Source organism: Anolis carolinensis, unplaced genomic scaffold, assembly GCF_035594765.1.
Source record: "Anolis carolinensis isolate JA03-04 unplaced genomic scaffold, rAnoCar3.1.pri scaffold_11, whole genome shotgun sequence".
Classification (NCBI taxonomy): Eukaryota; Metazoa; Chordata; class Lepidosauria; order Squamata; family Dactyloidae; genus Anolis; species Anolis carolinensis.
The window spans coordinates 10517970-10590058 of NW_026943822.1; the positions used below are offsets into that span (position 1 = coordinate 10517970).

General features: G+C 40.3%; 1 long non-coding RNA gene across 1 annotated transcript; it reads left to right on the forward strand.

Annotated features, from left to right (window-relative positions):
* The first annotated feature begins 17090 nt into the window (after window positions 1-17090).
* LOC134293961 (uncharacterized) lies at window positions 17091-39159 on the forward strand. The gene is made up of 3 exons (XR_010000926.1): window positions 17091-17397; window positions 23133-23489; window positions 36732-39159. It is a non-coding gene; the product is annotated as an uncharacterized LOC134293961 (long non-coding RNA).
* Window positions 39160-72089: the final 32930 nt, after the last annotated feature.

A 72089-nucleotide genomic window follows, 5' to 3' on the forward strand; every position in this document is an offset into this window, starting at 1 on the left:
GGAGATAGGGGTCTGCTTTCCTTTCATCCTAGCTGGGGAAATATAGAAATCCATAAGTGGTAAACTGGCTGGGATTTCTGGGAGTTGTAGGCCAAAACACCTGGAGAACCACAAGCTGAGAACCACTGAGCTATACTGTAAAATCATTACAGTTTGATGCCACTTGAACTGCCATGGATCAATGCTATGGAATATTGGAAGATGCAGTCTTTTCTGCCAGAAAGTCCTGGTGCCTCACCGAATTACAAATCCACGATGTTAAGTCATCATCATCATCATCATTTAATTACTTATTAATCGCCCCCCATCCAAGATGCTCTAGGCGATTTAAAAAATAAAATTGTAAAGGATAAAAAGTCATGGCAGTTAAAGTGGGGTCAAACTGTATTAATTCTACTGTGTAGGTGCATGTTTTAAAGAAATGCAAGTAAATTATTGCATAGTACTTATATGTATTTATTTATTTATTTATTTGCTACATTTATATGCCACCTTTCTCACCCTGAAGGGGACTCAGAGCTGCTTACAAATTAAATTTACATACAATATTATATTATTAGCATAGTACAATACTGGCAATAAATTACTATATTGTACTATATAAATATATTGTAATATTATTAGTAATATTACTTGTAAATATAATACATAATTAATATTATTATATTGTATTGTTAGTACAGTAGAGTCTCACTTATCCAACATAAACGGGCTGGCAGAATGTTGGATAAGCGAATATGTTGAATAATAAGGAGGCATTAAGGAAAAGCCTATTAAACATCAAATTAGGTTATGATTTTACAAATGAAACACCAAAACATCATGTTAGACAACAAATTTGGCAGAAAAAGTAGTTCTATACGCAGTAATGCTATGTAGTAATTACTGTATTTATGAATTTAGCACCAAAATATCACGATATATTGAAAACATTGACTACAAAAATGCATTGGATAATCCAGAACGTGGGATAAGCGAGTTGGGGGGGGGGGGGAGCCGTCAGCTGATGCAAAGAGACAAAATGGAACTCTCTTTATAGCACCAGAACTGTTTTCTTTTTTTTAAACAAGAAAGAAAATCAGAGATCTACAGATCTAAAGGGACACTCTACAACTGCAAAAATGCCCCAAGGACATCTGGGATAGATTAATAACCCGAATTAATTAATTAGCCTTCTGGTTTCCTGGATTTCACCTCTGCCGTCCCTCTTTCATCTCTTTCTCTTCCCCTCTTTTCTTCTAACTTTGACCTGGGTCTTGAGGAATAACGTCCTCGAAGACTTTGCAAATCCTGTAAGAATGTGCTCTTTCTCCAGACATGACTCTACACGTTCCATAAGGGGGAAGTGATTGTTGGCTTTTATGGGATTGAGACGGGTTTCTGGTTTAAACTATGGCCATCCGTACAATTAGACTATGAAAGGCTGTGCGTGTTTGTGTATAAACATTGCACTGTGGCAGCAACTAAGTCGGTGATCTTTTGCTTCGTATGTCACCCTGTGCCATGTCATTATCACAAAACCATAATTAAAGGGTAAATTCATGCAAAATCAGAGCGGATACATGGGCGAGACATTCTAGCATTCCACAAACCCTTTGCCAAAATTCCCATTGTCTTGTCCAAGCGTTATACCCAAGCAGGGGATGTCAATTAAATAAAGAATACATATTTTGCTGGGATATGCAGTTTTTGTAAAAGTATTTTTTGATATCTCTCTTAAGGCTCATCCTGAAAAGAAAGGCATCTCAGTGTATGAATTTGCACATTACATTTGCAAGGTTTGCTTTGTGGTTCTGCATCACCTCATGGGGTGCATCTGCACTGTAGATTTAATGCACTTTAACTTTCCATGGCTCAATGTTATAGAATTGTATGAGTTGTAGATTTACTTCAGCCTTCTGTGGCAAAGAGTGGTAGTGCCTCTCTAAACTACAGATTCCAGGATTTCATAGCAATGAGTCCGGGCAGTTCAAGTGGGGACAAACCACATGAATTCCACAGTGTAGTAAAAGGTAAAGGTTTTCCCTGACGTTAACTCCAGTCATATCTGACTCTGGGAGTTGGTGCTCATCTCCATTTCTAAGCCAAAGAGCCGGCGTTGTCCGTAGACACCTCCAAGGTCATGTGGTCAGCATGACTGCATGGAGCGCCGTTACCTTCCCGCTGGAGTGGTACCTATTGATCTACTCACATTGGCATGTTTTCGAACTGCTAAGTTGGCAGAAGCTGGAGCAACAGGGGGCTCTCACTCCGCTCCTGGGATTTGAACCTGGGACCTTTTTGTCTGCAAGTTCAGCAGCTCAGTGCTTTAACACACTTCACCACCGGGGCTCCACAGTGTAGATGCACCCCTAATCCGCAAGGAACAAATAAAAACAATTGCAACAATGCAGAGATAAAAAAATACATAGACACTGGGAACTGGGAAGCCCTGGCCCTTGAGTACTCTAACTGGAGGTCAGCTGTGACCAGCAGTGCTATGGAATTCAAAGAGGCACGAATGGATAGCTTAAGGGAGAAATGTGCCAAGAGTAAGATGCATCAAGACAACCCTGATTGGGACCACCTTCCACCTGGAAACTAATGTCCTCACTATGGAAGACGATGTGGGTCAAGAATGGGGCTCCATGGTCACCTATGTATCCACCACCAGGACACTACACCTGGAAGACAGTTTTCAAGGTTGGCTTTAAGCCCATATTTAAATCTCTTTTCCTGCCCACCAACATTACGTTTCCCATTCTTGAGTTCGGAGTAGAGTAGCTGCTTTGGGAGACGGTGATCGGGCATTCGAACAACGTGGCCAGTCCAGCGGAGTTGATGGCGTAGGAGCATCGCTTCAGTGCTGGTGGTCTTTGCTTCTTCCAGCACGCTGACATTTGTTCGCCTGTCTTCCCAAGAGATTTGCAGGATTTTTCTGAGGCAACGCTGATGGAAACGCTCCAGGAGTTGAGTGTGACGTCTGTAGACCATCCACGTTGCGCAGGCGTAGAGCAGGGTTGGGAGGACAATGGCTTTATAAACAAGCACCTTGGTATCTCAACGGATGTCCCGGTCATCAAACACTCTCTGCTTCATACGGAAAAATGCTGCACTCGCAGAGCTCAGGCGGTGTTGTATTTCAGTGTCGATGTGGACTTTTGTGGAGAGGTGGCTGCCAAGGTAGCGGAAATGGTCAACATTTTCTAATGTTACACCATTAAGCTGTATTCCTGGCATTGCAGAGGGATTAGCTGGTGCCTGTTGGAAGAGCACTTTGGCTTCCTTGATGTTTAGTAAAAGGCCGAGCTTCTTGTATTCTTTTGCAAAGGTGTTTAGAGTGGCTTGTATGTCTTCTTCTGAGTGTGCACAGACCATGTTGTCATCAGCATACTGGAGGTCTATAATAGATGACCTTGGTTTTGGCTTTCAGTCTCCTGAGGTTAAATAGCTTGCCATCTCTCCGATAGATGGGATGATAGGATAGATAGGATGCCTGCCATAGATGTGGGTGAATACTTCTGGAACATGGCCACACAGCCCGAAAGACATACAACAACCCTGTGTCCGATAGATGATTTCCACTCCGGTGAGAAGCTTCCCATCAACAAGGTGAAGTATCATAGCGATGAAGATGGATGAGCACTCTAATTGGAGGTCAGCTGTGACCAGCAGTGCTGCGGAGTTTGAAGAGGCACAAATGGAGGGCTTAAGGGAGAAACGTGCCAAGAGGAAGGAGCGTCAAGCCAACCCTGACCGGGACCGCCTTCCACCTGGAAACCAATGTCCTCACTGCGGGAGAACATGCAGATCAAGAATAGGTCTCTTCAGCCATGTACGGATCCATCCCCAAGATAACAGAAATGGAGGACCATCATCCTCGAACTACGAGGGATCGCCTAAGTAAAAGTAAGGAAGCCTTTATGTGATACAGCTGAAGCCTCTACCGGTATGTACCCTTTGCAATCTCCATCACTTGCTCTCCTTGTGTTTTTCATGTGAGAAAAAGGTGTTTTCTGCATTCTCTGGAAGGAAGGGGATTTCTTTTTTCAAAAAAAGTAAACAAACAAAAACAACCGCAAACACTACACGGCGCTTGATGTAATAAAGTCAATTTAAAATTTGTTCTACCAATCTCTTGCATCTGTAATTTTCCCATTAAACGTAAATGCCCATGAGGCATGCCATTTGCATTACACTGCATTTGCAGTCTTTAAAACAAACTATAAATCCCCTCTCCTTGTTTCATGTGATTGATGTTGTGTGTATAAATACTACCATAAACCTCAAAGGGGGATAACAGTGACAGTAAATTAAAGTTTTCAAGTCTGCCAGCATCGTCGCTCCCGAGCCCTTGATCTTAAGCAGGGCTGTTAACCCCCGTCTGCGGCCCCACTGAACTCACCTTCCTCGCCTTCCCTCTCTCTTCTCTGCCCTGCAACGCGTCTGAGTTTCGTTGGGCAACACCTTCACAGCCCTCGAAGCCACAAAAGGGCACAATAAGCCATTAATGAAATGTATACTTCGCAGCCCTGGGTGGCTGGCCCACAACCTCAAAGCCAGGGACACAGAGCTGTAAATATTTAAGAGGAGGAGGATTTAATTAATGTAAACCCCACACTGGTCTTTTATGCCACATTTGAGAATATGCCTTTTGATAAATTTATGTTTAGACTGTCATTGCCTCCATTTTACAGAGGAAGAAACAAACAGTAGTGGCGTTGACATGTCCAGGTATCCTAGACTAGTGGTATCAAACTTTTGGAACTCCAGATGTTTTGGATTTCAGCTCCCATTGGACAAGATGACCAGGGATTCTGGGAGTTGGAGTGGCAAACACCTGGAGGGCCACAGGTTTGACTTTCATTGTGTGATGTTGCAATTTGATCATTCTGCTGTATTAATTTGTTGTAATTGGAATGTATTTTATGTTGTTGTAGGGGTGATATGGAAATGTGATATACCCTATATACTTGAGTATTAGGACTGAAAAAGCCCATCTTGGCTTACACTCGAGTGAGGGTCCTGGTTGGCTTATATTCGGGTCGGCTTATACTCAAGTATATATGGTACATCTATCATTTTTCTCTATTATTATTGGTATTATGACATTTATTATTTTACTCTATTACAGTGTTTCCTCACTTCTTTGCGGTTCACTTTTTGCGGATTCGCTGTTTTGCGGTTTTTCAATAAACTCTAAAAGACTATTATAAATCATAAAAAATTACAATTTACAGCTTAAGGAAGGGAGGAAGGAGAAGCCGAAGGGAGAGAAAAGGAGCCCAAGCGGCAAAGGGAGGAGAAGGAGGTGATTTATCAACACACAATTGGTTGATAAAGACTTAAAATAGTGTATAACTACTAAAATAATGTATAAATATTAAAATAAATATAGTGTCCCTACTTTGCGGATTTTCACTTATTGCGGGTGGTCGTGGAACCTAACCCCCACGATAAGCGAGGGAACACTGTATTATTGTTACTATTACATTTATTTTACTCTTTTTTATAATTATTAATACATTTATTATTTCACTCTGATCTTATTATTGTTATTACATTTATTATTTTACTGTATTTTATTATTATTATTACATTTATTATTTTACTGTATTATTATTAAAAGGACATGTAAGCACATTTACATTGAAGAAGATGAGAATAATGATTCAATCAGAGTTGGACAGTCTTATCTTAAATTACAATTTTATGTAAATATTCAAAAACATTTAACCTACCGATGCCTCAATTAATGTAATTTTATTAGTATCAATTATTATTTCTGAAATTGACCACGCTCGGCTTATACTTGAGTCAATGTTTTCCCAGCTTTTTTGTGGTAAAATTAGGTGCCTCGACTTATATTCGGGTCGGCTTATACTTGAGTATATACGGTATATATTCAGTTTAATCATATTTATTTACTGTATTGTTATAAGTGTTTTATTTAACTTACTATATGGTGTGTAAACATGTTTTATCAAGCCTTTTTGATACTGTGATATGGTCAAAGGGCTAATCAATAAATTTACTACTAAATTTACTACTACAGTAGAGTCTTACTTATCCAACATAAACAGGCCGGCAGAACGTTGGATAAGCGAATATGTTGGATAATAAGGAGGGATTAAGGAGAAACCTATAAACATCAAATTAGATTATGATTTTACAAATTAAGCACCAAAGCATTATGTTTTACAACAAATTTGACAGAAAAAGTAGTTCAATACACAGTAATGCTATGTGGTAATTACTGTATTTATGAATTTAGCACCAAAACATCGCAATGTATTAAAAACATTGACTACAAAAACATTGACTACTAAAAGGCAGACTGTGTTGGATAATCCAGAACATTGGATAAGCGAATGTTGGATAAGTGAGACTCTACTGTTCTTGTAGTATTTTATTGTATATTGCAGGGCTTGGTCCCCATGTATACTGCCCCAAGTCCCCTCAGGGAGATGGGGCGGGACACAAGAATAAAGTTGTTGTTGTTGTTGTTGTTGTTTGTTACTGTTGACACCTCTGTCCTATACAGTAGCAGTTAGGAGCTTCCCTAAACTGGTTTGCTGGGAGGGATAATAGGGCCTCCCTATTATCCGTCAATTCCGTTTATTCGACATTCGGTCCGCCTGTTTATGTTGAATAACCGGAACTCTACTGTAATAATAATGATATTTGCACGCATCATCCGAAAATAATTCACACAGTCCTAAACACTTGGGAAGTGTTTGACTTGTGATTTAGTGATACAAAATCTAGCATATATATCTCATTTGCTGTGTCATACTATGTCTTTGTGACAATAATAATAATAATAATAATAATAAGAAGAAGAAGAAGAAGAAGAAGACTCTGGCAGAAACCAGTGCAGGTGGTCCCGGTGGTGATGGGCACATTGGGTGCCGTGCCAAAAGATCTCAGCCGGCATTTGGAAACAATAGACATTGACAAAATTACGATCTGCCAACTGCAAAAGGCCACCCTGCTGGGATCTGTGCGCATCATCCGAAAATACATCACACAGTCCTAGACACTTGGGAAGTGTTCGACTTGTGGTTTTGTGATATGAAATCCAGCATATCTATCTTGTTTGCTGTGTCATAATAATAATAATAATTTAATTCTTTTATCCTGCCTCCATCTCTCCGGAAGGACTCGGGGCAGCTAATGCAGGGCAAAGCCCGAAGACAATAAAACAGAGTAAAGCAAATAAAATAGCATCTTTGAATAAGTAAAAACACAATAAAATCAGACTTCAATACAAATGCAATACAATAACAGTAAAAAAAAACAGTTTAAACTGTAACATAATGAGATGGAAAGACCGCCAGTTTGGAGAATGAAGTAAAATGGGAGGGCAGTTGAAGCGAAAGTGCAATGATATATTTTATGGTGACTTTTGGGGGCGAAAAGGACAAATGCTAAACATTCTCAAACATTAGAATGAGGTAGGACATCCAGTTGACATTGTAAGGCTGGCTAGTCCTGTTTCAGAAAATAATATTATCCGCCAGTGTTTTTCCTTTCTGAAACAATTCCATGTGAATGACAATCTGAAGCCACGTTTTCCTCCCCTTTTGGAATGTCTATTTTGACTTGGGAGGGGGTTATTAAGGGATAATTCTCCAAATATACCGTGCCAGCAAAAACATGCTTCAGAGTGACATTAATGACTATTGAGCCATCACAGTGTCATAGCCAGTTAGACTAAGAGACCACTATATATGTGCATGTGTCCGTATGTGCTTCCAGTTGGAGTCATTTGGCTCTGGAGCTCGTGATTCCCCTTTAAAAACCCAGCCAAGCCTCTCCACGTGCCAAAACATAAACCAGATTGCATAATGATGCGGTTTTTCATAATTTCGTCAGATTAGTTTTTTTATTAATGCCTGTCAACAGCAAGCAGTCGGCATTAACAGCTGCCGACAGCCATGCCAGGACTGACTTCGTTCATTGCTAATCTAAAGCCAGCGCTAAAGCCGTCTTTGTGAGCCTTGCTGGTTGCAAAGGAATTGGTCCCTCTTTCTGTTCACCTTCAGAAAAGTGGGCTTTTCTTTCTTGCAATAAATTCATTTAGGAGCATAGAAACAGAGTTGGAAGACACCACATGGGCGATCTAGTTCAGCTCCCTGCCATGCAGGAAAAACACAATCAAAGCACCCCCGACAGACTGCCATTCGACCTCTAAAGAAGGAGACTCAATGGCAGAGAGTTCCACAGTTGAACAGCTCTTCTTATGGTCAGGAAATTCTTCCTAATGTTCAAGTGGAATTTCCTTTCCTGTAATTATCTTCAGGCATAAAGTGACCCCATCCAGCAATCCATATGGCTGCAAAAGCCCCAGAATACTTCGGAATTTCTTCCAACTGCGTAAAATGGAGCAAAGCCAGGCTAAGGAAGAAAATCCAGGATATTATTATTATTATTATTATTATTATTATTATTATTATTATTATTAGCAACATTTATATCCCACCCTTCTCACCCCAAAAGGGACTCAGAGCAGCTCACAAGTCATATGTACATACAATATATTATATTATTCGTATAGCACAATATAATAATTATATATTACTATATAATAATACTATATTATATTAATGTTATATAATACTACATTATACTAATACTATATAATACTATATACTCCCTGGGGGAGAAGAGCGGTATATAAATGAAATAAATAAAATAAATAAATATATAGTATTATAACACTATAAAGGTAAAGATAAAGGTTTTCCCCCGATGTTAAGTCCAGTCATGACTGACTCTGAGGGTTGGTACTCATCTCCATTTCTAAGCCGAAGAGCCGGGTTGTCCGTAGACACCTCCAAGGTCATGTGGCTGGCATGACTGCGTGGAATGCCGTTACCTTCCCGCCGGAGCGATACCTATTCATCTACTCACATTGAACTGCTAGGTTGGCAGGAGCTGGGGCTAACAGCGGGTGCTCATTCCGCTCCCAGGATTTGAACCTGGGACCTTTCGGTTTGCAAGTTCAGCAGCTCAGTGCTTTAACACACTTCGCCACCATCAGGGGCCCCTATATATAACACTATATTGTAATATTATTAGTAATATTACATGTAATATAAATATACCATTATAATACTGTATTATTATTATTATTATCATTATTATATTGTATTACATTATAATAATAATCTTCATCATCATCATAACTTTATTCTTGTGCCATGCCTTCATCTCCCCGAAGGGACTCAGGGCGGCTTACATAAGAAAAACAGTCCATAAATTGAAAACACAATATAATAGCATAGTTATAAAACAATATATCATGACATTAAAACCAAGACATACATACATACATATATATATATATATATATATATATATATATATATATATATATATAAGAGTAATGAAATTTCGGCCTAGGACAAAACAACAAAACTACACATCCCAGAAACACTAAACTTGGCAGCACAACCCGTCATCCATGCCTCTACGTTCATACAACAAAAAGAAAAGAAAAATAAAGTCCTAATTAGAGGGAGAGGAATAATTGTTTTTATTCAATTGCTGCCAGTTAGAAGGCTAAGGTCTGCCCACTTGGTCTCCTAGCAACCCACTCAGCCCAGGGGACAGGCAGAGTTAGGCCTCACTTAGGCATCTTCCACACTGCCTATAAAATACAGATTATCTGATTTTAACTGGATTATATGGCAGTGTAGACTCAAGGCCCTTCCACACAGCTATAGAACCCATTTATAATGGACTTAATGTAAGGTAAAACTACCCTTTACCTTAACTACCACCAATTCCTCAATACGTTTATTTCCCATACCACCAGACTTCGCCACAGCAACGCGTGGCCGGGCACAGCTTTTATATATATATATATATATATATATATATATATATATATATATATATTCATCTGAAGTCTCACCCTGTGTGTTATGAAGATATCCAGCATTGGATTTAGGGGGTCCACATTTTTTCATCCACATGGACACACTCTTGTACAGAAGGAACCAGTGAATAGGATTCTTTGTACTCCAACTACAGAGTAACAGAAACCATAAGCACCACACACATAAAATCAAACCTGTGCCCTATAGACATACTTTCTGGGCTCATCTGTGAAAGTACAATAAGTCACAATTGATGAACTATTTTCTAAAGTTTCCCAAGAAGGCCAGTTTTGTCAGTTGCAATGTATGTGCCAAGTCAGCCAGTTTAGTGTCATTGAAAAATTAAATCAACATTTCTCTGTGGTTAATTGCCTCTATGACTAACATTGTCTCATATCTGTAATGAGGGAACCATTACTTTCTTCCTTCAACTGTGCTTGCTGCGCAACTCAAAATTAACCCCAGAAGAAGAAACACAAAAGGCAAGGGTCCGATTTGGTTGTTTCCAGCTACAGAAGATCCACTGAATCAATTGTTGAATGCTGCATCAACACAGATATAAATTCCATTATTCGGCACATCACCTCTTGTTAGGCTACTGATGAGATTCTTGGTGAACTTGGGCCCCAGCTACATTGCCATATAACACAGCTTGTAACTGCATTATATGGTCAGTGAAGACTCATATAATGCAGTTCAACGCCATTAAAACTGCTTTACATGAGTGTACATGGACCATTATATGACAGTGTAGATGGGACCATGCAATCTTTCTTTGGAAGCTTTGAAACAGAGACTGGATAGCCATCTGTCGGGGATGCTTTGATTGTGCTTTTCCTGCAAAGAAGAATGGGGTTGCACTGGATGGCCCTTAAGGTCCCTTCCATCTTTATTATTCTATGATTCTATGATTTTATGAATGATAGAGGTCCAGATAAGTAAATAAGTACAAACCCAAGCTGAAGCAGGCTTGTCAGGGAGCTTCTGCGTCTTGGGACAAAATGGAGGGCAGGCGGGAGACATTCACAGAAAGTTTTTCTAACAAAACATATGGTTATATGCTGATCCATATATGGACACATGCACATATAATAAATGCAAGTATATTCGCATGTGTGCACATGCAGTTGAGCACATAATAGAGTGAATAAAAAATATCTGCAGGATTTCTCCCTTTCCTAATTATTTATTAAAGCTCCATTTAATATTATACAGTATAAAATAATGAATTTCAGAGAGTTCTAATGACTCACCGTTCATGCTTCTTTTCAATCAGCTGGGCATCCGTTTGAAAGCCCAATCAACTGATCAGCTGTTTTGGGCTTTTTAAAAGGGACATCAGCTGCGGAAGTCTCTACAGAAGGGAAAGGAAGGAATTTTTTTGGAATTCAGGGGCACTCGGGCATACAAAGATGTGCATCTTTTGGCCAGAAATGGGATAAAAGGGGAGCCTTTTATCCTACGTTTCCCTCCTTTGTAGCGATTTAGTGAGCATTTAGCCCTGATGTTGCCCAGCCACACCTTTTTTTGAAAACAGGAACTCCCATGTTTAAAGCCCGTGTCTGGATGGGCCGTTAGTAGAAGGATAAGATACAACAGGTTCCTGGACCACTATATATGAAACAGTTGACTGAGGAGATGTTTCTTACTCTGATATTCTCAAATTCTTTTTCTGTTAAGTGCTGATTTCTACAGAACCATTAGACATAGTGGAAACCTGTTTTGCTCGATGTTTTGCAAGATACATGGGAGCATGGGAGTCTGAAGATCATGTGAAACAGTGTGGTCCAACCCACAGACCGCGGACCGTGGAGTGCGTGCAGCCCACCAATTTATTTTTGTTGGCCTTTGCCCTTCTTACTGGAAAAATATTATAATTTGGGGGAAAAATCATTTACCCTTCTTACTGCTTTAAGTTTTTAAGAATTCATTTTTTTCCTGGAATGTCTCTGGCCCTCACATTCCTATACTAAAATTTGATTGGGCCTCGGGTAACTAAAGGTTGGACTGAAGGGACCATAAGCCAGAAAATAGTAAACTTTTGCCTCTGTGGCTTTGCCTCTGCATATGCCCCTCCCTTCCTGTGAGCTGGTGCCTTTCTCCAGAAAGTTCCAAGACCAAAAGTTAGCTTGAAATCAACAAGTGAGGTCACAGGTATCACTTATGCCAAGTGGGTGTGGAAGGTGAGGAAGACTTTCAGCCATTGGTCAATTTTAGATAAGCCAAAGGTATAAATTCTTTGTTTTCTACGCACAAGTTGTGGCAGCCATTTGCATGGTTACAGCCCTCTGGGGTATGTACGGCTGTTTGCCTTCTCACCGCTTTGGTGAAAATAAACTTTGCTTTTGGCATCTCTCACGAGACTGAGTTTTTCTGCATAATTTCCCTCCTGAGCCACGACCCTTTGAAGGTAATTGTCTTACAGGACCACCCTGATGTTGAAGACACAACTTTGCATGATCATGTGAGTCCACTGGTTCAAAAACATGCTGCCTGAAGTAGAGCATCAAATGGAATTCTTCCCTTGCCAACGCAGTACATCAGAGGAGACACAGATCTTCTTTGTTTTAAACCCCCTAAGCCCCTTGCTTCACCTTGGTGCATGGTAGGCCTGTCCCTATTCATCCTTCAGAGAAAATTAACTAGGGACCCAGAATATCATGTGAGCAATGGTGTTCCCCTTCTGCCTCTTTCCCAATGTGTCTTTCTTTCATGTTCCTCCTTTCCTGGAGCCTGGCTCTGTAGTTCTCTCTCTCTCCTTTAATAAACCAGGTTATTCAAGCTTGTGGCCCCAAGAGCCTTTTCATATCTGCTGTGCAAACTGCGAGCAAATGCCATCCAAGTGGCTCAACAGTCCACTGCCTCTTTTTCTTGGCCGCTGAAGCATTTCATTGCCGTTCCATTGACTGGGAGGTGTTCGGTTACATTGGAATCAATAGCTCAGGGCCTCTCCGGCACTCTGATTAGCTTGTCAGTCAGAGCTGGAGGGGGGAAAGTCGCATAAATCCCAGAATACCAGGGCCACCAGTTTGAAAAGCAAGGAATGCAAGCAGCTCGGATGGGGGGTGCTTTAGTGACCACCTGTTGCTCTCTAACATGTGCAAAGTGTATTAACGTCTTTGCTGCTACATGCCTGGAAGGTCACCTGTGTGTGAGCGAGAAGTTTAACTCTTTGGGAATCTCTCAACTCAGGTGCATTTTAAAAAGCAGGCAAGAAAGGAAAAATGGAAAGCAAACTGAGCTTTATAAAACAAAGAAAATAGAGTTACGTGATCACATGCCCATGTGGGTAAATAACACCAAATAATGGTGTTGTTAATTCAATTTATGCATCACACGTCTTCCTTAGAGTTCATATGGGTTTTTCCAAGCTTGGCAAAAGCAAACTTTTAGATCTGGAATTGTTGGAACCTTTCAGCCAGTATTGTCTTTGACTTTAGACTGGATAAAAATCGTTTTGAGGCCCCATCTGCATTGCCATCTCATCCAGTTTCCGAATCCAGATTATCTGCTTTGAACTGGATTATATGTTGGTATAAAGTAAAGGGAAAGGTTTTCCCCTGACATACTGGTTGCCTTTTGGAACTAGGGAGAGGGCTATGGTATATTTCATGGCTGCAAAGAAGAGGGCATTATAGCAGGGACACCTTTTAACATTCTTTTATACAGAAATGTATGAGAACTGCATTCAGTTTTCAGTCTGGCAATGAAGGAACCTGGAGATCTGCAAAACCTGAACAGCTTTTTATGCCTTTTTTATTTGTCTGATGAAGGTATTACCACCATATGGATCTGGAAATATTTCCATTATTGTCCTTGATAGTTGTGTGTTCAGGATGTACAGACACAGGAAAATGAGCACATGGAAGTTAGCAATAAGGCTGTGGGCATAATCCCAATTTCCATTCTTTTCAACCTCTTTGATACATAAAAATGAACAGAGCTTTAGAATATCTGCAACAAGAAACACATTCTGGATCCAATGAACGCTCTGGTAGGCGAGCTTATGCAACTAAACCAGCTTCCAACCAAAAGTGTCATGTTGCCCTTCCAACTTACCCAAGAAAAGCTTATGGCAGCCAATAATTATCCAGTTTCCTCTCTCCGAAGACCACAAAAGGAAATGGTGTGCTTAGAATTATAAAACCAGAGCTTTGGCAAATGTTTTTTTAAAGTGAGTTAAGCACATTTGGGGTTTCCTACAAACCCTCTTCAACCTCACCACAAACCACAAAGTAAATCGGCACAGAGCAAATTGGGATTATGATTAGTATTATTCCATTATATTAATGCCCTAATTTTTGTTTTAACTATCGTGATTAGCATTTTACAAGTCTGCATAGAATTGTTTTGTTGTGCTTAAGTCTTACAAGCCACAGGCTGAGGGCAGGCCTAGTCAACGATCCAAGAGCTTGCTGTAGCAGCATTACTGCCAGCAATGAAAAATAGCACCAGGCTCAAGGAGTTCAAAATGGCTGGAGAGGAGTATGTGGCTTATTTATAAGGCCATCCAGAGAATGGTTGCCTTGTCTTATTTCATTGTAGGACATTGTGTTGAATGCCACACAGCAAGGCTGGCATAGAGAACTGGTGCAATATGAAACTAAAAATCAGGATTTTGTATTAAGACTGGGTAAAAGTGCCCATGGTTTTATGTAGAAGTGTGCTGAATTCTGGAGATTGACTTAGAATTCAGATAATTTTGGCAATTCTGCAACCGAATACGAACTGGGAAGGATCCCCTCCGAAGCCTTACTGGAGCAAAACACAAGCCGCTGTATCTTTTGGCTAAATTTGGGAAAGATTTGTTAATTCTGGCTCATTTTTCATGAATAATAATAATAATAATAATAATAATAATAATAATAATAATGAAACTTTATTTATTTACTGCTCCATTTCCTCGAGAGGACCCAGGGTGGTTTCGAACAAGTGTACAAAAACAGTCAATTGTCAGAAACATCATACAACAACTTAAACATAGTAAACAAATAAAATAACATTCTGACTGTTTGTTTTGCAAGCAAAGGAGCAATCTCTCCATGGTGGGGGCAATGGGGCTGCGTGGTGAGAGTAGCCAGTCACAGACGTGGTTCTGTCCATTCTCCTCCCCTCTTGTGAAGCATGCTAGTTTGGACATCAAATTAAAGAAAGCCCACTTGTGTTTTTTTCAAATATAGTATTGGTAAAATCTTTAAAAATTTCCTTAAAATAAGTGGATGAGGAAAACATCATGAAACTTGGCAGGCTTGCAGTTGTAAATGTTTCCCACAAGTGTGACAAGTTTCATCCTGATAGCCATAAAAATGATGAAAAGACGAGCCACGCAAATCCCCCACTGCCGCCAGTGGACCGAATCTTACCAAAAGGAAAATGGAACTTGGGGTTCCGAATTACGAATCCGAACAACTTCCCTCCTAATCTCCTGGGATCTTCCCAAAAAACAGTATGGGAGAGCACCCAAAATTCAAAATGAAAACAGAACACATTTCTTCCATTTTGCACACCTCTAGTTTTGTGTAATATCAAGAATCTGCGATGTATGGCGAATCTGGGATACATGTTGGTTAGAGAAAGCTAACGAAACATTATCCAGGCACCCATTTGAGATTTCTGGGAGTTGAAGGCCAAAAACATCTGGGGACCCCAGGTTGAGAATGTTAATGTGGGATTTGTGTATTGGTAGTGTTTAAATGAAATTTGTGTCTTGCCTGTATTGCATACTGATTGCATCATCCAGAGTGTACTATAGTCTGGAAAGAGTTAATTACTAAGAAGCTGTGTTGACCTTGATGTGTGGCTGGAACCAGGGAGTGTCCAGACACAAGTGTGTGTGCATTGCTGATTGCATCCGTTTAGTTCAGTTCTGAGTTGAGTCGAGTGCTATCTGCCTGGAGTGAGAGTCAAGTCCTGTGTCCATTGTCTACAAGTCTGTTTGTCTTGATTATTGCTGAAGTCAGTAAAACTTTGTATATAGTTTTACCATTGTCTCTGATGTCTCTTCATTCTGCGTTCCACTGATTCCATCCAACTACTGCTGCGCTGCAAATTACTCTGACAGAGAACCACTGCTTTCAAGAGTAGTGGAAGACTAAAGCAACTCTCTTCTGATAAATTCTGATAAATCTGTTGGCGAACCTTACAAAAAGTAGAAAATTAGTAGTAGTAGGCCACTTAAAGTCTACTACTTCATTGTACCCAAGGTGGGTTTTTATGGCCGAGTGGGGGGATTCAAGTCCTGGTCTTCACAATCATAGCCCAATGCTCAAACCACTACAACACACTCACTGTCAGGAACATAAATATAGGGGCAGAAATTGAAAACATGACAACAAAAATCACCGAACTCTCTGCAACACACAAAATTTGTGTTTTCCTTTCAAGGCTGTGACAGAGCAGATATTTCCAATGCTTGTTTTTAACAAATTATTGAAAAAACACCCACCTATCAAGGCTGGCGATGAATATTTTGGGAGCTGGCAAGCAACCCTCACCCAAGGACTTTCAGCACAAATTCAACAAAAGGATGTGATTCTGCCCCCACTCCCCTCCTTCCCTCCACTGAGTTGCCCATCACATTTGAAACTGCATAATCTGGAGTGGCATCTAGAGCCACCAGCACTCGCACGACCGGTGGCAACAGATGACATTGCATGCTAAATGAGGCCACGAGAGGTCTTTCGGTGCTGTGTTCCTAACAATGCCTTTCCGCTGCCTTTTAGGTTGCTGCCCAAGATCAGAGCATGCGGGTGGAAGGGGCTGCCTTGGAAATGAAATGTACAACCTGGTCAAAATATCACTGATCTGAAAAATAAAATGTGTCTTTGTCCATACATCCAGCCTGTGTCCTACACTGTTTGACAAAAAGAAATAGATATTCTAAGGGTCCATTCAGTGAAAATTAGAAAGAGTAACTGCTGAATCCATTCCCTGAGGTTTAATAGGATCGCAACAGAAGGAATGTATGAGTCAAGATCATGTATAAATCAAGGGCAGGTTGGGGGGTCAAATTATAAATATGGATACAACCGTGAATCAATTGTGAAGAAGGGAAAATACCAATTACGCCCTAGCTGCCACCATCATTCCACAGGCTAGGCCTGCTTTGTGGGTGATTGACCTCAGATCTGGGAGGTGTAGTTCACCCTTATTCAGAGAGCCCTGAACCCAACCTATGACGGATCTGGACTAAACTTGGCACACAGAACCAGCATGGCCATTGGCCAACTGCAAATACTGGCACTGTTTAGAGGTGATTGCCCTGGGAATCTGGGAGTTGTAGCTCACCCTTATCCAGAGAGCCCTTATCCGACGACAGATCTGGACCAGACTTCAGTGATATTACCTAACATTCCTAAACAAACAATGCCTTCTTTTAATAACCCGAACACTGTCGGGAGCCCAAGCTAGTTTAAAATAAAAGTGAAATGCTTCAAAATTCCCAAAATGTGGAGGAGGAAGCAGTCACCTACTTGGATGTTAATGATCTTCCTGTTTATATTGACAAAAAAAATTGAATGCCTTCAATAAGGTAAGTGCTTATTTACTTATTATCTCTCTGTATGTGTCTGGGTGGGTTTCTGGAAGAGAAATCCTCAAGTGGTTACAAGTTACAGCCCCATTTTCAAATGCCTGAGTTATCTTTCTAAAATTCCATGGGGGAAACAATAATTAATTCTATCTCTCAGTATAAACAGACTGGTGGTAGAATGATATATGGGGATGCGTAGCCTGCATGTGTGTCTGTGTGTGAGAGAGATAGGACAGTCGAAATATAATACAGCATTTTCTATGAAGAAAAAATCCATATTCTGTGGCCAGGATTAGTGGGGGGGGGACTTTTGCTGAGCAGTGAAAACTTGTATTGTGTTGCAGAATAACTTTTCTGTCCCGCTGGAACAAAGGTTCAAAATCAACACTCCTAAAGGTGAACAATTGGGAGATATTAAAAAGAAAAGAAATGTCAACATCTCTCTTTGCTGAGTAACCACATTTGTGACTGAATGAAGGTGATTTACCTTGACGTTGCTTCTGTGGTTGCTGAAAGAACAATACAGCCCAGGACAGGAAAACCTCACATTTCTCAAAAATATTCATTTTGATGAGTCATTACATGGAAACTCTCTAATCTGTGGTAGCTGGAAATCCCGCAGATCCGGAGAGCCCACTGCACCTCCATTCTTGTTTCTTCTTATTTGAAAGGAAGCTTTTGTGTTGTCTTTTCTTCTTTTAGGTGATATACAAATGGCCTCCTTATACCAGACTTTTCTACAGGTACCCATTACTTTATTGCACAATGGTGGCAGACCAGCTTCAAAGCAGGACTGTTCTTCTCACACAAAACCAGGTGAAGCCTCTTGCTGCCAGTTTGCCACCTTGACAAAACAAACTCATCTCCTGCTATCGATAGAAAACTAATCAATAGATTTGACCATGCCACGGTCCTGTCACTTAACCCATGCAAAGATGCGGAGTCCCATTCTGCAAGCACAGAAGTGGCAAAATTGTACTCCCCTCCCATTTACTCATAGTGTAAAGTTGCTTTTACAAAATAACTTTTTAAACATTCCAGAGCAGTGGAACTATGCATTCAAAGACCCACAGAGTGATAAAAATCACAGTTGCATGACTAACGGAAAAGTGCAATAGTGAAGGTCATTATCCTGGTAAGTTTCAACTATCCCTGATTATGTATATGATGTAGGAAATATTTCATCAGTGTTGCCTCTGAAAAACCATGCAAAGTTCTTTGGAAGATAGGCAAACAAACACCAGTGTTCTGGAAAAAGCAAAGACCACCAAAATCAAAGTGATGTTCTTGTGTCATCATCTCCGCCCAACTGAATGTTACATGATCACCGTCTCCCAAAGTCAGGACCACCTTCCATCTGGAAATCTATGTCTTCATTGTGAAAGACAATGCAGACCCAACATAGGTCTCTACAGTCACTTGCAGACCCATCACCAAGACAATCACACTTGGCCACAAGGGATTGCCTATCATGACAATGTATGATGATATGGTGCAGAATAGTGGTATCATGCAATAAAGTCCTCAATCCATTATGACTAGGTCTAAAGATTCTGTTATTTCTGATAAACCCATCACAATCAAACCCTAAGAGTTATGTATTATACACCTTTGCATTTCTTTTCCAAACACATTCATAGACATTTTGTGTTAGACGACTGTGTTACACTACTCCCTTGTGTGAAGTGCAGTGGTTCCAGAACTGGGAACCTTTCTTGTCAAATCCTTTTTCACTTTCTTTTCTTGGCCTCCACACAAAGTTGGCTGTTAAGCTGCAGGGGCTGAGAAGAGATTTGTCCGTGCATTTCAAGTGAGAGGCCCTTTTTTCTCCCAAGAGGAGTGAGATCACTTCAAGAGCAACAGTGTGGAAGTGGCTGACTTATCAGCAGGCTCTGGCTTTATCTCACAACTGTTTGCTTGTGTGAATGTACCATATATACTCGAGTATAAGCCGACCCGAATAAAAGCCAAGGCACCTAATTTTACCACAACTGGGAAAACATTGACTCAAGTATAAGCCGAGTGGTAAATTTCAGAAATAAAAATAGATACCAATAAAATTACATTAATTGAGGCATCAGTAGGTTAAATGTTTTTGAATATTCACATAAAGCTCAAATTTCAACACTGTTCGACAGTGGAGCTCTCTCCCCCGGGCTGTGGTGGAGGTTCCTTCTTTGGAGGCTTTTAAGCAGAGGCTGGATGGCCATCTGTCAAGGGTGCTTTGAATGCGTTTTCCTGCTTCTTGGCAGGGGGTTGGACTGGATGGCCCATGAGGTCTCTTCCAACTCTACTATTCTATGATTCTATGATTCTATGATTAAGATAAGACTGTCCAACTCTGATCAAATCATTATTCTCATCTTCTTCAATGTAAATGTGCTTATGTATTCTTTTAATAATAATAGAGTAAAATAATACATGCAATAATAATGATAATAAATACAGGAAATTAATACAAGTAATAATAGAGTAAAATCATAAATATAATAATATCAGAGTGAAATAATAAATGTATTTAATAGTAATGAAAAATAGAGTAAAACAAATGTAATAGTAGCAACAATAATAAAGAAAAATAATACAGTAGAGTCTCACTTATCTAACATAAACGGGCCAGCAGAACGTTGGATAAGTGAATATGTTGGATAATAAAGAGGGATTAAGGAAAATCCTATTAAACATCAAATTAGGTTATGATTTTACAAATTAAGCACCAAAACATCATGTTATACAACAAATTTGATAGAAAAAGTAGTTCAATACGCAGTAATGCTATGTAGTAATTACTGTATTTACAAATTTAGCACCAAAATATCACGATATTTTGAAATCATTGACTACAAAACTGTGTTGGATAATCCAGAACGTTGGATAACTGAGACTCTACTGTACATGTAATAATACCAATAATAATAGAGAAAAATAATAAATGTACCATATATTCTCGAGTATAAGCTGACCCAAATATAAGCCAACCAGGACCCGAGTATAAACCGAGGGGGGCTTTTTCAGTCTTAAAAAAAGGGCTGAAAAACTAGGCTTATACTCGAGTATATACAGTATGTTTCCTTGTGTGCATGCTCTTGTACATACAAACCAAACTCTTGGTGTGTTAGTAAGAAGACTGTAACCCAGATTATTCTGCCACACTTTCTATGGGTTTCTTTGGGGATACGGTAGAAATAGTTACCCTCTCAGAGTGGCAATACTCAACCAATGACTGGATCCTGTCCTTCTCACAAAAGACATCTCTGAGCCAAAGAGGGCAAAAGATCCTATGTGTTTAATTTGAAAGTGTATGAGAATGCAGGGAGAGAAAAAACATACAGATAACTAAACTAAAGGGCTGAAATATTATTTAGTCTTTTTTAAAGTCCTAAACGATCCCAGCAAATTAAAGCAGTGGGGGGTAGGGATTCCTTTTCTGCTTCTGAGGTCAATTTGAAATGTCAAAACACCGGAAACAAATTCAACAGTTTAAAGTTCTTGGGTACCTTTTGTAGATATTAGATTAAGCCTTCGGAGGCAGTAAAACTTGACTGCTTTCACAGTGCACAATTACAGAGGTCAGTTTTCATTTGAACTGTGATGGCATCATTCCATGAAATCCTGGGATATGCAGTTTGGGGAGACACAAGTTCTCTGGCTACAAATTCTAAATGTCCCTCTTAAAACTGCAAATTCCAATATCCTATCTATGATAAAACAATGTTAGCTAAAGGAGGGTCATAGCATTATGTGCAGAATGAAAGGCCCTGGTTTAGCTGGGACCCCATCTACACTTCTATATAATCCCATTTCTGAATCCAGATTGTCTTCTTTGAACTGGATTATATAGCAGTGTAGATCCAACCTGAGATGAATCCTGAAGATAAGACATTATGTGACTTATATAAATGGCAGCTAGGTACTTTCAGTTAGTATTGGAAACAATATTTATTTATTTATTTATTAAAACATAATTTTTATTAAAAGAAAATATTTTTAAGTACATAAAAAGTGGGGGAACATTATGTGTTATAGAAAAGTAGGAAAAAGGAAAGAAGAAAAAGTATGTATAAAAAAGAAAAAGAAAAAGACATATATATATATATATACACACACACATATATACCTACATACATAAAATGTGTTGGGGAAAAAAGAATAAAAAAGAAAAAAGCAAGAAAAAATTATATACAGTAGAGTCTCACTTATCCAACGTAAACGGGCCGACAGTACGTTGGATAAGCGAATATGTTGGATAATAAGGAGAGATTAAGGAAAAGCCTATTAAACATTAAATTAGGTTATGATTTTACAAATTAAGCACCAACATATCATGTTATACAACAAATTTGACAGAAAAAGTAGTTCAATACACAGTAATGCTATGTAGTAATTACTGTGTTTATGAATTTAGCACCAAAATATCATGATATATTGAAAACATTGACTACAAAAATGCGTTGGATAATCCAGAACGTTGGATAAGCGAGTGTTGGATAAGTGAGACTCTACTGTATATAAGGGGAAATTTGTACTTCCATACTTCATTCTTTGCAGTAGTTCCAGAATATTTATTGCTCTCCATGGTCTGACTAAGAAAAATGTTGTGTTGAATAATTGAGAAGATTTAGTCCAAACCATCCCATAGGGTCAAAATCCATCCAGGCTATTTTTACTTGATGCAGTAATGAACTGATAGAAACCCAATTCTACAACAAAATTGCAACAAAACTTCAACATCACCTTAAAACTCAGCTTTTCAAAATCTTTCAAACGGTTGTTCTACTGCTCTGTATGAATAGTGTCAGTGTAAACTACCTTGACCCTATGAACTGTGTGCACACCATATAGCTTGTATGTTAAATTGAACCATCCCAAACCCAGTCACGTTTCCTCCGATGTGACAACAGACAGAATGTGTGTAGAGTAAGGCCTCCCTTTTGCCCTCCATTTGTGTCTCATCAAATTCCTAAACACTGCTGGTCACAGCTGACCTCCAGCAAGAGTGTTCAAGGGCCAGGGCTAAGAGGAAGGCGCATCAAGCCAACTCTGACCAGGACCGCCTTCTACTTGGAAACGGATGTCCTCACTGTGGAAGAACATGCGGGCCAAGAATGGGGCTCTACAATCACCTATGTATCCACCCCCATGACACTACACTTGGAAGGCCATCATACTAAGACAATGAGGGATTGCCTACGTAACTAACTAAGTAAGTAAGAGTAAGACCTATATATCGATGTGGATCTGTGGATAATAGCAAACCATTATTTTCAATGTGACAAATAACGGCAAGTACCAAGACAAATGTATACAGGATGTTGCAAGTGAATAAGTGAAACCATAGATAACCTACACTCCATATATTAGTTGTGTGGACTAGTTCTGTATTATTAATAATCATCAGTGTATTTATATTTTGGACAGAAAATATCTGGGCTGGGAATTAATCCAAATGCAGGAGAGAAAACTGACAGGTCTGTAATATTTCCTGGACTACTACTCATTATAGCATGTTTAACCTCCTCGAGGTAAGATGTGACATACAGTGTCAAGTTTCAGATAACCAAACAGCGATCCCCCTGCCTTCCCACCCCACCAGACCCTTCCCTGCCCCATAGATGAGGTACCCTTGAGGAGCAGGCACTTCTAATCCACCCCTGGATAAATCCAAATGGGAGGCATTTTAATCTCAAGCCATGTCTAGTATGTATCTATTTATTTTTGTTGGCTTCTCGCTCTAGGCTGGCACTCATCCAATGCTTCCAGCCATGGCACGCCCCAGGAGACAACAGGAGATGAAGGGAGACAGTGTGAGACTGATCAAGTTAACTACTTTTTTCCAAAAGAAGAAATGGCTTCTGCTGGCAAGTCATTGGCACAACCCTCTCCAAAGCAAACGGATTGACAAAGCAACAGGAGGCGAGGAAAGCAGCAAAAGGTTAACCACGTGGAATATGAGATAGGGAAAACATGACAGGCTTGCTGTGGTTCATTCAGATATTATGTACATTCGTATCTTTCTTTTCTTCTAAGGTCCTTAAGGCAGGACACAGAACTCTTCTTTTCTACACATTCTGTCCTCAGCACAACCCTAGGAGGTAGGTCAGGCTGAGAGACCAGCCTGGGATTATCCTATAATCCTCATAAACTCACCCACTTTGTCAGTAAAAATATATTACACATGTGTCTATTTATGTTTGAGTAACAATATATTTAGGATCCCCAGTGGCAAAGTGTGTTAAAGCACTGAGCTGCTGAACTTGCAGACCGAAAGGTCCCAGGTTCAAATCCTGGGAGCGGAGTGAGCGCCCGCTGTTGCTCCAGCTTCTGCCAACCTAGCAGTTCGAAAACATGCCAATGTGAGTAGATCAATAGGTACCGCTTCAGTGGGAAAGTAACAGCACTCCATGCAGTCATGCTCATGGCCACATGACCTTGGAGGTGTCTACGGACAACGCCGGCTCTTCAGCTTAGAAATGGAGATGAGCACCAACCCCCAAAGTCAGACATGACTGGACTTAACGTCAGGGGAAAACCTTTACCTTAACAATATATTTAAAGAACAGAATGGTGCTTTGAACTTCTGTCTATCATCCAGTCTTTATTAAGCATTAACAAACCTACACTGACATCCCCTTCTTCATTGTCAACACTTATCCTTGTCTCACCCCCCACCCCACCACACACACACACACACACACACACAGACCCAAAAGTGCATTCTTTATAATAGGAAAAAGCTACTTTGGGAAACGGGTCTGGTCCTGCCTATCTATCTGAACGTATCTCCTCCTATGAGCCCGTTAGAACCTTAAGATCTTCCGGGGAGGCCCTGCTCTCGATCCCACCTGCCTCACAGGCATGGCTGGTGGGGACGAGGGACAGGGCCTTCTCGGTGGTGGCTCCTCGGCTGTGGAACTCCCTCCCCAGCGATATCCGGCAAACCCCATCCCTTCTGGGATTTAGAAGAAAACTAAAAACTTGGCTCTGCGCCCAGGCATTCAGCGAATAAGCTCATTGGCTGTTGTAATCGGGTCGCAAATCTGTAATTGTAGCAGTAGTGAATGATTGAGGATGGTGCAATATCGCTGCTTTGCAGCGTTTTAATTTTTGTATACTTTTTATCATGTTTTTATCATGTTTTAATTGTTTTGTTTTTATAGTATATTTGTTGCTGGCCCTCATGGCAGAATGTAAGCTGCTCTGAGTCCCCTCGGGGAGAAGGGCGGGGTATAAATGCATGTAATAAATAAATAAATAAATAATAAACCAATCAGCATTTCCTGCACAGAAAATTTTGCTCCCTGTTCAGAAAACAGGGGTTTTTTTGTACAAAATAACATTATGTGATTTTTCTGCAGAATAAGTCCCAAATTGTGAATAGATCCCAAAACCAGCATGGCTTTCAAAGACTTTCTCCCAACAAGAAGAAAACTGCTAAAATTACTTGTTGCCTTCTTTGAGGAAAAAATATAGCAAAGATTTACATCCCTAAACACAAATATCTAGAAATTCAGGGATGCATGCTACTTGGATGTAATGAATTGATTTAGATGCATGCTGCCTTTAGACTGTATGAACCCCTTAACCACAGATTTGATATCCATGGTTTTATATACCATCCCATAAAGCAGTGGTTCTCAAGCTGGGGTCCTCAGGTGTTTTTGGCCTTCAACTCCCAGAAATCCTAACAGCTGGTAAACTGGATGGGATTTCTGGGAATTGTAGGCCAAAAACATCAGGGGGGCCCAGGTTGAGAACCACTGCCATAAAGTATCTCCCCTCTCTAGGTCCTCCAATGCATTTCTATGGAATGCAATACATCTGGTCCAAGTGTAGTCAAAATATAAGGTTTGCTATTGTCATTGGTTTTAGTATCCATGGGTGTGTGTGTGTGGGGGGGGGGGTCAGGGCTTGGTGTTGTGGTAATCTCTGAGCAGTTAGACTCAATTTAACCCTCTCTGGGGGAGATTCCACCAAAGTGTAGCAGAGTAGCAAAAGTAAACTTTCAAATGCAGCAGTTACTTACACGCGGTGAGCAAAGAGAAGCCTTTGTCTATTTAGGATGGCAATGGAGTGCAGAGTCTCAGTAAAAGTTCAAAAAGCATTTATTCAGGTAAAAAGAATTCCATTATAGATAGAAAGGCTTTGGAGCTGTCTGATCTACTCTAGACTGGTTTCTAAGGAAAAATAAGAAAGGAAAAATAACAAACATATAAACAGTTACATCTTGCCTGGAGGAACGGCAAGGTGTTGTTGTTAGCTTGAAGAACAAAGGGAGAAGACTGAACCAAAATGGTTCCAATCTCATGGTCCAGTTTATTGGGGCCATAAAAAACATTCTGACCAATGAGAAGTTAGTGTCCCTGAAGAGTCACATTTCTACTAACTTCAAAGTAAGGGATGTGACGTAAACAGGATAGAGTGAAACACAGTAAAGCCTATCTAGGCATGCTTTGGAAACAGGCAAAGGATTCCCTCAATCTAATCCTATCATCTATCTGACTACATTTAGACTTGAGTAGTCCAGGGTGATTCCCAACACTTGGAACATATTCCCCATATAGATATGGGAGTCATTTTGTACTTCATGTACATCCTCTGCATCATGCTGTACATCTCCAAGAGGTATTTTTTATTTGTTGGATCAGCTAAAACTCTCTTTCTTTGTACCAAGCTGGATTCTGGGCTCCTCTCTTCCTAAAAATAAAATAATTAAAGATCAAAAATAACTGTGAGTGATAGTGACAATGTGGAAAGAAGATGTTTTTTTGCTGGCAGAAGAGTCCTTACAGAATGTGGAGTGCTTTGTTTTTCTCCCCATCCCATCATTGTTGTATCTGTTTCTCTCTGTGTGTTTTAGACCAGGTGAAATCCAATTGCCAAGGTCATCCATTGAGTCACCAGGTGGTGTATTTAATTTAAAAGGAGTGTTAACCTTGTTTACACAAAATAACACCAATATGCAGGGAGGCAGTAAATCCATTGTCGTTAAACAGCGGGGAGGCTGCTGTGCAGCTGGCGGTCTGCCCATAGGACGGCGGCCGCAGGAACTCAGCTGGCACCAAGCAAAGGTGGCCTGGCATGGCACGGCTCAGCTTTGGCACAGGCCTCCTCGGTGGCGGCAAACGCCTGCCGGCCCCTCCTTCTGCCCTCCATAGCCTCCAGTTGACTCTTTGCATTCTTGTCAAATATATTTAAACCAAGAGGTGTCCACTTGAAGGGAAACATTTGTTAATCACTTAAAATGTGAGCCCTTGGCGGTGGGCCAAGTTTGGGTTCTATAAACATATACCGTGTCTTTCAAAGGTGGAGAAGAGCTGCCCAGTCTCCCCATTTGGCTCTCCCTTCCCTTCCATACCACGGACAATCCTTGTTCGCTTCTTCCTCTCACATCTATCTGTTTACAAGGAAAAAAAGGTGAAAAGCATCAAATGATATTTGCTTATCCTCATTCCATACCCAAAACAAAGTTATCCCGGGACTAAATTCTCCTCTTTCTTTCTCTAAGATTCATCTGAATTATAATACAGACGTTTTGCGTGGTGCATCTACACCAGGCTTGGGCAAAATTCAGCCTTCCGGGTGTTTTGGACTTCAACTCCCACAATTCCTAACAGCCAGTAGGTGATCTACACTGTAGAATGAATGCAGTTTGATATCACTTGAATAGCCAAGGCTCAATTAATGGAATCCTTGGAGCTTTGAGACATCAGGACTCTTTGGCAGAGAGACTAGAACCAAAAATTTTGCCACCTTCAGAGTATAGTTGGCCCACATATTATATTACAAACGTATGTTAAATGTGGTTTCATTTAAATGCAAAGAGCTTTGACTACCATAGAATCGCGCTGAAGGACCTAGAAAAATGTCCTTCAGAATAACTGAAGTTGAACGTTATGTAGGTCCTCCCGAGTGATTCTGTGAGATGTTTTGACTGGAAACTCAAGACATTGTTCATTTCAAGTCAGAAAATAGGATTCCCAATTGTATGGAATCATAACATTACATTCAGGGCTACTGCAATTTCATTAACAGGATCTGAAAGAGGATGGTATCTTTCTTTTTTTAAAAAAAGGCATCAGGGCTTCCTTGAAACGTTACGCAAGTGTGAATGTTGCAATTGGCCACCTTGATTAGTACTGAGTGGCCCAGGCATGGGCGGACTTGGGACTTCGGCTCCCACAATTCCTAACAGCTGGTAGGCTTTTGGGAATTGTGGGAGTTGGGGTCCAGGGCACCCAGGGGGCCCAGGCCTGCCCATGCCTGGAATAGCCTTTCAGCTTCAAGGTCTGGCTGCTTACTGCCTGGTGGAATCCTTTGTTGGGAGGTGTTAGCTGTCCTTGATTGATTCATATCTGGAATGTTTTCTGAGTGTTGCTCTTCCTTTACCCCCACGGGCCATCTAGTGCAACCCCCTTCCATGCAGGAAAAAGCACAGTCAAACCAACCCCAACAGATGGCCACCCAGCCTCTGTTTGTAAGCATCCAAGGAAGGAGCACCCACCAGACTCCGAGGCAGAGAGTTCCACTGCTGAACAACTTTTCCTACAGTCAGGAAGTTCTTCCTAATGTTTGAATAGAAGCCCCTTTCTTGTAATTTGAAGGAGTCTAGTGTCCGGATTGAGAGAAGTCATGATGCCTTTGTATTCTGCTTTGCTTAGACCTCACCTAGAATACTGTGTGCCATTCTGGGCTGCAGAGTTCAAAGGGAGATATTGACTCTAATATTTTATATTTCATGTAATATTACTAATAATATTGCAGTATAGTGTTATAGTACAATATGGTAATATATAATACTAATATTGTGCTATGCTAATAATATAATATATTGTATGCATGTTGTGATGGAGTCTTTGAGTAATGGTACTACTAGGAGCACTAGAAGAGGAAGAAAGACTACTCGTGAGCAAGACTCCGATGAGGAGCAACAAAGGAAGGAGATCCAAGAAATACTTATGGAGCCTACTGATGATGACACATTTGAGGGCTTTGAGGGAGATGATGGGGTTGAGAATCAGGAGGATGGGATGACAAGTTCAGAGGATGAAGTAATGGACTGGACTAAGGTGCGAGAGATCCAGTACATCTTTAGAGAACCCACAAGTAGTGGGGTAGTAGTTGAGGGTTGGCACAGTGAGGATCCAGCTGGGTCTTGGGGAATTACGGGATTGGATAAAAGATGGACTGGGTGGAGAGATCGGCAAGGGGCTTCAGCTGAAAGGAGGTCTGGTGGGGCATTGTCTGATTCTAGCTCTGAGGAAGAATTGAGGCAACAGGCTGCAGCTGCTGGCAGGGTGTTGGCTTTTTCTAGTTCTGAGGATGATTTGTTTATGACCTGGACTGGATTTTGTATTGCTGACTTCTCCTTCTCTGACCCGGATTGGACTCAACGGTGTCGACATTGTGTTTGGGTGACTTTGACAGACGTCTTCGGGCCCCTGCTGGTCGTCAGTTCCTGCCTGCTGACATCCTGCTGGGAATTGGAGTGCCTTCTTTGTTGTTTTACAAAGTTTGTTTTTAAACCGGATTATACTCCGGTTTAATCTGGGTAATTTTCCAGGGTCTGGGGTTTTGAGTTGTTTGCTGGGAATTCTGTGTTTTACACTGAAAACTAAGTGTTCTGAGCCTTTTGAGTTTGTTTTTGGGCTCCTTTTGGTTGTGAACTAATGAACTGTATTTTTACTAACGTCTGGTCTGGCGTTTTAAGGAGTCTGTGTTGCAACAATGCACATATAAATTGTAAGCCGCTCTGAGTCCCCTTCGGGGTGAGAAGGGTGGGATATAAATGTTGTAAATAAATAAATAAATAAATAATACTAATATTGGAATATTAAATAAAAAGTGGATCTCCTTGTAGCACTGGCAATTGAGAAACACACGTTCAACTGCTTCGGCCCTCCTTGATTGACGAGAGCAGAGAGGTGGGAAGGAAGAGAGAGGGGAGTATATCTAGCCTATTCTCTAAGCAGAGCGTTCAAAACTGCACATGGATATGTTTGCAATCCGCATAGGCGGAGAGGCTGAAACGCATCGTGCATCAATGATATCACAAGCCTTTGAGGTATTTAAAGGACAGGTTAAACAGACGTATGCACACACATTTTTACTGGAAGCCACAGCCAGATTAAAGTCAAATTCCTTTTGACCGGGGCCCATTGTGCTGACATTTCTGTTGTTGACAGGGCACCATCTTGACTAATGACGGTTTGATAAGTCAAGTGAGGCCGCTGCCAAACAGGCATGGGAGCAGGAGTCAGAAAGGATTACAGAATGCCTCCTTGGAAATAAAAAAGAAAGAAACATGCAATTAAACTTTGATGCTGTTGCTCATGGGTCTGTATGATCGGCAACAGCACAAGTACAAAACAGGATAGATGGGAAATCAGACTGAATCGGGGTTCTTTTTGCTGGGAAGAGTGCTGCTTCCTTTCTTCTTCCTTGTCTCTCATTTGAGTCACTTCTTCCCCAGATGGCATGGCGGACAGAAAGGTCAGCCATTCTCCCTCTCGGTGGGATGGTGTGAGATTTGAAGGCTACTTAAAATGAAATAAAATGAAACAAACAGGACGGCAGTAAGTCTGTCAAAGGGACCATTGGTCGCATTTGTCGTGACAAGGCCATAAATAAACACTGTCTGATGTTTGGCACTGGGGTAAGGTGAGGAGGTCAGGCAAAGGTTCCTCGGGGATGGCCTTCCTCTTAGTCCTTTTACCCTTCTTTAGAAATAAACACATTTGGAAAGAAAAGAGCAAAGACTGAGGAACGAGGCTGATAATTTACACCAAGTAGGCAAGAACTCGTCTTGGAAAAAAACCTAAAAGCGCAGAAGATTTTCCCTCTCAATCTCTCAATGCTGTTTCTTACTGTAAAAAAAAAATTGCTTGCAAGAATATAGTCTTTGACAAGAGTTTTATACAGCCTCCTTGAGTAAAAAATGCCATAGCATTTTGCTCCATTTTTTCTCAAGTGGTAGAAAATGCCGAGGAGACACTTCAGTGCAAGATTGCTTTCGAAAAAGGCACACAGGTGTCTGATGGGAGCATTGTGCCTTTATAGATATACAGATTTCGTAGGTAGCAAGCATCTCCCGAAGACTGGATGATTTTAGGAAGGTGAAGAGCTGCTTCTGAACGACTTCTTCTTGGAAAGATAGGCTATCTTCACACATTGAGGCAGACTGCTCAGAGTTCATTAACCCCTGCAAGATCCTTTTAGCCTCCAGCCTAAGAACAAGTTACGTGACATTTTTGTGCAAAATTTCTCTGCAAAGAGTAGTTTCTTTTTCCCTTTATGAACTAAAGCATGCTAACAAAGCACAAAGGAGACATACACTGATCAAAAAGATGCAAACAACCCATCTATGCTTCTAATTTTTTTGGTGGCCCAAAAAAATTTCATGGATGAAAGGTGATTCAAATCTTGGTCCCAAAATTCAAAACACCACACTTTACAGGAAGAACCTAAGTAACAAACATTATCAGTTTTGTAGATTTGTTTTTAAGTTGATGTAAGTTGTAACAGGTACATTTTTAAGTGTAACTCCTGCCACTATTTTTTTTTAGTTTTGGATAGCATAGGTTGTCTGTTTTATAATAATAATAATAATAATAATAATAATAATAATAATAATAATAATTGAACTTCAAAGACTCTGTCAGAAAACAGTGCAGGTGATTGGCACATTGGGTGCCGTACCAAAAGATCTCAGCCGGCATTTGGAAACAATAGACATTGACAAAATTACGATCTGCCAACTGCAAAAGGCCACCCTACTGGGATCTGCGTGTATCATCTGAAAATACATCACACAATCCTAGACACTTGGGAAGTGTTTGACTTGTGATTTTGTGATACGAAATCCAGCATATCTATCTTGTTTGCTATGTCATAAAATAAAATAATAATAATAATAATAATAATAATAATAATATCAAAACTTGTGATTTTGTGATATGAAATCCAGCATATATATCATGTTTGCTGTGTCATACTGTGTCTTTGTGTCAATAATAATAATAATAATAATAATAATAATAATAATTTTTGTACTCCGCCTCTGTCTCCCCAGAGGGACTCGGGGCAGCTTACATGGGGCCAAACCCGAACGACACAGTTTAATAAGTAGTTACATAAAAATGCAATTCAACAATGTAGACAGAATAAAACAACAATATTATAGATAAAGGTAAAGATTTTCCCCTGACGTTAAGTCCAGTTGTGACTGACTCTGGGGGTTGGTGCTCATCTCCATTTCTAAGCCGAAGAGCCAGCGTTGTCCATAGACATCTCCAGGTCATGTGGCCAGCATGACTGCATGGAGCACCCTTACCTTCCCGCCGGAGCGGTACCTATTGATCTACTCACATTGGTATGTTTTCGAACTGCTAGGTTGGCAAGAACTGGGGCTAACAGCGGGCGCTCATTCCGCTTCCGGGATTTGAACCTGGCACCTTTTGGTCCGCAAGTTCAGCAGCTCAACACTTTAACACACTGTGCCACCAGGGGCAATATTATAGCAATATATAAAAAGGCTGCCTGTGCCCCTGTTCAGATTATTGCACCTCACTTTCTGTCCCTGTGATAATTGGATTTTGAAAAAAAATGGGTTATTGTGGAATAAGTGATTGGTGAGGAAGCTTCAGTGGAAATCGCTTTACCCCATGATAATAATTCTTCCAGCAATAGATTCCTATGAATAGATTTCTCTCACTTCCCAAGTGCCTCCGAGGAGAGAGGGAGGGTTATAAATAAAGTGATAATAACCTACTGAAGAATGAATTTCCCTTCCGAGGGGTAGATTCCCACATTTCCTGCTGTCTCATACCCGTTCTTAACTGTAAGTCACTGTAAGTCAGATGTTCGTAAGTCGGTGACTGCCTGTAATTGCAATTTCATTAATGAAACTCACCAACAAGATTTTGTTCTAAACATGTTTCCAACCCAACTGAACTAGACATACCTCTTCCTTGCTTCCTGAGATGTCCCATTGATAGAGACATCCTGCTCCAAAAGATCCTGGAGTCCTCGTGGACAAGTTAAACATGAGCTAACAATGTGATGCGGCAGTTTAAAAAAGCCAATTGGATTCTGGCATGCATAAAAAGGAGTCAAGGATCAAGGATCTGGAGAACAAGTTCTATGAGGAGCGGCTTAAAGAGCTGCAGAAGCGAAGGCTGAGAGGAGACATTAAAAGGGCCATGGATCAAGATGTGAGGGGAAGTGATAGGGAGGAGGGAGCAAGCTTTTTTCTGCTGCCCTGGAGACTAGGACATGAAACAATAGCTTTAAACTACAGGAAAGGAAATTTCACCTGAACATTAGGAAGAACTTCCTCACTGTGAGAGCTGTTCAATAGTGGAACTCTCTGCCCTGGGGTGTGGTGGAGGCTCCTTCTTTGGAGGCTTTTAAGCAGAGGCTGGATGGCCATCTGTCGGGGGTGCTTTGAATGTGATTTCCTGCTTCTTGGGAGAAAGGGGTCGGACTGGATGGCCCATGAGGTTTCTTCCAACGCTATTATTCTATGATTCTATGATTTAATGGTAATTATTGAATTCCTGTTTGATTTCTCACACATCGCCATCAGCCCCAGAAACACGTGGCTACTCCTCATTCACAATATACATTCATAGAAATCGTTGCATTCCTTCTCCTTTCACTGCCTTTCTCCCCCTTTGTTTATCATTCGTGAAATTGTCATAATGGGTTTTGAAAATGAAAAGAAATGCTTCCTTTTGTTGGCTTAAAAGAAGCCATTGCTTCTATAACAAGAAGGATGCATAGTACTGTGTTTGCATGTACTGTAAACAGAAATTAATTTGAATAGGCGGTGGGAAAGGAGGGCACCTTTTTCCAAGAAGTTGCAATTGTTTCCCAGAGAGAGAGATCAACAGCAAGGCCTTGGCAGATTGAAAATGTTCCATGGCAGGAGAATGAAAATAAATTAGCTAAGCACGATGTTAAACGCCCAGAGAAGTCCCAATACTTAGAAGGGAGGGGAGGAGAAACAAAGGAAGTTGCAAGACCATAAGACGCAAGTCTGAAAGATAAAATAAAGTTCCTGGGGATAAGACCAATGCGTTTCTATTTGTACCTGTAGCATGACCTACTGTGTAGGACCAAGGCACACTCCTGCATATATTTAGCCAGGAATCCCAATAGTCCTGTTGCCACTGCAAGCCATGGAAATACCATTTTAGATATCAGCACATTCACTGGATCTCCTCATACTATTTTCTTGTTTTGTTCTCCGCAAACTTGAAGTACAACAGACTGAGTTGAAAGGAAGAAGAGGAAATGAGGGGGAAATCTTCCTCTTTCCAGTAAAAGATAAAGGTTTCCCCTGACATTAACTCTAGTCGTGCCTGACTCCGGGGGTTGGTGCTCATCTCCATTTCTAAGTTGAAGAGCCAGTGTTGTCCGTAGACACCTCCAAGGTCATGTGGCAACTGGCATAACTGCATGGAGTGCCATTACCTTCTCACCGGAGCGGTACCTATTGATCTACTCACATTGCATGTTTTCAAACTGCTAGGTTGGCAGAAGCTGGGGCTAACAGCGGGAGCTCACTCCACTCCCTGGATTTGAACCACCAACCTTAAGGCCAGCAAGTTCAGCAGCTCAGTGGTTTAATCCGATGCCCTTTCCAGTAGGATCAGGCAAAAGCAAACAGCTGCAGCCTTTGTTAGCTTGTGTGTTCTTCCTCGTTCGTAATGTTTGCCAACTTGCCCATGCACAAGTGTTGCTTGGCTACATGTGTTCTTGTTTTCATCTGAGAAATTTCAGTCATTAGAAATGGAGTCAAACGCTCCCTGGCAGTCTCGATGCCTCCATGCAGCACAGTCAACTGAGTAATCATATGTAAAATAGAAACGACTCTTCTGTCTTCTTGGCATTCTTTCTAGGCAAATGGTATTCATATTTATGTTGCTTCCCTCCATTTGTTTGGCATTTTACAATGTTTTAAAAGCCCGCTGATCTGCCTGATACTGCTTTTTTTAAAAAATGGGTTAATGCTAGTGGAACCAGAATATATTAGCTCCATCATCGTCGCTGCCTTCTGGTGTTTAGGTTTGCCGGGGATGATTTCCTCCCTTAATGAACCTCTGGGCCTGAGACAGTGTTGAGCCGCCTCGCAAATCCATTTTGGCTCCCATGCCTGCCCATTTGGCAGCTGGTGGCTTGTGACAGTGCAAAGAAGGGGGAAAAAACCATCTGGAGGCAATGGTGGGTGAAGACAGACATGATATAGAAAGAGGTCACAGCGTGTTCCTTACCTGTGGCGAAATTCTGTCCTCCTCTTCCTCTTCTGGCTTTGGAATTTGCACAGTAGAAGCCAGTGAGATTGAGAAGTTCCAGGGTTCCAGGGTTTGAATTCCCACTCATCCATTAAGCCAATTGAGCGGCCTTTTGCTAAGTGACATTCTCTCAGAGGAAGAATTGCCATAAGTCAGATTTGACTTAGATGCCAACAGCAACTAATACACATTTGCAGGTTTCGCTCATGCAAATTGGATTATCCAGATGTGATGAATATGCCCTCTCTAGGAATCTTAAATTCTCCAGTGTGATTTTATTGTTAACTTCTGGGACCTCAAGATTTTCTTTGTCTCATAAAAGTGGTTTTGTGATTTGCAATTTTACCACTTTCACAGCCCCCCCCCCCACCCCCTTCATTGACCTTTACAAATGTAGGAGGTCTACTATATGCATGCTATCAAATTAAAAGCTGTATCATTGTGCCAGCACCTTAACTTCATATTTAAAAGTTTTACTCAGTGCACTTTGCCCAGTCCATTGTATGATTTTATTTCTGTGTTTTATCATGTGTTTTATAATTATTGTGATTTTATTTTTTGCCTTTTAATTTTATTTGTGTGTTTTTTGTATTTGATACTACTGTATGCTTGTTTTATATCTGTGAGCCGCCCCGAGTCCCTCTGGGGAGATGGTGGCGGGGTATAAAAATAAAATGATATTATTATTATTATTATTATTATTATTATTATTATTATTACTATTAAGTTTACCTTTCCCCTATCCGTTAGTGGAAGGGTCTCCTTTGTGGAGAGAAAAGGCAAGGTATAAAAATATAATAATAACTAAAAGGTAAAGGTGAAGGTTTTCCCCTGACATCAAGTCTAGTTGCGTCCAACTCTGGCGGTTGGTGCTCATCTTCATTGCTAAGCCAATGAGCCAGTGTTGTCCATAGACACCTCCTAGGTCATGTGGCCGGCATGACTGCATGGAGCACCGTTACCTTCCCACCAGAGCGGTACCTATCGATCTACTCACATTTACATGTTTTCGAACTGCTAGATTGGCAGAGGCTGAGGCTAATAGCAGGACATCACTCCGCTCTCTGGATTGGAACCTGGCAATCTTTCAGTCAGCAAGTTCAAAAGCTCAGCTGTTTAACTCATTGCGCCACCGGAGGGTCCCCTATATCTATATATTGATATCTATAGGTATGTGTGTGTGTGTGTAGATACATATATAGATATATAAAGGTAAATGTTTCCCCTGACATTAAGTCCAGTTGTGACCGACTCTGGGGGTTGGTGCTTATCTCCATTTCTAAGCCGAAGAGCCGGTGTTGTCCGTAGACACCTCTAAGGTCATGTGGCCGGCATGACTGCTTGGGGCGCCATTACCTTCCCGCCAGAGCAGTACCTATTGATCTACTCACATTTGCATGTTTTTAAACTGCTATGTTGGCAGGAGCTGGGGCTAACAGTGGGTGCTCATTCCGCTCCCGGGATTTTAACCTGGCACCTTTCGGTCCGCAAGTTCAGCAGCTCAGTGCTTTAACACACTGTGCCACCAGGGGCACAGATATATAGATATATAGATATAGATATATTGACCATCTCTTGCCCTCTATGGCAGAACAGGATTTCCAGGGGCATGAGTTCGCAATCTGGACAATGCCTTCTGCGCCAGACTCTGCACTACCTCACATTTTAATTGCGACGCTATTTATTCAGATCGGTTACAGAGCGCAACAGTTGAAAAGGCCTTGGCTTCTTTCCTGACAAGAGATGCACACACTAAATGATGCATTAAAAAGGTTTATGAACCGGCTCTGTACTACCAGGCAGCGGGGGGGGGGGGGGGTCAAAATTCCTCTGGCACCGTCTTTCAGAGTGACGATTATGTGCAATTTTCTACCTCAGCATAAAAGGCAATTGTGATGTCACCGAAGCTTTGATACTATAAAAGGCCCTTTCTCTCGAGACCCTTTGATCTCCATTCCCCTGCACTCCAAGTATTGCAGATTTAATTGTCTCATATGTAAATATAAATCAATAATGAGATATTTCTTCTTTTTTTTTAAGGGCTGTGCTGGGTGTTCTCGGGAGAACTTTTGATTCCACCCCGCACATTTACCGGAGTGCAAAAGGGAAGGGAAGAAAATACATGGGATGGAAACCTATACAATCAACCTCCATATCCACAGATTCTACATTCATGGATTAAATCCCAAAAGCAAGCCTGGATTTTATATAAGGGACACTACTATACCTAAGAGACCAGGGATCAAATCCCCATTTGGTCATGAAAACCAGATGACCTTGAGGAGGAGGTCACACTCTTTCAGCCTTCTGAACTACAACAACAACACAAACACCCAATTATAGGTTCACTTTGGCTCACCAGAATTCAGAAACAGCTTGAAGCCACAACAACAAAAGATGGTGATTCCTAGCATCTTGCACCATTGACCATAGAGATAATGGGAACTTCAGTCCAACAATAATCTGAAAACCCAAGCCATCCAATTCTACATAAATCTAAGTGTTAAAGACTCCAAAGACTCCAAAGTGTTTACCTGTGTATGAGTCAGATTCCATTAGAATTAACTGCCCCCAGGTTATGGGTAGATTCATTGGCTGCACTTCAATATAACAATTTAACTCCCAGCGCATTTTCAGAGGACTCTGCTCTATGTGCCTCTTCACAAGTCATTGCTCTGTCTTGTCTCCTTCTATTTCCACCACTATATTATTTTTCTGCATTTCCACACCTAGGAGATAATTGGATCTCTTCACAACGTGAGTGCAGAACACCATCCGAATGATCCACCTATGAAGAAGACAACCTATTACATCTTTACATGAGACAGTGTCTCCAGTCATGGCGTGTTGGGACTTCTGCTACATCTCCAAATCAAAAGAGTGTGACTCAGTTGTGCAAACAGAGAGAACTGACTCAATTTACCAGAGTTTGCTAAGTCTTTGTGACCATTTTGAATCAGATCCATAACTCGGAAGTAATTTGGAATCCTTCATAGGAAGTTGTCTCATTTTTATTTAAATAATTCTAAAAGTAAATGCTTGAAGGTGGGGCGGAGAACTGGTTTTCATGCAGATGTTGTCCAATCTGTGGCTAAAATCCTTGATCATGAGCCATACATGAAGCCCACCAACATCTGGATAGCATGTTCCTCATATCCCTCTAAGGCTGGATCTACACTGTGCTATAATCCAGATTATCATAGCAGATAATCCACATTATCTGCTTGGAAATTGATTATATTTATGGGCACTACCATATAATCCGGAGCCCTGGTGGAGAAGTGTGTTAAAGCGCTGAGCTGCTGAACTTGCAGACCAAAAGGTCCCAGGTTCAAATCCCAGGAGTAGAGTGAGCGCCCGCTGCTAGCTCAAGCTTTTGCCAACATAGCAGTTTGAAAACATGACAATGTGAGTAGATCAATAGGTACCGCTCCAGCGGGAAGGTAACGGATAAAGAATACTCCAGCGGGAAGGTAACGGATAAAGAATACTCGTCGGATCAAGAAATAATGGATCAATTCTACAAATTTTATAAAACCCTATACGCAAAAGAACAGATAGAAAAGGAGGAGATTGTTAAGTATTTAAGTAACCAGAAACTAGCCAAAATCTCAGATAAACATAGAGAACATCTAAATAAAGAAATATCTAAAGAAGAACTACACAATGCAATCAAGAAATTAGACTCCTCAAAGGCGCCAGGACCTGACAGATATATAGCATGTTATTATAAAATATTTGAACAAGAATTGTCCCCATTTCTTATAAGAATAATGAATCAAGCAATGCAAAATCAGATAATACCAAACTCATGGAAGGGGGCTACAATAACATTAATCCACAAAGAAAAATCAGATCCTCAGGACATTAAAAATTACAGACCAATCTCGCTCCTAAACACAGACTACAAATTATTTACAAACATATTGGCGGAAAGATTGAAACTTTTTTTAACAGAATGGATAAAAGAAGACCAAGCCGGATTCCTTCCCAGAAGACAAATAAAGCTATTATATAGATATTCCGCAATGGATGGGGAAGACCGGCAATGGGGTGGGGAGGAACCTGAGTTTGATCGGAATGGATTTTGTGCAGGTTTTTGTCTCAGCGAGAATAAATTTTCACAATGAAAAAAATCCATCATTCTGCTCTTTCTCCTTTTTTTTTTTTTTAAAAAAAGAAAAACCTTGTAGGAAGAAAAATGACTAATTGGTGCTGTCAGGATACCATTTTTCCTGTTTTCGTAATTCTTTGCATTGTTTATCCTTTGCTCTCTCTGTGTGCGTGTGGTGTGTTTCCTTTGGCATTAGCAGCGCATCTTCGTCATGGGAGAAGATAAGTGTAAAGAGAAATTGAAGTTGATTTTGCATGACACAAATTTAATATCAAATTGATGTGGCGTTGCAGCTTTGCGTGTGAGTGTGTCGAGACAGAAACAACACAGATAAAGGAAAGAGGAGACAGAGATCGAGAAGATGGGAGTGATCATTTTGAATGATCTTGTGGGACGGCTCACTGGGGACTTCAGAAAACTCTTGGTTCTGCTTTCTAACAAATACAGAGGTGTGGAGAACAAGGACAATGCATGCTAGTCAACTGAATTTGATATGGCAAGTCACTAGAGACTTAAGGACTGTTAATGAATTTCCTCTTTATGTGTTTATCTGCTTATTTACTTAATATCTCGCCTTTCAACATGGGACCCAAGATGGCTTATAGCCAGCTTGGTGCTGTGACATGAATATTGGAAGACAAGAGTTGGATTAGGAGACCAGGATCTAAATCTCCATTAAACTATGGAGACCCTTGGCAAGTTACATTCTCTCAACCTCAATGCACAACTTTAAAAGCAGTTAAAATAATGTTAAACTAATACAGCACACCCTGGAAAAACACATTTTGCAATGGACAAAGTCAAGGATGAGTCAAATGATTTTAACCATAATGGCCATAGTTCATGACAGTGGGACATTGGATCTACGGTGGGGTTTGGCTATCTTTAGAAAGGTTTTATTTATAGTGCTAAGCCTATTTTGAGGAATAGAGTTCAGCACCTCGTATTTGTTCTTCAAAACATAAATTAACAATTGGAATTAGTTCATCAGGTATTTGAAAGAACATTCAAAACCATGCAGTTTGGTTTAAGAATGTTTTAGAGTCTTGAAAGACTGAAAATGAAACATTCTGGACTGATGCAAATATTTGTATACTTCAGGACATATCCTGCAAAAAAATCGCACATGGTTGTTTCAGATATAAAACTCATTTTAATAATAAATAATAATAAATACTTTATGTATAACCCAAACTATCTCCCTGAAGGGACTCAGGGAGGTTTCCAGCGGGAATAACATAGTCGCAAACATTCAGTGCTAAAAACAACAAATAGCACATCAAACAGTGGGTAAACAGGCTCAATAAAAATTATAAAAAGCAAACATAAATATAATACCACACTCACATTTACAACATAATAAGCTCTTACAACTCTTAAAAATTAGACTAAACACATTAAAGATGGAACATGGCCATACAGCCCGGAAAACACACAACAACCCAGTGATTCTGGCCATGAAACCTTTCGACAACATACTAAGATGGTATGTAAAATAAAACAAGTGAAGGTAGGTTCTGCAGACGTAACAGTATCTTTTGTATGGATAGTTAGGCAGAAATATTGCCCAAGATCCTGTTTGGCAATTGTGAAGGTGTAACCTACAGTTGTGCATTCACAAGTATTGTTCAGTCACAACTCCTGTGTATCCTTACATAGGAACCAATACAGTCCCTTAAACTGGTAAGCAGTCACTGGAATCCATAGAGATCCATTCCTTTGTCAATTTGGAAGTCATAGCCTGACATTCCCACCCCGTTGTATTCGAGATCTGGGGCACAAGGAGAATGCATAAGAAGTGTTTTTTTTCTTCTTCCTGTCACTATGGAGATTGCTCCCAGGAGGAGATGGGAATGTCAGGCAGCTGCTTCCCCATCAACAGGTGAATGGACCTCATCAATCCCAGCAGTTGCTTACCAGTAAGTGGGATTGGGAGGAGGACACACTGGAATTCGCCAAGTAGCAATGTTGACACAGTACAACATAGTCTGCAACTGCTGTAAAAAATTGCAGGGACTATTTTCTGTGCAGAAAAATTTGTTTCTTGAACAGAAAATATGAGTTTTCTGTGCAAACTACCCCCATGCAACTTTTGTAAAGGCTAAGTTTTGAACTGCAGTTAGTCTTAGAAATAGGGATAGTTTTCAAAGCCTTTCTCACAGAGGGAAGGAGATGGCTAAAAGGACTTGTTTCATTTAAGAAGAAACATGAGTCCCATTCACACTACCAACTTTCAGCATTATAGTAGAGTCTCACTTATCCAACATAAACGGGCCAGCAGAATGTTGGATAAGTGAATATGTTGGATAATAAGGAGGGATTAAGGAAAAGCCTATTAAAAATCAAATTAGGTTATGATTTTACAAATTAAGCACCAAAACATCATGTTATACAACAAATTTGACAGAAGAAATAGTTCAATACGTAGTAATGCTAAGTAGTAATTACTGTATTTACGAATTTAGCACCAAAATATCACGATGTATTGAAAACATTGACTACAAAAATGCGTTGGATAATCCAGAACATTGGATAAGTGAGTGTTGGATAAGTGAGACTCTACTGGGGGCCGGGCTGTGGCGCAGCTGGCTAGTAACCAGCTGCTATAAATCACTACTGACCGAGAGGTCATGAGTTCGAAGCCCGGGTCGGGTTAAGCCTCCGACCATTAATAGCCCCGGCTTGCTGTTGACCTATGCAGCCCGGAAAGACAGTTGCATCTGTCAATTAGGGAAATTTAGGGACGTTTTATGCAGGAGGCTAATTTACAACACCATAAAACTGCTAGCAAAACACAAGGAAAGGAATGAGGAAGTACAGCTACTACTGGACGGTGAAGCAACAGCTCCCCCTGTGGTCGGAATCGTGAAGCTGGAAAAATGTTAAAAATGCCTCTGAGTCTGTCTAATGTATGTTGTTTGTCTGTTGGCATTGAATGTTTGCCATATATGTGTTCATTGTAATCCGCCCTGAGTCCCCTTCGGGGTGAGAAGGGCGGAATATAAATGCTGTAAATAAATAAATACTGTATTATTATTATTATTATTATTATTATTATTATTATTATTAATTTATCACTTTTATCTGTTGATTGAGATGGAAAGCAGCTCACAATATTTTTAAAAATACAACCCACAATATGCAAATATTAAAATAGAATTAAACATACAAGTTAACTGAAAGCATTTAAAACTCTATTACTCCACCACCATGGTTCTATCCCAGTGGTTCTCAACCTGGGCTCCCCAGATGTTTTTTGGCCTACAGCTCCCAGAAATCCCAGCCAGTTTACCATCTGTTAGGATTTCTGGGAGATGAAAGTCAAAACATCTGGGGACCCACAGGTTGTGAACCACTGTTCTATCTTATAAAATCCTGAGTTGCAGTTGAAGCATTTTCCATTATTTCACCAAACTACAAATCCCAGCATTCCATAGGAAGAACAATGGCAAGAAAGTGGAATAACAGGGCCATATTTGTGAAAGAATTGCATCACTACTCTGGACCCACATCATCAAGGTCAGTGGTTCTCAACCTGTGGGTCCCCAGATATTTTGGCCTTCAATGCCCAGAAATCCTAACAGCTGACAAACTGGGTGGAATTTCTGGGAGTTGTAAGCCAAAACACTTGGGAACCCACAGGTTTAGAACCACTGATCTAGGTGATAAAACTGCTAAGAAGAGATCATTGATACATGGATATCACATGGCATCATGCAACAAGAACCATCAACAAAGGTGACAGTCTTTCTTCTATGTCACTTTGCCACCTCCATGCGATAAAGTCCTATGGAATTCTAAGTTGACAGGAGATGTGATGGCATGCATTAATACGCACACATGAATATTATAACACAACATGCATTTTGTACAAAAACAGAAAAATACTTTTTAAAGATTCATATGAATAAAATGAAAGCCACTGTACAAAGTTATCCGGAAAGCATTCCACCCTGTAGGCCAAGCTAAACTGAATTTGCAATAAAATGACAATGCTGTGTAAAACAATGGGGACCGTTGTCTAGCAGTAAACGTTTGAAAACGGAGATCTTGGTAGCCTGGGGTGAATCTCAGGGCAAAGAACAGAACCAACTTTCAAGGCATCCCTGGGTGTAGCGTCAATACGAGATTGTCTTAGTCAAGCCCTCCCCACATAATCTCCCTTGTAGGAGCGTATTGCAAATAAATATTCCTCCTTCATTAAGCTGAAATTAGACCAACTACCTGCTTCATGTTTCACCATCTGGGGGCAGGGGAAGATGAGTACGGAGACTGATCAATGAAATTAGCAATTTAAACAAAAAGAAGAGGAAAGAGAAATAAAGAAAACTCCAATTAGAAGTATCCCGGGGTTATTAGAAATAGGAACGCTCATATCCAATTAAGATGAAAACCATTTTGCCTGTTTTTATGCTACACCTCTGGCAGTTTGGGATTATTAGTTTTATCTGGCTCCAGAACAGAAGAACTCTACACTGATATGTCCATGTTGTGAGCCAGGAAAATAAAACATCAAGACACGGAGATTAATTAGTATAAAGAAAAAGATGTTTCAGAAGAAGTTCATTAACCATATGTGTTGTGTAATGCCATTTGTTGTTGTCATGTGCCTTCAAGTTGTTTCCAAATCATGGTGACCCTAAGGCGAATCAATCATGGTGTTTTCTTGGCAGTATTTGCTCAGAGGAGATGTGCTTATTTCTGGGGCTGAGAGAATGTGACATCTCCAAGGCTACCCAGTGTGTTTCTATGGCCACGTGGGGATTCACATCCTTGTCTACAGGGTTATAGTTCAATATTCAAGCCACTTTGACTCTCACAGCTGTTCCATTGCAGGGATGAAAGTATCTCTTTGGGCAGTTGCATCTAAGGCCCCTCCTATACAGCTGTATAGAATCCACATTATCTGCTTTGAACTGGATTATATGGTAGTGTAGACTAAGATAATCCAGTTCAAATCAGATAATGTGGATTTGCTTCTTCAATACCCTCAATTATCTGGAAATGTAGAAGGTTACAATGCCACTATAATGCAGACTGAACTGGACTACATGGTAAAGTAGATGCATATAATCCAATTCAATGTGGTTCAATCTGCATTATATGGCAGTGTCATTGGGGTCAACACAAAAGTAATTTAGCTATTGTGTAAGTAAAGATGTGGTCATAATACATGGAGTTCCACAGCTGAGGTACTACATGAAAGAAAGCCCTCTCTCATGAACTGTCCAGTGTGGGATGATAGGACATGCAATTGGGTCTCTACTAAAGATCAGAAAAGCTGCACAAGCTCCAAAAGAGGAAGATGACATTCAAAATATTATCAAGCTGCTGACATTTTTTCCTAGCTTTTGTGTGTCCTTTTGCTATCTAAATATTAGGAAGAATTTCCCAATGGCAAAAGCAGTTCAACAGTGGAATATGCTGCTGCCTGGCATCTGGTGGAATCTCCTTCTTTGGAGGTTTTACAAGAGGTACCAGATCAGTGATTCCCAAAGTGGGTGCTACCGCCCCCTGGTGGGCACTGCAGTGATCCAGGGGGGCAGTGATGGCACCTATTAGGACACGGGGGCGGGGCCAGGGGAGGGGTGTGGCTTCTTCCCAAGAGCCCAGGACAGGGCTGAGAATCTATACCTCTCCTGAGATGCCTTTTAGGACTAAAGGGCGGGGCTGGGGTGGGGGCAGGGCCTCTTCCCAAGAGCGCAAGACAGGGCTAAGCCCCTTGAGGCGCTTGTTAGAACACGGGGGCGGGGTAGAGAGATTCATCCCCATCAGGCACTTGGGAAGAGGCCCCACCCCCTGTGTCCAGGACAGGGATAGAAGCTCAGCCCTGCGTCAGAGCTCGTAACTCCACCCATCTGTGGCCCTGCCCACCTCCCCCTCCCCCTCCCAGCCCTGCATCTTGGACTAGGGGAGATGCTCAGCCCCACCTTTTTGAGCAGGAGCCACACCCACCCCTCTAAGCCACACCCCCTTTTCAGGAGGCGCTGAGTAATATTTTTTTTTTGAAAGGGGACGGTAGGCCAAATAAGTTTGGGAACGACTGTGCTAGATAGTGAATGGACATCTGTCAGAAGTGCTAGGGTTGTGTCTTGCTGTATGGCCAATGGGGTACAGACTGAATAGTCCTTAGGTCTCCTCCAACTCCGTGATTCTATGCCAGGCATGGGCAAACTTTTTTGCTTTGGGGCCACATTGCGGGCCTGACCAGGAGGGCTGGACCAGAGAGAGGGTGGCTGGGCACACACTGGGTGGGGCAGGCCCAGGAGGGAGAGGGTCAGGGAGAGGGCAGGGCCTGGGTCATCCTCAGGTTTCCTCCCAGCATAAGGATGGGGCTGCTCACCCCATCCTTATGCCAGGTGGAAGACGGGACACACAGCAACTGCCCCAATCCTCCTCCCCTGATCCTCGGGCTATCCTCTTATCATTGTGCCAGGAGGAGGGCGAGATAGGAGGTGGCTGATTGTGGTCTTGGGGGGGGGGTGGTCTCAGCTGCTATGTGCTTTCCTCCCCCATCCTTTTGGCATTGGGTCACCATGTCCTTCTGTCAAGTGGAGAGGGAAAATGAGGAGAGCCTGAGGTAAGCACCCAGGGGGCCGGACCAGGCTTCCCGGGCCTTAGTCTGCCCATGCCTGTTCCATGCCAATGTGAGATATATATATTTTACTGCAAAACCTTTCTCCAGGAAATGCATTCCTTATAGAATCCAAAGTCTCATCATTCATTTCTCGTTACTCATTGCATTAGTTACGTCTGTGACGTTATCCAGGTGACACTTTTGGCCTTCTAAAGAAGAGGGAGTAAGGGAGATTATCTTGCTTTCTGATTGTGGATTAATCAGATTGCAGTTACAGGTGTGGAAAATGCCATCTGGAAATCAAAGTCCTCATCAAGAAGCATCTCTACCGACTCCTGTAAGGCGCCCAATCAAATCCCCCTGCAACGGGAATCCCTACAATGGACTCCCTCTTTTCTCCATCCATTTGCCGCTAAAAAGAGCTTCATGTCCACCCACATATAAGCCTCATAATTTGTGGCTAAATGGCAGCTGTTTCTCAGTGCTAGAGGCTTTTCCTCAAATTGGACTTTAATTGGTACAATCAGGCGTTTGAGTTATTGGTTCAACCAAAACGCAGGGGAGGGAGAGCATTCATTCAGACCCGAGATGATCACTCTCTCTCTCTTTTCCCTCACATATTTTACTAATAACACATGCAGAAATGTGGCATGATGGCCAAGATGAGGATGGGGGAGTCGGAGGGGTTGGGGCGAGAGTCATTGGGTTGCTATCACTGCTGTTAAAATTTAAAGGCATCTCCCATTAAAATCACTCAAGAGACACTTACATGAGAGTCAGAAAGACCAACTGCTGAGCCTGTTCTATGAAGTTTAGTAGGATCACTACTTCAGGATGGGTTTGGTTTCCTAATCAAATGAACTATGACGTGACCCCTGTTTCTATGGAACCTTAACCGATGACTTCATTTAGCCACATCCAAAAACAATATGTCCTCTCAAGGAATGTTTTAGATCCTCTGTAATGACTGTATGGTAGTCTTGAGCCAGAATTCCTTTCATTTCTATAGGGTTCATTATTATCCATGGTTTCATATTTCCAGGTTACATCTAGGAGCATATCATCCACAGTACATGTACACTGCAGATGGAGTGTAGTTTAGTGCCACTATGGCTATGGAAACCTGGGATTTGCAGTTTGGTGAGGCATCAGCATACCTTGGCAGAAGAGTCATAGAATCACAGAATAATAGAGTTGGAAGAAACCACATGGGCCATCTAGTCCAACCCCCTGCCATGCAGGAAAATCACAGAGTATCCCTGACAGATGGCCATCCAGCCTGTGTTTAAAAGTTTCCAAGGAAGGAGTTTCCACCACACTGTTGAACAGCTCGTACGGTCAGGAAGTTCTTCCTAATGTTCAGGTGGAATCTCATTTCTTGTAATTTGAACCCATTGCTCCACGTCCTAGTTTCAAGGGCAGCAGAAGACAAATCTATTCCCTCTTCCTTATGACACCCTTTCACATATTTATACATGGCTACTATGTCTCCTCTAAACCTTTTTCTCTTCTGCAGGCTAAACATACCCAGTTCTTTAAGATGCTCCTCATAGGCATTGTCTCTAGACCTTTGAACATTTTAGTCACCTGCCTTTGGACCCCTTCCGGGGAGTGATAGGACCCAATCACATTGAACCATAGCAGTTAAAATGGTATCGAAAAGCAGTGTGGATGCTTTCTACAGTGACCCATGTAGATGCACCCCTAGTTTCAGTTGATCTAAATCTTGGTGAAGCTTTACCTAGAACTTGACCTAGAACTTGATGGGAATTCACATCTGTCCCAGTGTTGTGGAACTACATCTCCCACCAAGCCTATCTAACTTGCTCCAAAGTGAGGAATGCTGGGAGTTATTGTTCAATAACTCCGGAGAGCTAGACGACAGTCCCCTCCCTGGCTCAAGAATGTAGTCCATGAAAGTTCATGCTGTACTAAAATGTTCTTAGTTACTGCAATGCATGAGCTAAGCTACCCCTTCAAGGTAGTCCTCATGCTTTCTAATGTCTGCTTGCACTTTTATTCTATTTTTTTCTTTTAGGAAAAACTGCCTCTTTTTTCTTTTTTCTTTTTTCTACTAACCCGCAATTGCGTGGTCATAAGCATAGCCAATAATACAAAGCATCAACACAACCATTTCCTAATGATTTTCTTGGTTTGTTTGCTCCTCCCGATGAATGAGACTTGACGAAACCAACCACCCTCCCTAAAATAAAATAAAAATGGTTCCTAGGAAGATCAATGGTGTTCCCGCATCATGAGCACATTCTTGCGCATGACGTCTCCTTTGGTGGAGATAATCTTTGATGTCCACCCATAGCAGGCCTCCTCTGATCTGAAATAAAACACTTATGCTCACAGAGACCATTAAAATCATCAAATTGGTTATGGCTCTGTCTTATGACAATGTGGTCCTTTTTCTGCTCTGAGCCAAAGTTGTTGGGATGTGTGGAAGAAATCGGTCACGTTGTGAAGCTGTTTGGGCTGTTCAATGCAGCAGATCAACAGTGAAAATAATTTATAACTCTCTGTTATTTAGCAATATTGTGAGGCAAGAGTGTGAGATGCTCCAAATTATAAAATTAACCGCCTATGAGGACGCGCTTGGTTAGTATAGTGGATTAGTCATTCAACACATAGAGGGAGAAACACACACTTCCCCGCTGCTCCTTAAATCTGAATATTTAACACCGAAAAGAGAACCTATCCTGGTTTTTTGGCTGAAATAACAGCAGTTTCTGTTTCTAACTTGGGAAGAATGTGGAAGGGGGGTTGGAAAAGCACCCCGGTCCTATTGTTAAACTCCCTCGGCACTGATCCTTCCTTTTAACATCATAATGAAGGATGGTCTTTAGTGGATTATCTTGAGCAGGGATTAACTCCTTCAAGTCTTCTTAGAAGGGAAGGTGTTTTGAGCCCTAAATACACACCAATTGCCTGCTTAACTTTTCATCTTATTTTCAAAACTGCCCAGCTGGAATTCGGATTCTTTTCCATGGAGCTAAGGTTTTCTTAGTAGCCAAGTTTTTGTGTGTGTGTGAAGAGGAGGAGAAGGGGGAGAAAAAAGGGGGGAAAGGCAGATGCTAAATCGGGGCGGTTTCTTGGTTTCGTCAGCAGAGTTGAATGTTTTTGGCCTGGCAGGCGAAAACTTAATCAAAACTTTGTCGCCAATTCAGCAGCATCTTAAATTCCGTGCTTGTCACTCAAGGGGCCTGAAAGAAGCCCACCAGACCAAAAGAAAAAGAGGAAGGAGAAAGACAGAGAAGAGATGGGGAAAAAAAAAACTATTACTACTACAAGGAAATGGATTCCCACTTCAAGCACCATTGATATAAGGAGGATAGATTTTTTGGAAACAGCTCAAAAATCCATTTAGATATACTCACTCCAGTGACCTCAAGGAGAACTGGTATAAAATGTTCTACCAGTGGTATATGACATGACAAAAACTAGCAAAGTGCTACAGAAACATTGCAAACAAATGCTGGAAATGTGAAGAGCAAATCGGGTTGTTTTGTCCACATGTGGTGGGGATGCAAATCGGCAAAAAAAATTGAAAAAATATACATAAAACAACTCACGTTCAGGATAATTTTACTTCTCTCAGATACCAACTCGGCTGTGACGTACAACGTCTCCAAGTTCTGCATGGCTGCGATTAAAATCCGGCAGATGATGATTGAGAACCAAAAGATCTAAGAATCACCTTTAGAGTATAGATGGGAAATAAGACCGATAATTACAGTTATAGACTGTTATTTACAGTCATGGGTATTCCCCCTCCCACCGGTGCCATCCCCAGCCCCTCCCTTTAGACTGCCTTTGGATGATCCCGTGAGTTGCATGTGGTCTTTAGCCTAGATTTTAAAATTTGTTAATGATTCAATTTTATAACAATGAAATGGATTTATTTAATTTTGAAATATATAACCCCTTGGGTTTTGCATGGATGTACAGGACTGGGTACCCCTGTTATGAACTGGTCATCAACCGTAATAAAAGTTTATTTACTTACTTGCATAAAACTACTCAAGAAATCATGAAAATAGACTACCAATTAAAACCAGAATACTATTTACTAGGATTGTTTGATATGAAATGGGAAAAGAACCAAGAAATCCTTTTAACCTAGCTGACAACGGCTGCTGGAATCACCTACACAAAGAGATGGAAACTTAACACAAAGAGATGGAAACTTCCCCAAACAAGGAAGATTGGACACTGAAAATATGGGACATAATGAATATAGATAAACTGACATACTACTTATCAGCCCATCAAGGTAAACCAAAGAAAGCAACAGACTGGAACCTAGTAAGAAGTTATCTATATACAGGAAAAAAACTATCTGGCAAACTTAAAAACAGAGCGGGATACAAGAGAAGTTTCAAAATTAGACTTTTTACCCAGTTGGATAATTTGAAAGCCATAAGAAATCCTTTCTTTTTTGATGTGTTGTCGAAGGCTTTCATGGCTGGAATCACAGGATTGTTGTGTGTTTTCTGGGATGTATGGCCATGTTCCAAAAGTGTTCTCTCCTGACGTTTCACCCACATCTATGGCAGGCATCCTCACAAGGAAAACACAAAACAACCTTTTCATTTTCATTTTTTCTCTTTTCTTTTTCTTTTTATTACTTTCTCTTTTTGCAACCCCACCTGATCCCTTTTGCTAATCTAACCCCTACCAGTAACTTCCAACCCTACCCGATCAACACACCTCCATTTCACTCCAAACCTTCTTTTTTATGTATGTCATCTATCAAAATTTTAATAAAAAATATCTTTAAAAAATCCATCTGATAGTAGATAAATGCACTGGTGACAGTGATGAAATGACATGTCTGTGTATAAAGTCAAAACATCTACAAGTCTACATTCCTTTTTTTAAAACAGTAATATCAGGATGCATTGGTGCGTAATGTTCATGTTAAAAAGTCATACACAGAGATCCCAATCTTTTGTATGAACAGAAATATCTATATTGGTAACACATAACATTCTTTACTTGTTACCACTTTGCGTTCAGTCCCCGGATTGTATTAAGATGCATGATTAAGATGCAATGTGTGTTCCTTGCTGCTCTGAAATGGAAAAGCAAATTAATTGTTCAGCAATGTATCATCAAAATATATCTTCCTAATTCGTTGTGACTGAAAAATGCACTTTTATTCCATGTTCAACTGGGTCTTTTTCTAAGTCCTCCACTGCAAAGCTGTGGTTTTCTTCAGCCAGAAGTTAGTCTCTTTTTTAGGCCAACTTTCCTAGTTATGTTTTTTCCCCACTGGGTTTACGCAACAACCAGGTAAAAGCATAAACATTTCTACTTCTTCTCTGCCTGGGTTTAATTCTTTATCTTAGTCCAAAAGGATTATTCTTGATATTCTAAAATGCAAACTCTTTTAATAAAAGGAAAGTCTTTTTAAGCTCTCAAAGCACCAGCAGGAGGCTGGCAATCATGATGCGAATGCGCATTTTGGTTTCAATTCTTCTGTATTTTGATGACATCGTAAAGCAAAGCTTGTAGAAAACACGGATATTGATGTCCTTTCCAGTGGTGACTATTAATACTGGCTGTTAGGAATTATGGGAGTTGAAGTCCAAAACACCTGGAGGGCTGAAGTTTGCCCATGCCTGGGCTACAATGACCATAGAATGCAGTTTCAGTGGGTTGCTGTGGGTTTTCCTTGCTGTATGGCCATGTTCCAGAAGTATTTTCTCCTGATGTTTTGCCCACATCTATGACAGGCATTCTCAGAGGTTATGAGGTCTGTTGGAAACTAAGCAAGTGGGGTTTATATATCTGTGAAATGATGTCCAGGGTGGAAAAAGAACTCTTGTCTGTTTGAGGCAAGTGTGAATGGTGCAGTTTCAAACATTATACAGCAGCATAGATGAGGCATTTTCTAAGTTCTCCAGTGCATCTCGATGATATTATTGAGATATAGAGTACAATTTGTGATTATTCACAGCTTATCCACCAAAATTTGGGAAGATATCCCTTATGGATAGGGGGATAATACTACTCAACAACACCCATCATCCACAGCAGGAGGGAAGCTGTACCCACAAGCAGCAAAGTTCCTCCTAATTTAGAGGCATTAGAAATCTGCAGAGAAAAGAAACATTTCATTTTGGAGGTTAAATTATTATTTGGGGTTTCAATGTCATCATTTGTCCTTGCATCTGGAGCTATCTTGTTGTGTAGCTGTGGACGGGAGAATTCAAAATGACTGTTCGTTTTCTGATGGGTCTATGGACCGTAATAAATGTTGTTGTTGTTGTAGCTTGGGACAAGGATTGCATCTTAAAATTACAATATGCTTCAAAATAACCAATGTTGGAACTATTTTTTCCTCAGTATTGACTAACGGAGAATGTTCAGGTGCTGTAAGTTTTCTTACGAAAGTTATGAATTATGTTTTCCTTTGATATTTATGTATCTGTATTGCACCACATGTATTGTTTATAAGATGCCCTGAGTCCCTTTTGGGAGATGGTGGCGGGATATAAATAAATTATTATTATTATTATTATTATTATTATTATTATTATTATTATTGACACAACAACATTGTAAGACACAGCAAACAAGATAGATATGCTGGATTTCGTATCACAAAATCACAAGTCAAACACTTCCCAAGTGTCTAGGACTGTGTGATGTATTTTCGGATGATGCGCGCAGATCCCAGTAGGGTGGCCTTTTGCAATTGGCAGATCGTAAATTTGTCAATGTCTATTGTTTCCAAATGCCGGCTGAGATCTTTTGGCAAAGCACCCAGTGTGCCCATCACCACCGGGACCACCTGTACTGGTTTCTGCCAGAGTCTTTGAAGTTCAGTCTTGAGGTCCTGATAGTGGCTGAGTTTTTCCTGTTGTTTTTCGTCAATGCAACTGTCACCTGGGATGGTAACATCAATGATCCAAACCTTTTTCTTTTCCACAACTGTGATGTCTGATGTGTTGTGTTCCAGAACTTTGTCAGTCTGGATTCGGAAGTCCCACAGTATCTTTGCGTGCTCATTTTCCAATACATTTGCAGGTTTGTGATCCCACCAGTTCTTTACTGCTGGGAGGTGGTACTTGAGGCATGAGTTCCAATGAATCATTTGGGCCACATAGTTGTGCCTCTATTTGTAGTCTGTCTGTGCGATTTTCTTACAGCAGCTGAGGATATGATCAATGGTTTCGTCGGTTTCCTTGCACAGTCTGCATTTTGGGTCATCAGCTGATTTTTCGTTCTTGGCCTTAATTGCATTTGTCTTCTCCTTATCAGCTTTTCCTTCAATTTTGTCAAGGAACTTTCCATGCAATGTTTTGTTGTGCCAGCTGACAGTTCTAGTTTGTAGTGCCGTTTTCTTGTACTGGTTTTTTGTCTGTTGTGCTTTGAGGAGTTTTTGATTATTGTTGTTGTTGTTGTTGTTGTTGTTGTTGTCGTTGTTATTATTATTATTTCTTTAAAAATGCACCTTTCATCCCAGTCGTCCTTTCTGCTTGTAACTGTACACCACAGTTCGTCTTTCATTCTTTCAATGTAAACTCTTTAAAGAGTCATGAATTTTATTTATACTCTCTCCACGCTTGGAGAGCCTTTTTTCCCTTTTTTTTTTTTTTTTTTTTGCTTATTTGCTGTTTGGCTCTTTGTGCAATAACACTCCCAGGAGCAAGAAAGAGAGAGAAAAAGAAGGGAGGGGAGGAAAAAGAAATCCTTCTCTCTGCTGGAGGAATTAGCCCAGAGACAAAAGGAGAGAACTCTTTAAGCCTTGTTTTGTGCTAAAAGAAATGTTTGACATTTTGGTGGAGAGGCGTTTAGTTTGGATTCATTAGGTCTTAGGGACTTCTTTCTCCCTTTTTTCTTTCCCTTTTTCTTTTTTTTTTTTGGCCTTTCAGTTTTTGTCACTTTTTGTGTGTGCGTTGTGCCCCCCCCCCCCAATCCCGGCTCTTTCCCTCCCTTTCCTCTCTGTGTTTGGTGGACTGGAAAGCATTTGCTCCATGTGTAATGAGGTTCCCTACATATGAATAGAAGGATCTAACCATCTAAAAAAATAGGAAAGTGAAGGATTCCCTTTCACCAACAAGCTCAAAGCTCCCCACTTCTTTGAATATAAAAGAAAATAAAGACGTATCTCTGCAGCTATTTCAAGCAGAGTTTTCCAGACTTTTTTTTATTAGGTACCGATGGATTAAAACTAGAGGCACACTCCAAACTAGAAGATATATTTCTCAGAATGCATAATGAAGCTGGCACCTTCCTCTTCATTTTGGGGAAAAAATGACCAATTGGTAGCCTACCCTTTTGTGATTTCTTTGGCCTCATCTACACTGCCATATAATGTAGTTTCAAATGGCATTGTATCACAATTTAGGTAGGTCTCCAGTTTGTTAAATAGATGCCACCCATCTATTCACTGGTGCCCCTAAATGGTTCTTGAGGTGGCCTTAAGACAATGAAGGCAAAGATAAAATATAAAAAGGCCACAAAAAATTGGAAGGAATTATAGAATCATAGTTGGAAGAGACCTCGTGAGCGATCCAATCCAACCCCCTGCCAAGAAACAGGAAAATCTCATTCAAAGTACCCCCGACAGATGGCCATCAAGCCTCTGATTAAATGCCTCCAAAGAAGGAGCCTCCATCACACTCCACAGCAGAGAGTTCCACTGCTGAACAGTTCTCACAGTGAGGATGTTCTTCCTAATGTTCAGGTGGAATATCCTTTCCTGTAGTTTGAATTAAATTATTAACAACAAGAACAACAATCTGCCAAGCAGTTTGTAAATAGCTAGTTAGAATAGGTAATTACTGGTAATTAGTAACTCTAAATGCTAGTGGGTGTATGCATATTACAGTATGACTATGATTTAATGCACATTGACTTAATGCCTTTGCCTATAATAACTTATAATAATAATAATAATTTTATTTTTGTACCCCTCCACCATCTCCCCAGAGGGACTCGGGGCGGCTTACAGATATAAAACCAACATACAATAATATCAAATACAAAAACACACAAATAAATTTAAAAGGCATTAAAATTGCCTATGGAACTGTAATTCATTTAAATTGTTTTTATAGGTATCGTAGTGAAACCTCACTGAATTGTGTGGAAAGGTTGTCAGTTTTGGGAGCCGTGGTGCAATTGGCCCTCCATATACATGGATTCTTTATCCACAGATTCAACCATCCATGGCTTGAAGATAATTTTTTAAAATTCTCCAAAGCAATCTTGATTTTGCCATTTTATTAAAGGATGCCATTATATATCATGGGAGTTGAGCATTCATAGATGTTATTTATTTATTTATTTATTTATTTATTTATTTATTTATTTATTTATTTAATACATATATATCCCGCCCTTCTCACCCCGAAGGGGACTCAGAGCGGCTTACAAATTAAATTTACATACAATATTATATTATTAGCATAGCACAATACTGGCAATAAATTACTATATTGTGCTATATCAATATATTGTAATATTATTAATAATATTACATGTAATATATAGTATATAATTAACATTATTATATTGTATTATTAGTATTATATTGTATTGCAAAATAATATTATTAATATTATATGCATATACAATATATTATAATCTATATATATAAAAGGGTAATGAAATTTCGGCCTAGGACAAAACAACAAAACTACACATCCCAGAAACACTAAACTTGGCAGCACAACCCCTCATCCATGCCTCTACGTTCATACAACAAAAAGAAAAGAAAAATAAAGTCCTAATTAGAGGGAGAGGAATAATTGTTTTTATCCAATTGCTGCCAGTTAGAAGGCTAAGCTCTGCCCACTTGGTCTCCTAGCAACACACTCAGCCCAGGAGACAGGCAGAGTTAGGCCTCACTTAGGCCTCTTCCACACTGCCTATAAAATACAGATTATCTGATTTGAACTGGATTATATGGCAGTGTAGACTCAAGGCCCTTCCACACAGCTATATAACCCATTTATAATGGATTTAATGTCAGGAGAAAACCTTTACCCTTTACCTTAACTACCACCAATTCCTCAATACTTTATTTCCCATACCACCATACTTCACCACAGCAATGCGTGGTCGGGCACAGCTAGTATTATATATTATTGTAAATTATATTATATATATATATATGTATACAGGTTAGTGTCCACAGAGCATCCTGGAATCCAACCACAACAGATACTAAGGGCCCGCCATAGGTCCACCATATTTATACACAGGCTAGTAGTTTGTATCATTCTGATGTACTAAATTACTAAACAGTAACTATTATCATTATTTCAGGAGTGTGATTTAATGCAGAATGGCTTCAAACGGAGAAGCTCCATGTGATCTCCTCGCCTTACAAGAATGGGCAATGGTACATGAAAAAGTCAGAAGAGCCCGTTTCCAAAAGATGAAAGGCAATGCTCTATCCCTTTTTCCCTCACTGCTCTTAACGTGTGGAACTATTTGCCACAAAATATATTATGTTTGAAGCAATAGCTTAGGAGGGCTTACAGTCTTAGATTATTAGACAGTTATACACATAATGTGAACACCCACAGTTACATCAGGAGAGGATAAAACATGAATTAAGGATGTAAATTACTGCGACGCTGCAGGGCAAAATCAGCCACCAACTGTTGGTAACAGGAAGGGGGTGGGAGGAATTACCTAGGAGATGGATATTCCATAATTATTCTCCGCTATATATAATAGAGGAAACCTTCAGACATATCTCACTGAACAGTGATGAGGCTAGAAGTGTGCAATCCTAGATCCTGAGATATGCCACTTTCATGGGTTTGGTTTTTTTGCATGATAAACCTTCTCAGCTCCTGTATTGTGGTTGTGAAACTCATGTAAGTCAACCTCTAGGGCAGGTTTGAGGGCTAAAATTGTGGATTTTGATATGAGCCATGGATATGTTAAGATTCATTCAATAGAGAGGAGGAAAGCACCAGTGCTGACTTGGAGAGTAAGCAGCCTTGACCGCTGATGCCATTTCCTCACCCAGGTATTCAAAAATGTCCAGAAGAAACACCAAGGTAGAAAAGTAAGAAGAGTCAGTGCTTCTTTTAGGTTTTCTCAGAATGAATTAAACTTTTGCTTTTCAGCCTTCTACTCAGAGAAGGAGATGGTTCATTTTTTGATATAAGCTAAAGTACGCTGCTTACATTGACCCACTGATACAATGACTTCTGATTAGTAATACGAATCTCCAAAACTTTGTAATTGTTTCATAAAGGTTTGTTCCAGGCAGGTAAGTAGGAACTTACAGTTCTGACTTACTGAATGGGAACAGAGAGCTCACTGGTGTGTGAACTAGAAACAGAATTATCATAAAGCTACTAGTTTAAGTTTTAACAAACACAGAGAATGAGGGCAACGTGGTTGCTGTTGCCCGTTTTTGGTCTAAAACTATTTAGCTCTTTGTGATTATTTTATCACTTTTGGACTTGTTTGATGTGCAATGCTTTTGATACAAAATAAATAAATAAACATTTTTATCTCTCTCCTAGTAACTCCACAAAGAATTAGACACCCAGATGCTGAGGGGAAGAGACCACCAGCTTTGCAGAGCACTGTGTGGTTGACTTTCTTCTTGGCTTTTATTCTGATTGGCCAACAAGGAAAAAACAGCATGCAGTTGCCCTTGCCAATCACATCGGCCCGGCCACTTGCCCCCTCCCACCCCAGACAATTACTGCTCTAATATGTTCAATTTTTTTAAAAAGCTTGAAACTTTCTGAAACAAAAAATCTTTACTAATCTCTCTGAAATGTTTCGGCGGCTTCTGATTCGATTCTTAATGCTTCAGAGGGGTCCCATTCCAATTAGTAATTTGGCAATCCATATTACCGAATCATACGAATCTCAGAATTAAAACACAGATCTCTGAAGCTTTGCACAGCCCTAATATACAGTAATCTTCAAATATAGATCTTCATCATTCTTGTGTTGAACAATGTACAACTGAATCCAACCAACCAAAAATGCGACCAAATCTACAACCCCAATGCGTTTATGCACAATGCCATGTGTAATGTGCACCCCTGAGCAGCAATAATAATAATAATAATAATAATAATAATAATAATAATAATATCAGGACCTCAAGATTGAACTTCAAAGACTCTGGCAGAAACCAGTGCAGGTGGTCCCGGTGGTGATTGGCACATTGGGTGCTGTGCCAAAAGATCTCAGCCGGCATTTGGAAACAATAGACATTGACAAAATTACAATCTGCCAACTGCAAAAGGCCACCCTACTGGGATCTGCACGCATCATCCGAAAATACATCACACAGTCCTAGACACTTGGGAAGTGTTCGACTTGTGATTTTGTGATACGAAATCCAGCATATCTATCTTGTTTACTGTGAATAATAATAATAATAATAATAATAATAATAATAATAATAATAATAATAATTTATTTGTTTGACCAATCATAAGACCATTTCAAAGTGCAACACAAAGAGCAGCAGTACTAGACATGGATCTCTGTTTCTTCTAACTTGAACTAAATGTACCTGTCCTGTGTTGGCCCCAAAAGCCCAAACATTTTGATAAAGCAATATGTATTCCTTAGACCCCAACAGGATTCCAGACACTCTGTTTTGACAAAGAAACAAGCAACAAAGAAGCTCAATTTGAGTGGAAAGGAATAAGCAAAAATAAGAGAAAGGCTGTAGAGATCAAAAAAGGGAAACCCTGTTCTCAGCAACTTCAACCAGTGGCATCACTAAAATTGGTATCATCAATGCAGTAACGCTGTTTGGTGTCAACCCTTCTGTTCCAGAACAAGTTACAATATTATTGCTAAGTATATGCTAAGTTACCAGAAAAAATTACAAAATTAGTGAGTGACTATCAAAAAAATCCAGAAGATACTTTTAGCGAGTGTAGATAAAACCACATTTCAAAGCATAGTCATAACTAGGCAATAACACTATGTAACAAAATTTGGAAAAAAAACTATTCCTGGTTTGAAGGAGTTATTTACTGTTGAATTGTAAGGTACTTGCTTTGAAAGTAGTTGTTATACTCCAGAATTGTCATTTTTTTTGGCTGCTACAAACTAGGTTGAATTGGTTGAGACTATACCAAATATTCATTGAAAAACTCAAGCAAAATGTGACACAGGAGGATGTCCCTACTGCAAAAACAAAGTTTTTGTAGTTTAATAAACTGTTTCATGTTTTTATGATAGAACCAATTAGGAAATGACATTTATAACCCAGGAACAGAAATTGTGTTACATAATGTAATCAAAGTATAGCAAGCAAGTCAGCATAGTTTTGGCCTTGAACGTCTATGGATAGTTCTTTGCATGTAAAGTGGGTTTGTGAAAAATACAAGGATATTACAGTAGAGTCTCACTTATCCAACATAAACGGGCCGGCAGAATGTTGGATAAGCGAATATGTTGGATAATAAGGAGGGATTAAGGAAAAGCCTATTAAACATCAAATTAGGTTATGATTTTACAAATCAAGCCCCAAAACATCATGTTATACAACAAATTTGAAAGAAAAAGTAGTTCAATACGCAGTAATGTTATGTTGTAATTACCGTATTTGCGAATTTAGCACCAAAATATCACGATATATTGAAAACATTGACTACAAAAATGTGTTGGATAATCCAGAACGTTGGATAAACGAGTGTTGGATAAGTGAGACTCTACTGTATTTATAGAAAATTCTACTGAAATACTGCACAAAAAAAATTAATAGACAGCCGTTTTAGTGTTCCTTGTGGTAGCATAATCCATTGTGGTCCACATCCCTCACCCTCCAAGTGATGCCACTGGCTTCAACTGAGTTTTCAACTATCCAAGTTTTAACTGATGAGAAAAATATGTCTTCTTCCATGGGAAATTCTGTCAAGGTTGCATGAGATATATAACCCTCTCTCCTGCTTCCTGTCATTATAAAGGAAAGCATTTCATTAGTGAACAGATAAATGTGTGAGGGAAAAGATCACATACTAGTGATCAGAAGCCAAGATTGGCCAGAGAAAAACTGCTCTTCAGTGAGCCAATGAATTCTAATTCCTTCCAGCAATTAAAATGGTTATTCATTATTCATGCCAGAGGCACAATGATATGATATTTTAAACCTTCTAATGTGCCAAAAGTCACCAATAAAAATGTATACTTTTCACAATACTATAACTTTGCATGTTCTTGCCCAAATTTGTCTTCATCAAACCCGAATTCCCTCCCTCTGGAATGTTAAGTGACTTTAGACATTAAAAATTCTAATGGGATTATGCCTTATGTGTCCACTTGATTCCTAGCCACATTAACCTTGGTGTGAGGTCTACATATCAGAAAACTGGTATAGGAAGGGAAAGGTTCTACCTTCCCAAAGAAGGCTTTCAATGCTGAAAGAGTGTCCCGTAGAACAGTCTGAAAAAGGAGTAATTTAAAACAACTCTTGAGTAACAGACTAAGAGTTGGTATCTTGGTATCCACTGGATGTTGGCTCTAATACCCACAAAGGATACCAAAATCTATGTATGCTCAACTCCCATTATGTATATCGTAAACTGGTGTCCCTTATATAAAATGGCAAAATCAAGGTTTGATACTGGGATTTATTTATTTCCTATTTTTGATCTGTGAATTTTTTGATTCATGGAAACAGAATGTGTTGATATGAAGGACCAAGTGTAATCCTTATTATTTATGTTGTTGTTCACTGCCTTCCTGCAATGGCGCTACATGTACTGATTTAGCCAGAAAACATTTCAGACTCTATTGGTAGGTAGATACTAGATACCATGGATCTAGCCTGCAGAGTTTTCAATATACCGTATATATTCGAGTATAAGCCGACCCGAATATAAGCTGAGGCACCTGATTTTACCACAAAAAAACTGGGAAAACATTGACTCCAGTATAAGCCGAGATACCAATAAAATTACATTAATTGAGGCATCAGTAGTTTAAATGTTTTTGAATCTTTACATCCAACTGTAATTTAAGATATGACTGTTCAACTCTGATTAAATCATTATTTTCACCTTCTTCAATGTAAATGTGCTTATGTATCCTTTTAATAATAATAGTGAAATAATAAATGTAATAATAATAATAAAAATAGAGTAAAATCAATGTAAAAGTAACACCAATAATAGAGTAATGGAATATAATAATAATAGAGTAAAATAATAAATGTAATAATAATAATTAATAGAGTAAAATAATAAATGTAACAATACCAATAATAACAGAAAAATATGGTAATAAATATACCATATATACTTGATTATAAGCCGACCTGAATATAAGCCCACCAGGACCCTCACCCGACTATAAGCCGAGAAGGTTTTTTTTCAGTCCTTAAAAAGTATGTGTTATACTCCTGCATGAATGTTCTTCCCATTTGCCTTGCATTTTACCACCATTTTAAATCTGTGGTGTTGTCTATATTCATTGCATTCTTTGGCAGGACTATAAAAATAGCTACTCCATTGCAGGGTGAATTGTGTGATATGTGTCTGGGGATATTCCACTCGTTGTGCTCTTTTCTGTGTTCCTTTCTTCTTTCCCATTGATGATCAAAAATAAAGACAGTAGTGTGTTTTTAATTGACTGTTGTTTGGAAAATGGAAATCATGATGAATTATGGCCCATTTGCTTTGCTATGCTTTGTTGAGCTAATTAGAGATGATACATGATATGAAATTAAGGGAACCAAAAAAAAACCACGAGAAAGTACGAAGACGATCTTGCTTACTCAATATGTAGATTTAAAGTCTGGTTTTTGCACTTCAGATTGTTGCCATTATCCATCATGAGAAGATTTAAAGGGCAAAAGGAAACTTTCACCTCAATGTATTACAGGGCTTTGGTCCCATAACCAAGAATGGTTAGTTTGCTTTGTATTAACCAATTCCAAGATATAGATAGAGTGATGTTGTTATGTGTCTTCAAGTCATTTCAGACTTACGATGAATGCAAACGTGATTCACTCAAAAGTGGTTTTCCAGGGCTAAGAAGGGAATCAAACCCTGGTCTCCAGAGTCATAGGATAATGCTCATGTGGATGTAGATATAGATATAGACATAAACATAGATATAACATAGACAAAGATATAGATATAGATGATGTAGATATATAGATATATTATATAAATTTAAATAGATGAAAATATAGATAGATGAAATATATAAAAAATATAAAAATATAGATAGATGAAAAAGATAGATAGATGAAATATCGATATCGATATTAGGACTGTGTGATCAATAAAAAAGTTTCAGAAGTCATTACAAAATTGTAATGGTGACAGTGTTTCATTTCTAAAATGTTTTTAAAGCATCATTGCTAAAAATGTCTTTACTATAACAAGAATAACAAAATGTTACTTTTTTGTTATAATAATTGCGCAAGTGGGGAAAACTCAGGAGGTCTTTTCTCCCCCATTTTTACAGCTATTGGGGTGAAACTTGCTACAATGGTAGAACACATATGGCACTGATAGCCCATCAAGTTTCTCTCCTCTCCTATTTGGGAATTCCTGATGCTGAACAAAATTCTGGGAAACGTAGTTTAGGGCAGGGCCTTTTGCATCCTCTGGCATAGGGCTCCTTGCCTTCCCAAACTACATTTCCCAGAATTCTGTGCTTTATTGGTCTCTTTCCCAGTGAACTCTGCTTTCTCCCTGCTGTTTCCCCCTCCTCGTGATGATAGGCCATTAATTTAAAAAGGAAAGGCATCCTTTTTGGCTTTGTTTTGCTTCCTTGTGTTGAACATGAAACTGACTTTGGGAGGCTTCCAAGATGTACAAAATTAAAACAAAAAAGTATTGGGCAAGTTTTGAGTCTTAATTTTTTGGTGCTGGCCATGCCTGTGGATCAGATATCACATCATAAGAACAAATTTAACAAACTTGATGCGACTTATGAGAACTAACGAAAAATGCATACCCCTAATAGATATAGAGGAACCCCGGTGGCAAAGTGTATTAAAGCACTGAGCTGCTGAACTTGCAGACAAAAAGGTCCCAGGTTCAAATCCCGGGAGCGGAGTGAGCGCCCGCTGTTGCTCCAGCTTCTGCCAACTTAGCAGTTCGAAAACATGCCAATGTGAGTAGATCAATAGGTACCACTCCGGCAGGAAGGTAACGGCACTCCATGCAGTCATGCCAATGGCCACATGACCTTGGATGTGTCTACGGACAACGTTGGCTCTTCGGCCTAGAAATGGAGATGAGCACCAACCCCCAGAGTCGGACACGACTGAACTTAACGTCGGGGAAAACTTTACCTTTACTTAATAGATATAGATGATGTAGATATATAACGATGTCTTTATTGATGTAGATACCTCGCTCTACATATTTGGAATTGCCCTATACTTCGTATGGGACTTTGTACACAGAACTATCCATGGATAAGGACATTCTCCTATTCTATGCTTGCAGTGTACAACCAAGATCAGAGAGTGAGTTGGTTAGCTCATTTCTGTCCATTTAACATATTTATTGAATGTGTGACCATCATGCCTGAAGTGATCAAGCCTTCAATATTACAGCCTTTCTGAAGCTCCATCTAGTGTATAATTCACCATCTCTTACAGCCCTGTGGTGTGTTAATAGGGATTGCATTGGAGGAGTTGGAGATAAAGCGCTCTCAGTGAGATTTTGACATTCTTTTCTTCTGCTGCCGCTACAGTGCACTATCTCCCCCTCCCCTCGCTTCCCACCACTTTTTTCCCCTGCTGGCTCAGTAGAGAGAATGTGATATATTTCCATGAAACCTACATGCCGATTTTCAAATTTGTAACAAACTGCCATTTAATAAGTCTGCCTTGACATGCCGTCTTTAATCCAAAAGATTGCACTGTTTAAAAGCGTTTCAAAGGCGATTGCTGTCCTTGAGCGAGAGAAAAGCTGAGCTTCAGTTTAGAAGACAAGGCTCTCCGCTGTTTGACTGAAATGCATTAAGTCGTACAGGACTATCTCTTGTAATTGTCAGCAGATTGGTGAGTTAACATTGAAACCTGGCAAGCTTGAAACTAATTGTTGAAATATGACTTTTCAGAAGCTATGGCGATGCTACAGCTGTGTTAGATCATCCTAGACAGTCTGATGCAATGGGCAGGGTAATGTATTTTGACCCTATTGATATGAACAGTGCTGTGAGATGTATGCATGTGTATAGTGTGTCCAAGGTTCTACACCAAAAATAAAGAGCATAATTATATGGTGACGTAGTTGTGTGGCAGTTGGACATCCTAGTTATAACATTGCACAATCAAATGGACAACAAATGCACATAGAGTCATAGACTCTTGCATCTGGAAGGAACCACTAGGCCATCAAAGTCAACCTTCTAAAGCAGTGGTTCTCAACCTGTGGGTCCTCAGGTGCTTTGGCCTACAACTTTCAGAAATCCCAACCAGTTTACCAGCTGTTAGGATTTCTGGGAGTTGAAAGCCAAAACATCTGAGGATTCACAAGTTGAGAACCACTGTCCTAAAGCATTTCCTAAAGATGTCCATCCAACCTTTGTGTAAGGGCTTCCAAAGAAGATGGCCATCTTTCAAAGCAGTTTGTTAATGTGTTTATTTAAAAATAATGATCCATAGTTTTTCCAAATCAGATGGTGAACAGCAGGGCCGGCCCTCGGTAATTTCCCTTTGTAAGCGAACCTAGTGGCCGCGCCCCCCCCCCCCCGAAATTACGCCCCCCACCCCTGCACATACCTGCTTCGGCGGCAGTTTCAGCGGCGGGGAGGACCATCGCCTCCCTCCCAGGTGAAGGCCTTCTGCATTTGCCAAGGAGGGAGGTGATGGTCCCCGCCACAGCCTCCCTCCTTGGTGAACGTGGAAGGCCTACTTTGGCCTGGCTTTTCTCGCGAGTCCTCGTGAGACCTCGTGAGTCCTTGCAAGACTTCGCGAGAAGAGCTAGGCCCCAGATAGGCCTTCCGCATTCGCCGAGGAGGGAGGCTGCGGCAACGGGGACCATCGCCTCCCTCCTCAGTGAAGGCCTCATCTGAGGCCTAGCTCTTCACTGAGGAGGGAGGCGATGATCCCCGCCGCCGCTGCCGCCTCCCTCCTCAGTAAATTTACATGGGGGTGCTGTCGACGCCTCGACAGCGCCCCCCCCCCCTTGACGTGCGCCCAAAGCGGCCGCTTCAAAGGCCTCCACGTTGGACCGGCCCTGGTGAACAGTAATAATTTTAAAAAGAACAGAAACTATAAACACATCTATTTTTTTTAAAAAAAATGGCAGCCTTCTTTTCGACATACCACCCATACTTTCATTGAAAATTTGCCTGACCCAGTTTTTTGAACTAACACAAAACAATGCAAAATACATCACAATCGCAGTCTCAATTGAACTGTTGTTTTAACACATTTTACCTGCAAGCGGTCTTGCAGAAACAATGAGGAACCGGACTTTCCAGTTTCGCAAGAAACATTCCCAGGCAAATCTTAGAAAAGACAGACAGGAGACTCAGAGGCAGATGAACCGCTTCACCCAAAGCTTTGCTGGTTTCATGCCAGAAGGCTGGGAGGAGCAGTCTTTGTGGTTCCAGTGCCCTCCCTGAACATTTTCGTAGGACTTTTTAATGGTTTCTCTCCCAATGCATCCGAAGAGGGAGGACCACTCTATGCCAGACCTAAGATTGTATACATGTTGGGTTCAACCCTTTGGTTTCACCTCTAAAATGTACCTCTCTTACAATAACTCCACAGTGGGAAGTGTAAATGTCCATAGGATTGGTCAATGGCACTAAATTGGGAGAGCTAGCATCACTTACATGGAAGCCAATGTGCATAGTTTGAGCATTGGACTATAATTGTGGAGACCAGTGTTCAAATCCCAGCTTGGCCATGAAACCTACTAAGCATCCTTTGGTAAGTCACATTCTCTTAGCCTCAGAAAAGGCAATGGCAAACGTCTCCCAAGCAAATCTTGTCAACAAACCTTGTGAGAGGTTTGCATTAAGGTCTCTGCAGGTCAGAAATGACCTAATGGTGCATACCAATAAAAACAAGCCATGGCTTACACACCATATCACAAATTTAGTATGAATTTACTTTAATTGAACTTTATCTTTCCATGGTTCCGCACCTTGGAGAATTACTTTCAGACTTGCCAAAGGCTGGAATGGATTCTCCTATCCATTGGCATAGGATGCATCTACACTGTAAAATGAATGCAGTTCAACACCACTTAAACTACCATGGCTTGGTTCCATGGAAACCATTTTATTGTAGTTTTACAATATCTTTAGCCTTTTCTGTCAAAGAGTGCTGGTGCTTCACCAAATCACAGGATTTCATAGCATAACATGGTCTGTGGATAAATCTTGCCAAGAAAACTATATGATGAGTGCACTTGAAGACACCTAAAAAGGATATAAGTTCTGAGTTTTCTGAGAACAGGCTGTGAGTCTTCCAGACTGTTCTTACGAAGTTCAGCTGTCAGTTACAAGAACTAGCTATAAAATATTTATTTATTTATTTATTTACAGTATTTATATTCCACCCTTCTCGCCCTGAAGGGGACTCAGGGCGGATCACATTGCACACATATAAGGCAAACATTCAATGCCCATATACACATAGAACCGAGACAGAGACACGGGCTGGCCTCAAACTCTTGGTCAGAGTGATTTCTTGCAGCTGGCTGCTAACCAGCCTGCTTCAGGTAGCAGAGACTTGGGGACAGAGTTGTTTTAATTCAGGGTTTAAAGCAAGGTGTTAGAGAGTACACATTTTGGTGCAACATAGTTTTCCATAGCATGGAAGAAATGCCAGTGCTATAAAGAGGTTCAGGGGCCCTTAAGTAGAACTGGAGAGGTGAAGAACATCATCTTATCCTTTGCCATGGAAGCAAAATGTCTGGTCAGCCCTGAAAAATGTCCATCTGGTCTATACATGGATAGAGAACTGGCATCTCATCTGTTGTCTCTACCTTTATTTTGGCCACACCATCTTTACAGTGTTATTTGTTGAGGGCACAGGAGATCCTTTCTGTTCACTACTCTTAGGATATGAAACGCTTTCCCAAAAGAGACCCACCTGGTCACTTCTTTGCTCTTATTTTCAATGGGATTTCCATTTTTAGCTAGTTAAGGCCAAAAGATCTTTAATGGAAAGTGATGCAAATGTCTTTGCTTTTAGTGTATTTCTAACTGTTTTAAATTAATGGATTTGTTTCTAAAAATATTTACGCTGAATATTGTTTTAACTGTCATCTGCTTTAGCTTAACATTGTAAGCCACTTTGGATTGCACCTTAAGAGAAAGGCAGGATGTCAAACAGTCAAGCTGACAAACAAACATCTTTGATTGTTGCATATTTGTGCATTCAGTTGTGCATTCAAAACCCCATTACATTTACATTCAGTTATTGCTCAGTACTGTTATTCAATACATGACACAATCAATGCATAACTCCACATGCAAAGATGTGCCCCATAATGATCCCGGTGTAAGATTTGAGCTATTGTGTGATTATGTGTTGTCGAAGGCTTTCATGGCCGGGATCACAAGGTTGTTGTGTGTTTTCCGGGCTGCATGGCCATGTTCCAGAAGTATTACTTCTAGAACATGGCCATACAGCCCGGAAAACATACAATAACAACTATTTAGCTGTTTGTGATTCCTTTATTTTATCACTTTTGGACTTGTTTGTTATGCAATGCTTTTTGACATGAAATAAATAAATTTCTCATATTTCTTTCTGAGCCAATCAGAGATCTGGTTGACTGTGTCCATTCTCCTCCCATCTTGTGGTGTGTGCTGGTTGGGACTTCAATTCCCAAAACCCGGGAATTTTTTTTCCGGGCTGCATGGCCATGTTCTAGAAGTATTCTCTGCTGACATTTCACCCACATCTATGGCAGGCATCCTCAGAGGTTGTGATCAGAAAGGTTACCTCACAACCTCTGAGGATGCCTAACATAGATGTGGGCAAAACTTCAGGAGATAATACTTCTAGAACATGGCCATGCAGCCCGGAAAACACACAACAGCCCTATTGTGTGATTGGGACAAAATTAAGAACCAAATCAGGTGCTTCTAAATGCACAATTTATGGTACTACTCCAATGATCAAGTAAGCCCTCTCCACATTATTGGTGGCCATGAGGACACTTCTATGAATCCTGATATGGAAGAATGTCTTCTCTTGGTATCATATCTCTCCCTGAAATCCTCAATGCACAGAGAGCGAAAAGGGAAGAGTGCAGAGGAGTGTGTGTGTGCGGGGGAAACAAAATGGGAGCTCGCTACACCAGAAAACCTTAAAAATAGTAAATTATCTTGTATCTAAGTGACAGCAATATGTGTTTGTGATTGAGCCAACTGCTGTGCCAGCAAAGCTTAATGTGAGGTTTAGATTACTTTAATAGCTTTTGTAAATAAGGCAGTTTTGTGCTTGCATTTTTTATTTCATTTGGGAAGGGAAAGCAGTCAAAGCAATGAGGCTAACAGATCCTCGGTTTTTGGAAACTTCTGCATATATATTGCTGTTTGGGGAAGGGACCAAGGACACAGTCCTAAATATGCTTCCTAGAGGGTAAACTCCATTAAGAACCAGTGTGTGGAGTAATTGGAGTGTTGACTTGGACGCCAGGAGATCAGGGTCATAATTCCGGCTTCTAACAAAAACAAACCCCATGGAGCTCAATAGCATTTACCTCTAAGTAAACATCCCCAAGAGTGAACTGCTACAATATTGTTCCTAAGAGAAGGCATCAAATCAATATAAAACCCTGCAAGCTTTTTCAGAGCTGCCACTTGGGTTTCAAATATTTGTTTCTGAGGTCTATCTTATGATTGTAACCTCTTTGGAATCGGAAACATTGAACAGCATAACTTCATGTCCCTCTTAACCTTTACCAAGTACTATGCACAGTGAATATACTACTCCCACATAGTAGCAGCATCAATAACAACAACTTGCATTTTAACATCTGACTAATGTCATTAAAAAAACATTTGGTTCACTGTGGCAGCTCAAGAGACTCCTGACTGACCTCAATTGCTAAAATACAATTGATCATTTCACAGGATGATAATCCTGAAATTGCCATCAAATGTACATTCAACAGAGTGCCATAAAAAGTATCAATATACTTTAAGTCTTAGAAATGTTGCAGGTAGATTTTCCTGCAAAATAAATAAATAAACACGGTCAAGATCTAAAGTCATCAAACCAGAGGTAGAGGTTCCTACATCTTTAATAAAATAGGGCATTTTAGGAAGAGAAACAAAAGTTATTTCTCTCATGTTGGCTGCAAATGCTCCAAACAACTTGGAACCATAGAATGATAGAGTTGGAAGAGACCACAAAAGCCATCCAGTTTGATTTCCTTCACCCTTGTAATGACACACAATAAAAGCATCATTGACACACAATGACAACCATCCTGCTTCTCTGAGAAGGAGACTTCTCTGCATATTTCACCATTGAACATCTTTTACTGTCAAAAAGTTCTTCTGAATGCTTGGTGAAATCCCTCTTTCAGAAGTTTTGGATCCATTGCTCTATGGCAAAAAAAAAGGTTGTTCCATTTTCAACACAACATCCTTTCAAATATGTAAACAATTGGCTATTGTATCACCTCTTAACCTTGCCTGCTCCAAGACAAATATACTCAGATACTTGGTTTCCAGGTACTTCTTTATTTCCATGTCAATCCAAGCAAAGATTGAGCATATGTCTATCAGCCACTAACTTTGTGTGTGTGTGTGTGTGTCAGGAGCGACTTGAGAAACTGCACGTCACTTCTGGTGTGAGAGAATTGGCTGTCTGCAAGGACGTTGTCCAGAGGATGCCCGGATGTTTTGATGTTTTTACCATCCTTGTGGGAGGCTTCTCTCATGTCCCCGCATGGAGCTGGAGCTGATAGAGGGAGCTCATCCTCGCTCTCCCTGAGTTGGATTTTAGCCGGCAACCTTCAGGTCAGCAACCCAACTTTCAAGTCATCAGTCCTGCCAGCACAAGAGTTTAACCCACTGCAGCATTGGGGGCTTCTAACTATTGATGCTTTAATTATCAGTTCCCATCTTTAACATCTAGCTATACCTGGGTAGGGGTCCCCTGGTGGCACAGTGTGTTAAAGCACTGAGCTGCTGAACTTGCAGACCAAAAGGTCCCAGGTTCAAATCCCGGAAGCGGAATGAGCACCCACTGTTAGCCCCAGCTCCTGCCAACCTAGCAGTTCGAAAACATGCAAATGTGAGTAGATCAATAGGTACCGCTCCGGAGGGAAGATAATGGCGTTCCATGCAGTCATGCCAGCCACATGACCTTGGAGGTGTCTACGGACAACGCCGGCTCTTCGGCTTAGAAATGGAGATGAGCACCAACCCCCAGAGTCAGTCACGACTGGACTTAACGTCAGGGGAAACCTTTACCTTTACTATACCTGGGTAAGAGATATTGGACAAGATTCTGTTGATGTCTTCTTTATGTCTAAGCCCCCACACACATTTTTGTGCATTATAGAAATGGGCACATTTAAATTAAGGTCATGGAAGGCAGAACTCCACAATTGGTCCCATTGCATATGCACGCGCATTATACACTAAAGTTAATGGATTGCTCGTTCTAATTGACTTAACAAGGTGATTTTTTGCAATTGTAGTACAACTCCATGAGAGTCAAATTATACTTCTTCACCGTGATGTAGCGTCTTGTCCTGTATTATTATAAATCGTCAAATTCTAAGTGCATAGTACTTAAAACGATAGGAAATTCTAGTACTATAGCTCAGACTGGACTAGACCTGTCTCTCTCCAAAGTATATTTCCTAGGATTCCACAATATAGGATGTAGAGTGTATTGTATAATTTTTATATATGTGTTTTATTGTAAGCCGCCCTGAGTCCCTGTTGGGTGAGAAGGGCGGGTTACAAATATTGTAATAATAATAATAATAATAATAATAATAATAATAATAATAATAATAATAATAACCACCTTTTTTGGTAGCCGCGCTTTTGAGGTTCAGAGTTGTAATAGCATTTCATAACTGTGCGGTTTTCTGGCATTGTATGTTTCTGCCGCTTCTGTGACTGTTCATTTGTATTTTGATTCCATAGCTCACTTGTCAATGGATGTCCAGAATCATCACACAGTCCTAGACACTTGGGAAGTGTTCAGCTTGTGATTTTGTGATACAAAATCCAGCATATCTATTTTTTTTTTTGCTGTGTCATAAAATATAATATCCGAGTCCTATAAAGGTGTAGTGTGGATATAGCCTTAAAAGGGTCATTTCCTTGCCTTGCATAGCCCTAACCCTCCCTATTTTGGGGTCGAGGGGAGCTGTCAATCTCATTTTTTGAGCTTGTCAGTCTAAATGAAGCTTGCAAGTCTGCCTTCTCCTTGAGAGAAAGGCAATATTCCAAAGAATGCTGCTCCCAATGAGTTAAAACACATGCAGCCACACTGGAAGTGTCTGCTTAATTTGCTTATTAAAACATGAAAAGCTTTCTGGCTCTTTGACACCCAAACAAAAAGGCAAGCAATTGCATGACTTTTGACCTGGGCTTATCAGATGACGGGTGCAACGCTGTCAAACCCTCATCACGGCATTGGGAGTAAGGTCACATTTTATAAGTGTTTATGACAGTTTAAGGTTCACACTGCCTATCTTTGTCAAGAATGGAATGATGCAGGTCAACTGACCGGGTTAATAAGACCGAATCCAAGAGGAGGGGAAGCTGGGGAGTGGGGTGGGAGGACACCGGGAGAGAAATGGGCTTAACAACTATATTAAAAGTCACAGGGAAAGAATTTGCAGCACAAACAAATCATATGAAAAAGCCAAGAATAAGACTAGAATACATTGTTGGTTGCATAGCACCATTGTTTCAATTGCTACAATGTTAACCTTAGTGTGCAAGCTCCTTATCTTCCAATATTTCACAGATGGAAAGCAGAACATATATGGCCAATAGGAATGGAAAACACATTCCAAAATATTTTTAAATCGTCAAAATGCATGGTTTCCAAACATCAAGAAATCCTGATGTGAAAAATTGTGGACTGAGGAGAATGTTCACAGTGTGAGACTTGTTCTGTGCAAATTCCACATGTTGGCGGTTTGCATAGAAATAAATGACTTTTCTGCACAGGAAATGGCACTTTTTGTGCCAAACATAATGTTTCTTCACACAAATATTATTTTCAGCACAGAAGATGTTTGACATGCAAAACAATGCATGAATCATTTGAATACAGTAGAGTCTCACTTATCCAACACTCGCTTATCCAACATTCTGGATTATCCAACGCATTTTTGTAGTCAATGTTTTCGAAACATCGTAATATTCTGGTGCTAAATTCGTAAATACAGTAATTACTACATAGCATTACTGGGTATTGAACTACTTTTTCTGTCAAATTTGTTGTCTAACATGATGTTTTGGTGCTTCATTTGTAAAATCATAACCTAATTTGATGTTTAATAGGCTTTTCCTTAATCTCTCCTTATTATCCAACATATTCGCTTATCCAACGTTCTGCCGGCCCGTTTAGGTTGGATAAGTGAGACTCTACTATATTTGTAACATTTTAATGTAACTGTTTTTTAAAATCTTATACTTTTATTAACTTTTGTACTGCTTTTTAACTTGTAGTGTTTTAATATAATGTTCGCTACCTTGAGTCCCATTATCAGGAGAAAAGCAGAACAGAAATAAAATCAAATAATAAATAAACCACGTGCAATTT